A 72,089-nucleotide genomic window follows, 5' to 3' on the forward strand; every position below is an offset into this window, starting at 1 on the left:
AAAGTTTGGAGTCATTCTGAAATGTATAGTTATGGATCGGACGTGTTCGTCAAAGTTTGAAGATTTGAAAGTTAAAAGAAGGATTTTGATTATCGATTCGTAGTTTTGATGTTTTTTGGTATGATTTGAGGCCTCGATCAAGTTGATGTCTTAGGGCTGGTTGGTGTGATTGGATGGGTCCCGGGGACCTCGGGTGTATTTCGGGATGGTTTCAGACCAAGTTTGGATAATTTGTTAGTGCTGGTTTTGTACTTCGCGAACCCGGAGGGAAAGTCGCATTCGCGAAGAAGGATTAAAGTTGGAGGCCTTTTTTTTCAATGCATTCGTGATAAGGCAATCGCATTCGCAAAGGTTTGGGCAGTGGTGCTCCGCGTACGCGGTGGCCTGGTCGCGTTCGTGTAAGAGAAGCTGGGCCTGGGAGTCTTGGCCTACGCATTAGCGAAAATGGGGTCGCGTTCACGATGGTCTGTCCTGGTAAGGCATCGCATTCGCGAGCCTATCATCTTTATCACAAAGAAGGATTTGGGAGAAGAAGTGGTTGTGCTTATAAGCTTGCAAGGTCGGGATTTTCTCATTTCCAACTCATTTCCCTCTTGCTTGGGCGACTTTTGGGCGGTTTGGAGGAGCCATTTTCATTATCATTATTGAGGCAAGTAATTTCTACATATTTTGAGTTAAATACATGGATTATGTGTGGATTTAAACATGAAAAGTTATGGAAATTGTGGGATTTTGCGAGAATACTTAGAATTTGGTTTTTTCGGATTTTGACCACGAAATTGGACATGCAATTGGGAATAAATTATATATTTGAGTTCGTGGTGTTATGGGTAATACTTATCTTCGAACATTTTTGGAATTCGGGCACGTGGACTTTTCGAACGGAGTTGGGAATATTTATAAATTGTTAAATTAAGAGCAATGGAGTATATTTTAATTGGTTTGCATGTTGTTTGACTAGTTTCGGATCAAAGGGCAGCGGTTTGAGGTGTTAGAGAGGCGTTGGAGCCGGTCATGGAACTTTGGGGCAAGGTAAGTCTCATGTCTAACCTTGTGAGGGAGAAACTATCCCATAGGTATTAAATTGTTATGTGCTACTAGTTGTGGGTGCTACGTATGCATGAGGTGATGAGAGTCCATACGTAGCTAAAAACACGTTTATGTCCGGGTAGACTTAGGACTTTATCATGTAATATTTTACTTAGTTGAACTCAATTTGCTAGCATAATTACTTGAACATATAATTGAAATTAATTGGGAATATGTTAGGCCGAGCTTTATCACCTTGAGTTGTTTGACGAGATATTTGATAGATGGAAAAAATCATGTTTACTGTATGCTAGTCATGTTTATTTTATGCTCCTGTACTTGTGTTGCAAACACATGGGCCGTAATTTGATACGTTTCTTCCTTTCCTGTGGATCGGGCTGAACACCTCGGCAGTATATTGAGATGCATCTCCGGTTCGTGCCGGTCGACCCTCGGCAGTGTACACAGCACTATGGATCGGGTCGTACGACCTCAGCCTAATCATGCAAGATACCGCTAGGAGACCGAATATTCGTGAGATTTCCCTTTGATTGAGACCCGGCATTTTATTTGGTATACCTTATCCATTAGAGATTGCACTTGATATTTCTGATTTGTGGAGATAGCATATGAGATTTGAGAGATTTATATCATTAATAAAAATGATGGAGAATGATGTGAGATACAATTTTTACCTCATGGTTGTTGTTGTGTTTCATATATGTTTATAATTTATTATATTATTTTATTGGACGACTAGTAAGTGTCGATGTCGACCCATCATCACTACTTCTCCAGGGTTAGGCTAGATACTTACTGGGTATGCGTTGATTTACGTACTCATGCTACACTTCTGCACTAAATGTGCAGGATCTGACAGGTTCATTTGGTGGTCATCTTAGCGCGTAGATGCAGCTGCCGAGGGGACTTTATGGTGAGATTTATTCCATGCTACGTGTCACAGCCCACATAGTATTAATCATATTTATTTGCTATGTCCTATCAAATTTATATTCCAGACAGATGTTATATTATTATTGTACTCCTTAGTAAATGCCTATGCACTTATGACACCAGATTTTGGGTTACTTTGGTGGTTGTTTATGGTTCGCCTTGATATTGTCATCTTTTATTTTATATCCTACAAATATTGTATATATTTATGATTTTTAAATGCATCAAATTCTTTATTTAATGAAAACATATGGTTTCAAAGTAATAAAATGAATAGTTATTTAGATGGTTCACCGTTCACTTGCCTAACAGCGACAGTGGGCGCCATCACAGCCTATAGTGGGTTTTGGGTCATGACAGCTTGGTATTAGAGATCTAGGTTCACTTGGATCTCACGAGTCATGAGCAAGTCTAGTAGAGTCTTGCAGATCCATAAGTAGACGTCTATACTTATCTTCAAGAGGCTACAGGGTTGTTAAGAGCACTTCCCTTCTTGATTCCTAGTCGTGCGATTTGATTCCATTGAAGTTTATGCCTTCATTTCCTTCCTACTCATTCTTATACGATGTTGAGCGCTTGCTATCAATTAGACATAGAGGAGTTGTAGTGGTACTGCAAATGTGGTGCAGGATGTTTCTCTTTGCGTGTTGGGAAAGCTATTATCGTCGCCTTGTGGAAGGGTGTTCAGTCGTTTCAGCCCTGTGTTAGTTTTGCCTACAGTTTTGAGGCCATGCACACTTTATTATGTTGTTCATGTGTTATTATCGCGCAGTGTTGGTGTAAATAGTAGAGTGCTTATTTATCTGTCGCTTTATTGAATTACTCGAAAGGAGGATTACTCGGTTCATGGTTTAGAGGTTCGGCGTTTAATTCTAGCGGAGGAAAGGAAATCAAACTATGGATGTTCAGGTCTTGGTTCACGAAGTAGCGAGACTTGATGTTTTTGGACGTGGTGGTATTCTCATTTGTGATGTGGTGTCATCTTCCTTGTTGGAACACATTAAGGCTCATCGGTGTTATAGTCTCCTTTGAACTGCCTTCGGGGCAGGGTGTGGAATGGTGCCTGAGCAGTGGTTATAAGAGATGGCGGTGCAAGGCGGCTTCAGAGTCGAATCAGTGTTTCTAATATTGATGTGACTTACATGGTGGGTGAGAAGGTTCTTCTCTGAGTGTCATCTATGAAGGGCATGATGTGGTTTGGGAAGAAGGACAAGTTGAGCTCGAGGTTTATTGTCCCGTTCGAGATATTGGAGAGAGTTGGGGAGGTTGCTTACAGGCTTGCATTGCCTCCTAGCCTAGCAGGGGTACATCCAGTATTTCATAATTCCATTCTTCGGAAGTACCATGAGGACAGGTCACGTGTTTTAGACTTCAGCACGGTACAGCTTGATGAGGACTTAACCTATGAGGAGGAGCAGGTGGCTATTCTAGATTGCCAGATTCGTAAGTTGAGATCCAAGAGTTTTCCTTTTGTGAAAGTACAATGGAGAGGTCAGCCGATTAAGGAGGCTACATGGGAGTCTGAGTCTTATATGCGGAGTAGATACACCAACCTTTTTGCCAGTTGTGGTACTTTTCTATGTCCGTCCGAGAACGAAGGTTTCTTTTAGAGTTGGAGAATGTGACAACCCGATAGGTTATTTTGATTTCTAGACATTATTTCCGTGTTCCAAGACCTCTCATTGCTTCATTTGATCTTATATGACTTTTTGCGTGGTCAGTGTCATTTTACGGAAAGCTTTTACGTAAAAGTTTGAAGAAAATATGATTTTTGACTTAAAATGAGACTAGAGTTGACGTGGTAAACATTGTTGGTAAACGATCTGGAATCGGTATTTTGATGATTCTGGTAGGTTTGTATTATGTTTTTGTACTTGTATGCATATTTGATTGGGGTCCGGGTAACCCGAGAGCGTATCGGGCCATTATGTGAAAGATTGTGAAAAATGAGTTTTTAAGTTGAAAACTTGAGTTTTGGTGATTGATTCTTTTTGTTTGATGTTATTTTGAAGATTTGAGGTAGAGATCGAGTTTATATGATGTTATTACACTTGTGTTCATGTTCAGATTGGAGCATGCGGGCCTCGGGTAGGTTTCGGATTGATTTCAGACCATATTAGGACTTGTTGAATTGCTGGTTTTTCTGATGGTGTAGCAGTGCTTTGCGATCGCGAAGACACTATCACGAAGGGGAATTTTGGGGCATGGGCTGGATACACTACGCGAATGCGAGAGGTAGGATGCGAACGTGTAGCTTTGGGATGGATGGGGAAGGCAGGTGGAGTTCTTCATCGCGAACGCGAATGACAACTGGCCATGTGCTTCGCGAACACGATAGGTGCTCCACGAATGCAAAGAGCACCTGACGCCCAGTTATATAAAAGATGAAAAATGGCATTTCATTATCTTTCACCATTTTGGAAACCTAGAGCTCGGAATAGAGAGATATTTGAAGAGATTGTCATCCCAATTTCATTAGTTTGTACTTTTCAACTAGTTTTGATGTATTTCCATAATCACTCATTGATTTTTAACCTTATATTTAGTGATTTCTAAGTAGAAATTGGGGGTTTTGGAGAATTTAGGAAATTGGTAAAATTGAGTTCGAATTTCGAAATAAATTATATAACTGGGCTCGAGGGTGAATCGGAATTTAGCTTGAATCTTGGATTTTGACCAAGCGGGCCCGGGGTTGACTTTTGTTGAATTTTTTAATTTAGTTAACGATTGCACCTTTTACACTTGTGGGTAGTTTCTAAAGCTTGTTTTGAATTGTTTGAACTCTATTTGGTTAGATTAGATTGGTTTGGAGGCTTATCCTAAAGGGAAAGTCGTGGTTGATTACTGACTTGATTTTGGAATGAGGTAAGTGTAGTGGTTAATCTTGGCTTGAGAGAATTAGGACTTGATTTGTTTATTTGGAATTATTATATCTATTTTAAAGTTCTAAAGCTTTGTTTCTTATTAAACTGCTTTTAAAATTATTAAAAATTAATAATGTAGCTAATATTGGCTTGCCTAACAAGTGAACGTTAGGCGCCATCACGGCCAAGCGTTTGGGATTCAGGTCTTGACACTAGTACTCAATTTAAAATGGGTTGTGAAGGCTCTCAACCACATAGATAGTTCAATGTGCTCATCGGCGCCTGACCCTGAGATGTGGATCATCCAAGGAACATTATCATGTCGTACTCCTCCTATACTAACCGGGTTTGAAACCAAACTGCGGTAACTTTATAGTTTGGTATTATCGCCACAAAGAAGATCTTCCGAATTTTCCAGAGAAGATGGGATCAGAACTTAATAAATTTAAAACTTTCTATTACATATCTGTTGCAACTAGTATTTGGGTGTTTTTCCTTGAGTTGTACGAGATGAAAGAAACTCCCATCGAAGTTCACTATGAATCCTTAGGTACTTTTCTTTAACAAGTGGAGTACTGACCACTTTCGCATATGTCATGTTGAACCACTTGAGTACCTTCTCAATATACTACTTTTGGGATAAAAATAACTCCTTTATATCTATGTGTTGGTGGATTTGAATGTCCAAGATTTCCTTTGATGGCCCTAAGTCCTTCGTCGCAAACGATTTGCTCAACTGCTTCTTAAGGACTATAATTCTGGGTTTATTCTTTCCAACAATAAGCATATCATCCATATAAAAAAAAGATAATAAATAATCATTAGAACTTCTTGAAGAATACATAATGATCTAAAGAAGTTTTCTTGTGCCCTTATTTTTCTATGACAGATTCAAATTTCAAATACGATTGCCTTGGAGCTTGCTTCAAGCCATACAAGCTCCTTTTTAATTTGCACACATTATTTTCTTTTTGTAACGATCCCAATTTCCCTCCGTAGGATGTCGTGACAGCACCTAGTTTCTAAGACTAGGTAAGCCTAACAATTATGCGAAATAACTGAATATAAAGCTAAAACTTAAACCTCATCATCTGAAATAAATAAAAAAATGTGATTCAAAATAGTTACAACTCCCAAAACCCGGTAGAAATAAGTCACAAGCTCTAAAGAGAAATGCTAAATATATCTATACATCAAATTCTAAAGAGAATAAAGAAGACAACATAATAAGGATAGAGGGGGACTCCGAGGTCTGTGGACGCTGGCAGATATACCTTAAAGTTGCCACACACGGGTTAGCTCACTGATATCTGGTCAGGTAGGAAGAACCTAGATCTGCACAAAAAGATATGTAGAAGAGTAGTATGAGTACACCACAACGATACCCAGTAAGTGCCAAGCCCATTGTGGTGTACTCATACTACTCTTCTGCACATCTTTTTATGCAGATCTAGGTTCTTCCTACCTGACCAGATATCAGCGAGCTAGCCCGTGTGTGGAGACTTCAATGTATATCTGCCCGCGTCCACAGACCTTGGAGTCCCCATCTATATTTTTTATGATGTCTTTCTTATTCTCTTTAGATTCTGATGTATAGAGATATTTAGCATTTCTCTTTAGAGCTTGTGACTTATTTTTACCGGATTTTGGGAGTTGTAACTATTTTGAATCGCAATTTTTATTTATTTCAGATGATGAGGTTTGAGTTTCAGCTTTATATTCAATTATTCTACATAATTGTTAGGTTTACCTAGTCTTAGAGACTGGGTGCCGTCACGACATCCTACGGAGGAAAATTGGGGTCGTGACACTTTTTCCCTTAATTACAAAATCCTCGGGATGATCCATATAAATTTCCTCATCTAAATCACCATAAAGAAAAGCAATCTTGACATCTATCTGCTCAACCTCTAAATTTAGACTCGTGGCTAAGCCTAGAACTACATGAATAGAAGACATCTTCGCAACCGGGGAGAAAATTTCATCAAAGTCAACTCCTCCTTCTAGCCTAAACCTTTAACAACTAACCTCACCTTGTACCTAGGAGTAGAGGTATGTTGAGCTTGCTTTACTCAGAAAATCCATTTGTTTGATAAATCTCTATTACCTTTCGGATATTTCACTCACTCATGTGTCTGTAACAACCCGACCAGCAATTTTTAGCTCTAGCGTGTCGTTCGGCAGTTTAAGACCATGAGTAGCTCCACTTTATGCATTATGACTTGCGCATGTTGTCGGTTTTGATTTTCGAGAAGTTCAGAGTAGAGTTGGAAAATAATTCCTAATACGAAAATATTAAGTTGGAAGAGTTTAGCAAGGTTTGAATTTTGAGTAAACGACCTCGAAATCGAGATTTGAAGGTTCTTATACGTTCGTAAGGTGATTTCAGACTTGGGCATATGTTCGGTAGAGTATCAGAGGGTCCGGAAGCGATTTGGTGCTTATTGTCGGAAATTTGCACTTTGAAAGTTTTGAATTAGCTAAGTTTGACTTGGAGTGCACTTTGGTGTTATCGGACTTCGAGTGGTGTTCTAGGACCTTAGATATGTTCATTTTATTGATTGAAACTTGTATGTGAATTTCACGACCCAAATTCCCACCGGAGCCGTGACGACGCCTAACACTTCTCGCTAGGCAAGCCAAAATTTACAATAATAATAAAACTCAAATAACAAAACATGATAATCTCAGCAACAGTAATATCATAAAATATCTTAAGATAACAACAATATCGCAACTACAACCAACCCAAAGATCTTGTGTCAACGAGTACATAAGAACTAGAAAATCTCTACACACAGAGTCAGTCCTCAATACTATCTTAATGATAGAACAGTGATAACAAAATAAGCAAAAGAGAACTTCAAGGTCTGCAAACGACCTAGCAGCTACCTCGTAGTCTCCACCAACTGGTACCAGTGCAACTCTAGCAATCACTGCGCCCGGAAGTATCTGGAGCTGCACAAAAAATGCATAGTATAGTATGAGTACAACTAACCCCATGTACTCAATAATTAACAAAACTAACCTGGGGCTAAAAGTCATGATGAGCTTAGAAGAAGGTCAGTGTCCAATACCAACAAACAATAGCAACTTATAATATAATGAAGACAGTAAAAGTAAATAACTCAAAGCTATCATGTTCAGCTTGTTCACAATTATGGGAGATTAGACATGTTTTTCAAGTATAATACCAAAACATGAGTTAACAAGGAAACTGTGGTTTTCTAAACTTTCAACAACAGATAAGTTATTTTGTTTACCAGCTAGCAAGAGGAAAATGCATCTCTATGCCTACATGTCACATGTCGAATCAATAACATCATAGTGAAATCACCAAGTACACTCACCCTCAGCACACTCAAGGCGCCTGGCACAAATACCCCCACCATCACTCACCCAACCACTCATCATTGTACGGGTGCCTGGCATAAATGCCCCTCACCAAAGCACATATATATCAATGTGCCTGCGCTCACTGTAATATCAGATTCTGGAGGGGCGGATCGATGCCCAAGCACTAATAAATAATCAATATAACCGTTGCAGTGTGCAACCCGATCTAAATATCAATCTGTTGCGGCGTGCAACCCGATCCAACATAACTCACAGCATGACTCTAAGGCCCACAACCGCTCAAGTCTCAATAGCTCATATAACATAGAATTCAGCCCAACGATATCACATATAGAAGGCAACACACCATGTGATATGACAAATAAATAATGTATAGATATTGAGATATAACAAGCGGATGAAAAATTATGACTGAGAATATGACTACAATCAAGGCAAATAGCTCAAAACAGCAAGAAAAGCCCTATCATGTCTCAAACAATAAGTACATATAGACATGATTTCCAACGTAAGTCATAGTTCAAATAATCACACAAGTAGGTAAAACATGGATATAACGAGGCATGAATACAAACAAGCCCTTTTTGTAGCCAAAAGTTTATCCAGGTCATGAATATCCCAATGTGCGCAAACACGGTCGTCACCTTGCGCGTGCGTCACTCCCAATGCATCTCAAGTATCATAGTCCACAAAGATAATTATCCTCAAACTAAGTTTAGATATGTTACTTACCTCAAAATGCATGAATCAATACTCCAAAAAGCCCTCCCCCCCCCTAAATCGACCTCCGAACGGCTCGAATGTAGTCACAAACAACTTAATATCATCAAATAATGTCGTAGGAAGAAACCCAAACAATAAAGCTTCGATCTTGAACAAAATCAAAAGGTCAACCTAAAACTACAACCCAAGCCCGCACCCCGGAACCCGACAAAACTCACAAATTCCGAACACACATTTGAATATGAGTCACACCATACAAATTTCATCCAATTTTGACTCCGAATCGGGGTTCAAATTCTCAAATTACATTTAGAAACATTTTTTTACTAAAATCCCTAATGTTTTCACTTAGATTTATCAATGAAATTCTAAAAACAAGGATGGAATCATGGATAATAAACAAATCCGAGTCAAAAACACTCCCAATCCAAATCGTGAAAATTCCCTCCAAAATCTCCCAAATCCGAGCTCTCAATACCGAAATGTGATAAAATAACTCAAGTCCTAAAATAGAACTTTATATGCACTTCCCAGTAGTACCCTACGCAATTGCAGTTGTACCCTTATGATCATGAAGGAAAAACTGCCTCCAACCCCAACAAAGCATCGTGAACGCAGCTACATACTCGCGAACGCGGAGGTCCACACTGCCCAGGCAGTTGCGAACGCGACCAAACCCACGCGAACGCATTAGCCAACACCCCGTCTGACCACAAAGCTTACCGAACGCAATGAATAAACACAGGGGACCCAAAACTTCTTCGCGAATGCGAAGAACAACAGTACACCAGAACATCAGCTAGCTCAAAGTCAACAAAATGATCAAAAGCCATACTGAAACTCACATGAGCCCCTCGGGATACCGTCTGAACATACCAACAAGTCCCAAAATATAAGACGGACCTACTCGAGGCCCCAAGTCAAGAAATATAACATCAAAACCATGAATCGCACTTCGATTCAAGCCTAAGGTGCTATTCAACTTTCAACTTCCAAAACTCATGCCGAACCATATCAAATCAACTCGGAATGACCTCAAATTTTGCATACAAGTCCCATATGACACAAAAGACCAATTACCACTCCCAGAACTATAATTCAAACCCTATATCATCAAAGTCAACTACGGGTCAAACCTATGAACCTTCTAAACCTTCAATTTTCCAACTTTCGCCAAAAACCAAAAATTCAACCTAAGTACCTCCAAATCCGAACATATGGGTAAGTCTAGAATCACCATACAAACCCATTAGAAACATCAAAACACCATTCCGGAGTCGTCTACACAAATGTCAAACTCCGGTCAACTCTTACAACTCAAGCTTCCAACCTTGGGACTAAGTGTCCCAATTCAATCCAAAACTTCCCCGAAGCTAAACCAAACAACTCGGCATGTCACATAATCACAAATAGCACATGTTTAAAGCATCAAATAGTGAATTTGGGGGCTCAAATACACAAAATGATTGGTCGGGTTGTTACATTGTCCCTCTCTAAAACAAGCGTTCGTCCTCGAACGAGTCTAGAATCATACTTGGGGTCTCAAAAAGGAAAGGATATTTTCTCTACATCTCCTACTCGGTCTCCCATGTAGCGTCCTTGACCCGATGACCTCTCCAATGAACCTTCATCGAAGCTATATTCTTCAATCTCAACTTTTGAACATGCCGATGTAAAATGGCCACCGGCTCCACATCATAAGTCAAATCCTCATTCAACTACACTATGCGAAAGTCCAAAACATGTGATAGATCCCCATAATATTTCCGGAACATAGAAACATAAAATACTAGGTGAACTCCCGATAACCTAGGTGGCGAGGCAAGTTTGTAGGCCTCAAAAGGATCGATATACTGAGGGTTCAACTTACCCTTCTTTCCGAATCTCATCACACCTTTCATGGGAGAAACTCAAAGTAGAACCTTCTCACCCACCATATATGCCACATCACGAGCCTTCCTATCTGCATAACTCTTCTGCCTGGACTGCGCTGTATGAAGCCACTCCGAAATCAACTTCACCTGCTCAGCATCACGGACCAAATCAGTCCCAAGAACGTAGCCTCCCCAGGCTCAAACCAGCCAACCAACCGGAGAAGGATATCGCCTCCCATATAAGGCCTTATATGGAGCTATCTGGATACTTTATTGATAGCTGTTGTTGTAGCCGAACTCTGCTAAAGGTAGAAGCTGATCCCATGATCTCCCGAAATTAATGACACAAGCTCGTAACATGTCCTCCAATATCTGGATAGTACTCTCGGACTGTCCGTCCATTTGGGGATGAAATGCTATACTCAGCTCGACCCGCGTGCCTAACTATTACTGCACTACCCTCCAAAAATGGAATGTGAACTGAGTGCCTCGATCCGAGATAAAAGACACGGGTACACCATGAAGGCGAAGAATCTGACGAAGATAAATCTATGCCAAATGCTCTGAAGTGTAGCTAGTCATGACTGGAATAAAGTGTGCGGACTTGGTCAGTCTGTCCACAATAACCCAGACTGCATCAAATCTCCTCAAGGTCCGTGAAAGCCCAACTACAAAATCCATAGTGATACGCTCCCACTTCCACTCCAAAATATCTAGCCTTTGAAACAAACCAACCGATCTTTGATGCTCGTACTTCACCTGCTGGCAGTTCAAACACCGAGAAACATACTCAACAATATCCTTCTTCATCTTCCGCCACCATTAGTGCTGCCTCTAATCCTAGTACATCTTCACGGCACCTGGATGAATGGAATACCGCAAACTATAGGCCTTTTCTAAAATTAGCTCATGCAACCTATCCACATTCGGAACACAGATCCAAGCAGGTAGCCTCAACACCCCATCATCCCCAATAGTAACCTCCTTAGCATCGTCGTACAGCACTGTGTCCTTCAGGACAAGCAAGTTGGGATTATCATACTGACACGGCTTGATGCGCTCAAACAAAGACGGTTGTGATATAACACACGCAAGAACCCTGCTAGGCTCCGAATATCTATCCTTACGAACATGTTAGCCAAGGCTTGAACATCCAAAGCTAACGGCCTCTCTCCAACATGAATAAAAGCAAGACTCTCCATGCTCTCAGCCTTTATACTCAGTGCATTGGCCACCATATTGGCCTTTCCCAGATGATAAAGAATGGTAATATATAGTCTTTTAGTAGCTCTAACTATATTTGTTGCCTCAAGTTCAGATTATTTTTCTTGAATAACCATTAGAAACTCATATGATCCGTGAAAAGCACACAAGACACGCCATAAAAATATTGCCGCCAAATTGTAAGCGCGTAGACAATGGCTGCCAACTCCAAATCGTGCACAGGGTAGTTTTTCTCATGAGATTCAACTAATGTGAAGCATAATCAATCACTTTGCCATCCTACATCAACATACACCCAATGCCAATCCGCGAAGCATCACAATAGACTATATAAGAACCCGATGCTGAAGACAAAACCAGAACTATAATTGTAGTCAAGGCAGTCTTGATCTTTTGAAATCTCTCATCACACTCATCATACAACCTGAATGGGTCATCTTTTGCGTCAATTTAGTCAATGGGGCTACTATAGATGAAAACCCCTCCACAAAATGGTGATAATACCCAGCCAACCCAAGGAAACTCCATATCTCAGTAGCAGTAGATGGTCTGGGCCAACTCTAAACTGCCTCAATCGTTTTTGGATCCACCTTAATCCACTCACTAGATACCACATGACCCAATAATGACAAAGAGTCTGGCCAAAACTCGCACTTGGAGAATTTAACATATAGCATTTTCTCCCTCAAAGTCTGCAGTACAATCCTCAAGTGCGGCTGATCCTCCCGGCTGTGACAATACACCAATATATCATCAATGAAAACTATGATGATAGAATCAGGATAGGGCTAAAATATGTTGTTCATCAAGTTCATAAAAGTTTCTAGAGCATTGGGCAACCCAAACGACATCAACAAAAACTCATAATGGCCATAGAAGGTCCGGAAGGCAGTCTTTGGAATATCTGAAGCCCTGATCTTCAACTGATGATACCCCGATCTCAAATCAATCTTCGAGAACACCCTAGCACCCTGAAGCTGATTAAATAAGTCATCAATAACCGGTAATGGGTAATATTTCTATATAGTAACCTTGTTCAACTACCTGTACTCAATGCACATCCTCGTAAAAACATCTTTCTTCTTCACAAATAGTACTGGTGCACCCCAAGGTGACACACTAGGCCTGATGAAACCCCTATTAAGCAATTCTTGTAACTGCTCCTTCAATTCATTTAACTCAACTGGTGCCATGTTATATGGTGGAATAGAGATGGGCTAAGTGCCTGGAACCAAATCAATACCAAAATCAATATCCTTGTCGGTTGGCATGCCCCGCAGGTCTATAGGAAACACATCTGGGAACTCTCTCACTACTGGAACTGATGCAATAGTAGGAGTATCAGTACCAACATCTCTCACGAAGGACAAATGCGCAAAATACCCTTCTCAACTATCCGTTGAGCCTTTAGAAAAGACACCACTCTACTAGGAACATGATCCAGGGAGCCTCTCGACTCCAACCTCGATAATCCCGGCATAGCCAGTGTCACGGTCTTAGCGTGACAATCAAGAATAGCGTGATATGGTGACAACCAATCCATGCCCAAAATCACATCAAAATTTTTTATACTAAGCATTAAAAGATCAACTCTGGTTTCATAACCCCCAATGACTACCACACAATATCGATATACATGGTCCACCATAATAGAATCACCCACCGGTGTAGATACATGAACATGCATAGCTAAAGAGTCACGAGGCATATCCAAATAACGAGAAAAGTATGATGACACATATGAATAAGTGGAACTAGGGTTAATTAACACTGAAGCATCTCTGTGGCACACGGAAACAATACTTGTGATCACGGTATCGGAAGCAACTGCCTCTGTCCTGGAGGGAAATGTATAACAACAGACATGTCCAACACCTGACTGACCTCCCCCTCTAGGTCGACCTCGACCCGTACGAACTCCACCCCGAGCTGGCTGAGCGGGTGATGTAGCAATTGGTGCGAGAGTCCTAGCATGGCCTCCCTGTTGCACGGGACCTCCGAGATAATGGGGGCAATACCTTCTCATATGCCCCAACTCCCCACACTCGTAGCACCTCGAACTAGGAATGACTTCGGGGCTTGAATCGGACCCCATGAACTAGAATAACTACTGGAAAAGCCTGGTACTGACAAACCCTAGACTGATAGAGTGCGGTAAGAGCTCTGGGCTAGGAGTGCACTGAACAAAGGTTGTACTGAAGCTCCTTGGCTGGGAGGTGTCAAATGATAAATTGGTCTACTAGACTGGACGGTCACAACCCGAGACCGGCCTCCAGACGAGGCATTACTAGATCCCCCAAAATGACAAGGCCTCTTGTCAGAGGCCGTCTCCCTACTCTGAACTCTGATGCGCTTGATCTTCCTGGCGATCTCTAGAACCCGAGTAAAAGAAATATCATCCTTGGTCTCTCTAGCCATCTGTAGCTTGATACCATATGTAAGGCCATCAATAAACCATCGCACCCTCTCCCTCTCTGTAGGGATCGGGATAGCATCATGGCATGATAAATCCACAAATTTGGTCTCATATTGAGTAACGGTCATGCTACCCTGCTGGAGGCGCTCAAATTGACTGCGTAAGTCATCTCTCAATGAAGTAAATGAACTTCTCCAAGAATAGCTGTGAGAATTGAGTCCAGGTGCAGATGTCATATGTGCGTATATCCGAGCGCATGTGCGCCCCTGCCTATCCGCATGTGTGACACTGATTGGTTGCAAATGTCACAGATGCAACTAATAGCTCGCAGGTGCAAACCTCACATATGTGCCTTGAGCACCGCTGGTGCGACACCTGCTAATATCAGCCCCCTTCAGAGGCTCGCACCACTTACTGTAGGTGCGGTCATCGCACCTGTGCACCATACATCAAGGTGCGGCCAAATAACCAGGACCAGCCCCTCACAGATGTGAGCTAATCCATCGCAAGGGAACCCTTCACACCTGCAAAACCTCCTTCGCATGTGCGATTCATGAGACACCAGAAATTTCTAGAAAACTCAAAAATTGTCCAAAATCATCCGAAAACACATCAGAGCCCCCGAGCCTTGTACAATCATACCAATAAGTTCATGTTCAAACTTATCTAAAGACTCAAAACACCACAAACAACGTCAAAACCAAGATTCGAAGGCCAAATACATTCCTCAACTTTCAAACTTCATCAAAACACATAGTGATCTTACTTAGGCATTCTGGATCACAACCAAACTTGGCACAAAAGTTCATTTCAACCATTAGGACTTATCCAAGGTCTCAAAACCACAATCAAAGCTCACTAACCTAAAAGTTAACTATCGGTCAAACTTATAAACTCTCCAAATCATAAAATTGCCAACTTTTGACAAATAGGGTTAAAATCTTCTAGGAACATCCAAAACCAAATTCGAGCATACGCCCGAGTCCAGAATTGCCATATAAAACTTTAGGAACTCCCAAATTCTGATTCCGAGATTGTTTACTCAAAATGCAAACACTGGTCAACTCTTATAACTTAAGGCTTCTAAAATAGAACTAATTGTTCCAACCCTTTCTCAGCGCTTCCCGGAACCAAATCAACCATCCCCGTAAGTCATAAAATATAAAAATAAAGCTATGGAAAGCATCAAATAAGTGAACGGGGTTCTAGTACGCCAAACGACCGGTCGGATTATTATATTCTCTCCCCTTAAACAAATGTTCGTCCTCGAACGGGTTCAGAATCATTCCTAATATGCCAAAACGATGAGGATATCTGCTCCGCATTTCATGCTCGGTCTCCCAACGCTTCCTCAAATGGTTGACCTCTCTACTAAACCTTCACCGATGCAATCTCTTTTAACCTTAACTTCTAAACATGTCTATCTATAATAGATATTGGCTCCTCCTCATTAGCTAGATTCTCATCCAACTACACTGAACTGAAATTCAAGCATGTGACTTGTCTTCATGATACTTCCGGAGAATAGAAACATGGAATACCGACTGAACTCACAAAAGACTAGTAAGCAAACCAAGCCTATAAGCAACCTCACAAACTCTCTCCAACACCTAAAACTGTCCAATGAACCTCAGACTCAACTTGCCTTTCTTCCCAAACCTTGGGTGAAACCTTCAAAAGTACCTTCTCACCCTTCATATATGCCATATTACGGACCTTTTTATCTATATAATTCTTCTACTTGGACTGAGTTGTATGAATTCACTCCTAACTCAACTTCACCTTATCCAAAGCATCATGAACCAAATCTGCACCCAACAACCAAGCCTCACCAGGCTCAAACCAACCAATAGGAGATCGACAAGGCCTGCCACACAAAGCCTATTACATAGCCATCTGAATGTTGGACTGATAACTTTTGTTGTAAGAAACCTCTGCCAAACCGGGAACTAATCCCAATGACCTCCAAAATCAGTAACACAAGCCCTCAACATATCCTCAAGAATCTGGATAGTCTACTCGGACAATCCATTCGTTTGTGGGTGAAATGTCATGTTAAGCTCCACCAGTGTGCCCAACTCACGTCGAACAACTCTTCAAAAGTGAGATGTGAACTGAGTACCACAGCCTGAAATGATAGGAATAGGCCCTTTATGCAAACGAACAATCTCTTTAATGTAGATCTGTGCCAACATCTTTGAAGTGAGAAGTCATCACCGGAATAAAATGCGCAGACTTGGTCAATCTATCCACAATGACCCAAATTGCATCAAACTTCTTCCTAGTGCGTGGTAAGCCAACCACAAAGTCTATCTCCGGTATAACCAACCTCTGAGTCAAACCACCTAGTTTCTGATGCTCCTACTTCACTTGGTTGAAATTTAAACACTGAGAAACATGCCCAACAATGTCCTTCATCATCCTTCGCCACCAATAATGCTGCTTCAAGTCATAATACATCTTCATGGCACCCAGATGAATAGAGTAACCCAAACTATGAGCCTCCTCAAGAATCAACTCCCTCAAAAATATCCAACCTCACAAATATATTGGCCAATGCCTAAATATCCATAGCCAAAGGCCTCTCCTCAGCTGCAATGAATGCCATACAACCCATGCTCTCCACCTTTCTACTCAAGGCATTTGCTACCATATTCGCTTTACTAGGATGATATAAGATAGTGATGTTATAATCCTTAAGCAACTCAAACCACCTTTGCTTCCTCAAATTCAAATCATTTTGCTTGAAAAAGTGTTGAAGACTCCGATGATCAATGTAAATATCACATGACACACCATACAAGTAATGCCTCAAATCTTACGTGCATGCACAATAGTTACTAATTCCAAATCATGCACCGGGTAATTCTTCTCATAGGGTTTCAACTGGCGTGACGCATAAGTATCACCCTACCATCCTGTATCAACATCTCACCAAGACCAACACGTGAAGCATCGCAATTTTCATGACCCAAAATCCCAATCAAGAGGTCGTGATGGCGCCTAACACTGCTTGCTAGGCAAAAAAACACATAACGGAAATAAAGGAACAATATAGGGCATAAAACAACATGAAATCATAAATAAAGAAGTAAAGCTCAATAATTTATAACACAACTAAACCAACAACCTTCTAATACATCCAAAAATCGGAGTGACTGAGTACATGAGCTTCTACAGACTTACTAAATACAATGTTCTGGAATAATAAATACACTGTTTGATATGGATAAACAATAGACAGTCTAAAAGATGGGTGACATCAAGTCATGCGGACGACAGTGAGGCACTACCTCGAGTATCCACAACCAAGCGAGCTAGTATGTCCGGTGTGTGCCACTAGGTCCGATGCCAATATCTGCATAAGAAGTACAGAAGTGTAGTATGAGTACAACTGACCCAGTATATTCCGTAATTGTCAAGCCTAACCACCACGAGTAGTTATGCAGTTAAGTACGAGAAAATAATGAAAGATATAACAACTAAGAGAATAAGAAAAAGTAGAAATTATGACAGCAAAATAGATAACAAGTGAGATAACAAACGTAGTAGCAAGAAGAAATAACACGCGGAATAATGAAAGGGTAACTAAGGAATATAATGATGATAATCTCAAAATAACACCAAACAAGGCTTTCACAACAATTCAAATCCAATTAATCTAGCAAAGCAACTATGAGATATCATAGCCAAGCTCTCAATCTACATAGTAAGAATAAGGAACAAGAGATATCAATCAAATAGCACGACATCACCCTTTGTACTTTTACTCTCATCCTCACAAGCACGGAAACACCCTTCGTGCATATTCACTCATCCTCACAATTAAGGGAAACACCCGTCGTGCAATAGTAAAAATGTAAAGAAGCATGGAAATACCCTTTGTGCATAATCACTCTTCCTCACAAGCACGAAAACACCCTTCGTGCAATTCACTTTTCCTTACCAAGAATAAATATGTAAAGTAGTACCAAGCAATGTGAGAAGCACAAACAATATCTCGATGAGTGATTTATCATAACTCGCCATATAGAAAATAGTCATCACTTTACACCAATAGCCAAACAACATTCTGATAGTCTTACTACCCAACATCACACCAAGCTCAACACAACTACTAACATGAATAGGAATAGTCAAAGCGCCTCACAATCTATTTAAAGCATAAAAGACATAATACATGAAGCAATAAGATATAAATAAACTAGTTCTACCAACATGCTTAACTAATAGCAAACATATATACCCTCTTCACCTTACATATATGCCACTCCCAACACATATAACACATAGCAATTAGACATAATTACATCCTAATTTTCTCAAATCAAGGTTAACCAATATACTTACCTCTTTTCAGCACAAATCAACCCTCCAATACCGCCTTTCCTCTAGGAATCTAGCCAATTAATACTCAAATAAGTCAAAATAAGCTTTAGAAAATACCCTAATATAAAAGAGGTTTGATCTTTGACATATTTGGAAAAGTCAACAAAAAGTCAACCCGAACCACATAGTCGAAATCCAAAGTTAAGACCAAATTCCGATTACTCATTAGCCCCTGATCCATATATGTAATTTGTTTCAAGATCCGACCTCATATCGAGCTCTAAATCTCAAAAATACAAAATCCTAAACTTCTACCTAAAAGCCCTATTTCTACTCTATAAAATCTTAGATTTAGAGATGAAAATCTATGAAAAGTGATGAAAATTTATCAAAAACAAGTTAAAGTTACTAACCCTTGAGGTTGAGAAGAAACTTCTCTTCAAAAATCACCTCCCACAAAGTATAGGTCACAAAAAAAAAGGAACAAAATAAGCAAACCCTGAAATCCCCTATTTATATCCAGTTGCAGATATCGCTAGATCGAAATCGCACAACTCGCGAATGCGAACATGAGCTTGCAAATGTGAATTGCCCTTTGAGGCTCAGATATCGCAAATACAACCAAATCCTTGCAATTGCGAGATCCTCAAATGTGACCCTAGCTTCGCAATTGCACAACTAGCCCTTCCTCTTCCCACTTTGCAAATGCGAGGTTTACTTTGCAAATGCGAGCTCTGCATTTGCGAGTAGTTCATTGCAATTGCGATGACTGCAGCACCAACAATGCCAAGTCTTGCAAAATTAGTCTGAAACCAATTCGAAACTCACCTGAACCCCTCGGGCCCCACTCCAAACATTAACACAAGAATATACACCTCATACAAACTCGCTAGTAAGATCAAAACATCAAATTAACATCAAGACCAAAGAATCACACATCAAAAGTCAAAGATTTCATAGTTCTTAAGTTAAACTTTTCAGTGCTTTCACAATAAGCGCCAAAACGGCTTCGATCACCCAGGAACCCCAACCAAACATGCGTACAAGTCAAAAATTATCATACAAACTTACTAGAATCGTCAAAACACCGACCCAAAGCCGTTTACAAACATTATTGGACGTGGTCAACTCTAAGAACTTTTAAGTTCAAAAATCAAGCTTTCTTTGAAAATCACACATAAAAATTCTGGAATTCAAAATGGACAATGCACATGAGTCATAAATCATAAAATTAGGCTATTCAAAGTCTAAAAGCATGAAACGGCAAGCTAGAACTTAGAACAATATATCGGGTCGTTATATTTTCCACCTCTAAAAGAAACGTTTGTCCTCGAATGGACATAGAAATTTACCTGAATTCTCAAAAAGATGCTGATATCTACTCCTCATATTGGACTCTGACTCCCATGTAGCCTCCTTAGTCGGCTGACCTTTCCAAAACACTTTCACGAAAGAAACATCCTTTGATCTCAACTTTTGAACCTGTCGATCTACAATAGCTACCAGCTCTTCTTCTTAAGTCAGATTCTCATCAAACTACACTGTGCTAAATTTCAATACTTGCGACTTATCTTTATGATACTTTCGAAATATAGAAACATGGAATAAGGGATGTACCCTTGCTAGGTTGGGAGGCAATGCAAGCCTATAAGCAACCTCTCCATGTCTCTCTACAATCTCAAATGGGCCAATAAACCTCGGGTTCAACTTTCCCTTTTTCCCAAATCCCATCACACCCTTCATAGGCTAAACTTTCAAAAGTACCTCCTCGCCCTCCATATAAGTCACTTCACTAACCTTCATATCCGTATAATTCTTTTGCCTACTCTGTGCCGTCCTATCCGTATAATTCTTTTGCCTACTCTGCACCAATCAATGGGAGAATGGAACCGCTTACTGTATAACGCCTTATACGGCACCATCTGAATACTGGACTAGTAGTTGTTGCTGTAGGAAAACTCTGGCAATGGTAGAAAATGGTCCCACTGGTCTCCGAAATCCCAACTCGCGGGCCATCAACATATCCTCAAGGATATAAATAGTCTGCTCAGACTGGCTATCCTTCTGCGAGTGAAATGTAGTGCTGAGCTCCACCTATGTACCCAACTCTCGTTGAACAGCTCTCCAAAAGTACAAAGTAAGCTGAGTGCCACGACCCAAAATGATAGAAATGGGCATACCATGCAACCGAACAATCTCTTTAATGTAGATCTGAGCCAACCTCTATGATGTATAAGAAGTCATCATAGGAATGAAATGTGCAAATTTGATCAATTTGTCCACAATGACCCAAAAAAGCATCAAATGTCTTCAAAGTCCGTGGTGAATACCACCACAAAGTCAATAGTAACGCTCTCCCACTTCCACTCTAGTATCACCAACCTCTGAGTCAACCCACCTAATTTCTAATGTTTATACTTCACCTGCTGGCAATTCAAGTACCATGATACATGCCTAACAATTTCCTTTTCATCTTCTGCCACTAGTAATGTTGCTTCAAGTCATGGTACATCTTCGTGACACCTGGATGAATAAACTACCGCGAGCTATGAGCCTCCTAAAGAATTAACTCTCTCAAACCATCAACATTCGGAACACAAATTCGACCATGAGGCTACATAACACTATCATCTCCAATCATAACCTTCTTAGCAACATCTCGGTGCACCGTGTCTTTCAATAGCAACAAGTGAGATCATCAAACTAGCAAGCCTTAAGGAGCTCCAACAAAGACGACCGCATAACAACATAAGCAAGAACCCTACTAGACTCCAAAATATCCAACCTGACAAATCTGTTAGCCACGGCCTAAACATCCATAGTCAATGGCCTCTTTACAGCTAGTATAATGCCAGCCTACCCATACTCTCCACCTTCCTACTCAAGGCATCAGCCACCATATTAGCATTCCCCGAGTGATACACTATAGTGATATCATAGTATTTCAACAACTCCAACTATCTCGGCTGTTTCAAATTCAAATCCTTCTGCTTGAATAAATATTGGAGACTCCAATGATCAATGTAAACCTCACATGACATACTATATAAGTAGTGCCTCCAAAGCTTGAGCGCGTGCAAAATAGCTACCAAATCCAAGTCATGTGCATGATAATTCTTCTCATGGATCTTTAACTAGAAAGACGTGTAGGCAATCAACCTACCACCCTGCATCAAAACTGCACCGTGCCCGATGCACAAAGCATCACTATACACAGTATCAGGCTCTAAACATGTGGGAAACACCAATACTGGAGCCGTAGTCAAAGCAACCTTAAGCTTCCTATATCTCTCCTCATACTCATTGGACCATCTGAAAAGAGAATCCTTCAAAGTCAATTTGGTCAATGGGGTTGCAATAAATGAAAATCCCTCCACAAAGTGACGACAATAGCATTCCAAACCCAAGAAACTTTGAATCTTTGTAGCTAAATTAGGTCTAGGTCAATTGTGAACTGCTTCAATCTTCATAGGATCAACCTTGATACCATCATAAGACACAACATGACCCAAGAAAATAACTGAGTCCAACTAGAACTCATACTTCTAAAACTTGGAATAAAGTTTATGATCCTTCAAAGTCTGAATTACAACCCGTAGGTGCTGCTCATACTCCTCTCTGCTATGAGAGTAAACCAGAATATCGTCAATGAATACAATCACAAAGAAATCCAAATAAGGCTTGAACACTCGGTTCATTAAGTCCATGAAAGCCGCTGAAGCGTTGGTCAAACCAAATAACATCACCAAGAACTCATAATGACCATAACGAGTCCTAAAAAATTTCTTAGGGATATATGAAGCCCTAATTCACCTGATGATAGCCAGATCTCAAATCAATCTTGAAAAACACCTTGTCAATAGTTGATCTAAAAAATCACCAATCCGAGGCAAAGGATACCTATTCTTGATAATAACCTTGTTCAACTACTGATAGTCAATGCACATCCTCATATAATCCTCCTTCTTCTTCACAAACAACACTGGTGCACCCCAAGGAGAAATACTCAGTCTAATGAATTCTTTATCAAGAAAATCTTACAGTTGCTCCTTCAATTCTTTAAACTCAGCTAGAGCTATACAGTATGGTGAAATGGAAATGGGCTGAGTGTCCGTGGCCAAATTAATGCAAAAGTCTATATCCCTATCGGGTGGCATGCCTGGTAAATCGGTAGCAAAATATCCCTTCTCAACCATACGACAAGCCTTCAAAACTGAAACCACCCTACTTGTGGAATGGACAAGGGTCCCTCTCCACTCTAAACTAGGCAACCCTGGCATAGCTAAGGCCATAATCTTGGCGTGACATTCCAAGTTCGCATGGAGACAACCAATTCATACCAAGAATAACCTCAAATTCCACCATAAACCAACAATAAAATATCAACTATAGTATCAAAACCATTAATAGTAACAACATAGGACCGGTACAACATAGGACTGATACACCGGTTCTACTACTATCAAATTCCCAATCAGTGTGACACAGAAATAGAAATATCAAGAGAATTACGAGGCATACTCAAATGCGATGCCAAATATGAAGACACGTAAGAATATGTCGAACCCGAATCAAACAACACTGAAGCATCGATATGACAGACTGAGATAATACATGTAATAAATGTATCAGACGACTATGCCTCAGGCCTACCCGGGAATGCATAACAATGGGGCTAAACCCCACCAGTCTATCCTCTACCTCTAGGACGACCTCTACATGAATGACCTCTACCTATAGCTGGCTGGCCTCCACCCCTGGCTAGCTGATCTTCACCTTTAGCTGGTTGAGTAGTTGGTATAGCAACCGGTGCCTGAATTATTGCACGAGTACCTGATATGGCATACTACTCTGCGACCTAAGACAAAACCTCGCGACGTGCCTCACATCCCCACACACATAGCAACCCTTCTGCTAACATGGCTACTGAACCCAAAGTTGTCCCTAACAACCCAAATAACTACCATGGTAACTCTATAGTGGAGGTGCACTAATGGGGGCTGGAGGTGCACTGAATGCTAACTGCTCAGAACAAGGTCCATAGGCACCATGGCTACCTAATGTACAATGTGAAACCTAGAGTGCTGAATATACTGCGAATAACATGGCCTCTACTGAAATGACCCTTGCCTCCAGATGAGGCACCGTTTAATTCTCCAAAATAATGACGCTGCTTATCAGAAGTCGTCTCTCTCACCTAGACTCGAATGCGCTCAATCCTGCTAGCAATCTCCACAAACTAAGTGAAAGAAGTATCAATCTTGGCCTCTCTAGCCATCTGAAGTCTGATATCATAGGTGAGAACCTCCATGAACCTCTGCACATTCTCCCTTTAAGTAAGGATCAGGATAGTTGCATGGCGAGACAAATTAAAAATCGCATCTCATACTAGGTGACTATCATCCCCATACTAAATACGCTCAAACTGGTTGCGTAACTCATCTCTCCGAGTAAAGGATATAAACTTCTCTAAGAACAAATAGTGAAAACTGAGCCCATGTAAGAGTGGGTGATCGTGTTGGTCTGCTGAGCTCATAAACCGTCCACCACCTCTTGGTTGAACCATGCATCTGAAGGACAGTGAACTCAACTCCATTTGACTTAACTAGTCCCAAATTCTACAAAATCTCATGGCAACGATCCAAGAACTCTTAGGCATCCTCTGAAAGTGTACCGCTAAAGTAAGGAAGATACAATTTCGTGCTCCTATCTAGCCTCTTTAGCTCATTACTGACATCGCGGGCTTAACCTCAGGCTGCACGGCAACAATAGGTTGAACCACCCTAACTTGTAGCACCACTGGGGTCTGATAACCATGGGATATCTTCTTTAGGGTGCGAGTAGAGGGAGTTTGAGCTCCCACTCCGGCTTGAGAAGTGGTTGATTCCATAGGAAGCACAACATCCTGAAACATACTCTTTATAAGGACAACCATGTGGACTAAGGCATCTTGAAGCACTATGGTAGCAATAAACCCCTCGGGGACCTGAGCTGGTCATACCGGCTTGACCTGAGCTGGAATCTCACTATCCAAAGCTAATTGAGGTTTGACTGTAGGTACATGTGCATGTGCCCTAGGCTGAGCTCTACCTTTGCCTCTGCCTCTGCCCCGACCTCTACCCCTAGTAGTGGCAACATCTTGGGACTCCGGCTAGCTCCTGCTCGGCTGCTGCTGAAGTACGTGTCCTCACCATCTGTGAGAGAATAAAAGAAGAAAGATACAAATTTTAGGATAGAACAAAACTGCACGATAGAGAAAGAAACAAAGTGAAGTTTCCTAAAGCCTTATATCCACTCAAAGATAAGTACAGATGTCTCTGTATTGATCATCAAGACTCTACCAAGCTTGCTTATAACTTGTGATACATATGCAGCCTAGTGCTCTGATACCAACTTGTCACAATCAAAAATCCCAACCAAAGGATCATAATGGCGCCTAACACCGCTTGCTATGCAAGCCAACACATAACAGAAATAAAGGAACAATATTGGGCATAAAACATCATGAAATCATAAACAAAGGAGTAAATCTCAATAATGTATAACATAACCAAACTAACAACCGTCTAATAGCTCCCAGAACCGAAGTCACTGAGTATATGAGCTTCTATAAAGTTATTAAATGCAATGTTCTAAAATAATAAATACATTGTTTGATACGAATAAACAATAGGAAGTCTAAAAGATGGGTGACATCAAGGTCTGGGGATGAGAGTGCAGCACTACCTCGAGTCTCCACAGCCAAGCGAGCTAATTTATCCACTGTGTGCCACTAGGTCCGATGCCAAAATCTGCACAAGAAATGCAGAAGTGTACTATGAGTACTACCTACCCAATATACTCTGTAAGTGTCAAGCCTAACACTGACGAGGTAGTGATGCGGTTAAGTAACGAGAAAGTAACAAGAGATATAACAATTAAGAGAACAAGAAAAAGTAGCAGGTAAGACAGCAAAATAGGTAACATGTGAGATAACAAATGTAGTATCAAGAATAAATAATACACGGAATAATGAAAAGAGACATTAACCTCAAAATAACACCAAATAGGCCTTTCACAACAATTCAAGTCCTAGTAATCTGGAAAAGCAACCATGTGACAACATAGCCAAGCTCTCAATCTATATAGTAAGAATAAGGAACAATAAATGTTAATCAAATGGCATGGCATCAACCTTCGTACTTTTACTCTCATCCTCACAAGCACGGAATCACCCTTTGTGCATATTCACTCTTCCTCGCAAGCATGGAAACTCCCTTCATGCAACAGTAAATATGTAAAGAAGCACGAAAATACCTTTCGTGTATAATCACTCTTCCTCACAAGTACAGAAATTCCCTTTGTGCAATTCACTCTTCCTCACCAAGCATAAACATTTAAAGTAGTACAAAGCAAGGCGGGAAGCACAAAAAATATCAAGAGTGATTTAGCATAACTCGCCATATAAAAAATAGTCATCACATTGCACCTATAGAAAAATAATATTCTGATAGTCTTACTACCCAACATCACAAAAAGCTCAACACGGCTACTAACATGAAGAGGAATAGTCAAAGAGTTTCACAATCTATTGGAAGCATAAAAGTCATAATACATGAAGAAACAATATGTAAATAAACTATTTTTAGCTACATGTTTAACCCATAGCAAACGCATATATACTCATCACCTTGCATATACGCCGCTCCCAACACATATAACATATAGCAATTAGATACAATTACATCCTAATTCCCTCAAATCAAGGTTAACTAAGGTACTAACTATTTTTCGACGCAAATCAATACTCCAATACTGTCTTTCCTTTAGCACAAGCCTCAAAATCACTTGAATCTAGCCAATTAATACTCAAATAAGTCAAAACGACCTCTAGAAACTACCCTAGTATAAAATAAGTTTGATGTTTGGCAGATTTGGAAAATCCAACAAAACGTCAACCCGGACACATATGGTCGAAATCCAAAATTAATACCAAATCCCGATTACCCATTCACCCTCAAGTCCAAATATGTAATTTATTTTGAGATCCGACCTCAAATCGAGGACTAAATCTCAAAAATACAAAATTCTAATTTTTTTTTCCCCCAAAAGCCCCATTTATATCCTTGAAATCTTAGATTTAGGGATGAAAATCTATAAAAAGCAATGAAAATTGATCAAAAACAATTTAAAGTTACTAATTCTTGAAGTTGGGAAGAATATTCTCTTCAAAAATTGCCTCCCACAAAGTCTAGGTCCAAAACAATTGAATAAAATGAGCAAATCCAGAAATTCCCTATTTTTACAAATGGAACAGGAGCTCGGAGGCTTAGATGTCGCAATTGCACATCTCACAAATGGAACAGGAGCTCGCAGATAATAATTTCCCTCAGAGGCTTAGATGTCGCAAATATGACCAAATCCCCACAATTGCGCGGTCTGGAAATGCGACAGCAGCTTTGCAATTACGAAGCTAGCCCTTTCCCTTCCCATTTATCAAATGCGAGGCTTACTTTGCAAATGCGAATTTGCAAACCTTGCATTTGCGGCAGTTTCTCAGAATTGCAATGACCGCAACACCAACAATGCCAAGTCGTGCAAAAATAGACTAAACCCAATCTAAAACATATCCGAGCACCTCAAGTCCCAATTCAAATATCCACACAAGTATATAAACCTCATACGAACTCGCTCGTAATCTCAAAACATCAAATTAACATCAAGAACCAAGAATCACTCATCAAAACTCAAAGATTTTTAAAGCTCTTAAGTTCAAAGTTTCAACTTTTGACAATAAGCACTGAACCGGCCTTGGGTAACCCGGGACCCCAAGCGAATATGCGTACAAGTTCAAAATTATCATACGAACCTACAATAATTGTCAAAAAACCGATCCGAGGTCGTTTACCAAGATTGTTGACCATGGTCAACTCTAACAACTTTTAAGTTAAAAAATCAATCTTTCTTTGAAACAATCACACTTAAACTTTCCGAAATTCAAAACGGATAATGCACGCAAGTTATAAATCATCAAATTAGACTATTCAAAGTCAAACGCCAAGCTAGAACTCAAAACAACATATCAGGTTGTTACATTCTCCACCTCTAAAAGAAACATTCGTCCTCGAACAGACATAGAAATGTACCTAGACTGGAAAACAGATACGGATCTCTACTCCTTATATCAGACTTGGATTCCCATGTAGCCTCCTTAGCGGGTGACCGTTCCAAAGAACTTTCACAGAAGAAATATACTTAGATCTCAATTTTCAAACTTGTCGATCTACAATAGCTACCGGTTGTTCATCAAGTTGTACTGTGCTAAAGTCCAAAATATGCGTCTTATCTTTATCATACTTCTGAAGCATAGAGATCTCATAAACATACTCATGACCCATAAAACCCATGAACCTAGAGCTATGATACCAACTTTATCATGACCCAAAATCCCACCAACGATCGTGATGGCACCTGAACCCCAATGCTAGATAAGCTAATATCCAGCATAGATCAAACTAAGCATAAAAAGATCATAATATAACTATCATAGCATAAACATGCGGAATGAATCCTTCAAACACCATACATACAGAATACTACGAGAATACTTTTCCCAAATCTGGTAGTACGGAGTCATGAGCTCTAAAATAAGATACAACAAAATCTCTCAATCAATACAAATATTGTCTCAAACATAAATAATAGTATGTTAGAAAAAGAAGGGGACTCCAAGGGTCTACGGATGATCATGCAGCACTACCTCAAGTCTTCAAAATTAGCCACTGACACCCTCATGAGGTCCACTCAATCAAATGTCAGATTCTACACAAAATATTACGGAAGTGTAGTATGAGTAGACAATATGTGCTCAGTAAGTATTAAGAATAACCTTGATGAAGTAGTAATGAGGGTCCAAGTAATGAGATACCTACAAACAAACAGACATTTATAATTCATATCTATGCACAACAAGTATATAAATAAAAGATGCGACATTGTAGAAGTATAAATCATGAGATACCAAATAAACAAGGACAATTCTATCTTATTTGTCAAGTCCAATGCATATAAAAGAGACATCAAGTTGCATGTTTGAAGATAAACATAGAAAGTATATAGTATGCATAATATGACATAAAAAAATCACTTGTATGGTCAAGCTTCCAACTTTATACTCAAAACTCACCTCATCAGATTCCATATCAGAATCAACCAATTATCTATCAATATCTTACAGCATGCGTGTACGCCATCAAGAGATTAACATGAGAAGGCGACCCTAAGCGGATGGATCCATATCCACACGTTGCACGATAAAGATCGCGTGCATAACAATATCAATAACACCAAATTTACATAGCAGAAATTTCATGTCATATCCAAATCAATCTACTCAACATGTCCAAATGTGCCATAATCAAAGCAATCCAAAATAATATTTCACCTCCTAGGATGCATATGCTCACATATAATGCACAAGGACATAATAAGCGGATGTGTGCTCGAGATATAAAGCATGACTACGACTAAATAAAATATATCAATAACTTACACGAATAACTCATCATTCCCAATTAAGATGTAGTAATCCTAAACATGGTTACTAACGTAAAAGAATAAGCTCACTTAGTCATATAATATAAATCACAGAAATCACACAACCAAACAAGGCAGAATAAAAGCCTAAAGTCTAACCTATATATGAATATCCCCAAGCACCCCCATATACGCTCGTCACCTTGCATAACGTTGCTCCCCACATATTTTAATTAAACAAAAAAGGACATATCCTAAGGGTTATTCCCTCAAATCAAGATTAAATAAGATACTTACCTTAACAAGCCAAATTAACCCTCTAAAACTGCCTTTCCTTTAGAAACCACCTCCAACCGGCTCAAATCTAACTAAATAATACTCAATAGGATCAAATACAATCATAGGAATTAATTCTGAATAATAAAGCTTTAATCTTTAATCAATTCCTATAAAGTCAATAAAAGTTAATTCAAGCTGACATAGTAAAAACCCGAGCCTAGGGATAGATCTCGTTAACCCATAACCCCACGACTCTAAATATGTGTTTAATTATCAAATCCAAGTCCAAATTGATGCTAAAAACCTCAATTTACACTCTCTTAAAATGTAGACAGATATCCTAAATTTCACTTAAAAGTTCCATATTTTAGGTGGAGAAATACATGAGAAATTAAGCTATATGATCAAAATCAAGTAGAAATTACTTACCCACAAGATTGTAGTGAAAATATCTTTCAAAATAGCCTCTTTCTGATCTTCAAATTTTAAAAATGGTGAAAAACAAGCTAAAACTCGAAACCCTTATGTCTAACCCAGCTACAGATGTCACAAATGCGGACAGCAGAGCATAGGTACGGATAGCAAAGCCTGTCTATAATTGTCGCAGATGTTGACCAACAAATCACAGGTACTCCTTAAGCACCGCAGATGCGACACCCTCTGATCCCAGCCTCCTCTGCAGGTGTGCACCACTCTCCACAGGTGCGGCTATCACACCTACGCACCATTCATCGCAGATGCAGCCAAATCACCAGGACCAACCCCTCGCATATACGAGCCAATCCATCAGAAGTGTGCCCTTCGCACATGCGCACCCTCCTTTCCAGGTGCGATACATCAAACACCGAAAAATTTTAAACAACTCCAAAAGGGTTCAAAACCATTCCGAAACTCACCCGAACCGCCCGAGCCCCCTTTTAGTCATACCCATAAGTTCATATACCTTATTCAAACTTATCTAAAGACTCAAAATACCATAAATCACATCAAAATCAAGAATTAAATGCCAAGTATATTCCTTAACTTTCAAACTTCCAACTTTGCCCAAATGCATCTGAATCATACTTAGGCATTCCAGATCATAACCAAACTTTGCACATAAGTTCATTTCAACTATTAGGACCTATCTAAGATTGCAAAACCACAATCAACACTCACTAACCCAAAAGTCAACTATCAGTCAAATTTTTTAGCTCTCCAGCTCTTCAAATTGTCAACTCTAGATAAAAAGAGTAAATATCTTCTAGAAATATCCAAAACCAAATCTGAGCATACGCCAAGTCCAAAATCGCCATACCAACCTATAGCAACTCCTAAATCTCGATTTTGAGGTCGTTTACTCAAAAGTCAAATCTTGGTTAACTCTTATAACTTAAGGCTTCCAAAATAGAACCAAGTGTTCCAATTCACTTTCAACCCTTCTTGGAATCAAATCAACTATTCCCGCAAGTTATAAAATATCAAAATAAATTACGGAAAGCGTCAAAAGGAGAACGGGATTTTAGTATTCAAAACGATCAATCGGATCGTTACATATGCGTTCAACTCTTATGTTGCTTTCTTCTATTATTACTCATTCATCGTGCTATTTCATTATTTGCAAGAAGTACGAGGGAAGTTAAGGCACTGTTGCTTTTTCATCTTGCTTAAGCCTTATACATAGCGTTATCCGGTATGTGTGCTGATGATGGGAGGTAACAGAAACGCACAAGATAATCGAGTTAATTGCAAACTGACCCGAATACCTTTGTAATTAAATATTCATAGTTAGTTGAATATTTGATACGGCAATAATTTCATTCAGTGGCATCCATTAAAAAGGGGAAAAGAAAAGGAACAGTCAATCTTTGTTCCGTAATATAGAATACATGATTTAGTAAAATGCCGATTAATCATAAGATTTAAGGGTCTCTATATAATATCTTTATGCTAGATTTACCATATCGAATTAGAGAGATAACTAAATTTTCTAATAGCTACTATAATTTCATTAGTTACAAGGACAAAGAAATACAATATATGGCATTACCATTTATCCATGACTTGTATTACAAAACAATCAGCCTACAAGGATCGACTCATCAAGTTTCCATTGAAATAGGATCCACACAAGGAAAAGCACTTGTCATTCGTTGGTTATTAGCGGCATCCCGAAAATGTCGGGGTCGAAATATGGCTTTCAAATTAAGTTCCGAATTAGTGGATGCTGCCAAATGGAGTGGCGATGCCATACGCAAAAAGGAAGAGATTCATAGAATGGCAGAGGCAAATAGAGCTTTTGCACATTTTCGTTAATCCATGAACATGATCTATACATCTCGATCGGAAAAGAATTAAGAGAAAAAGAAAGAATCGGAATTGATCGATAAATTTCTCAAAACAAACGAAAAGGAAACGAAAGATGAAACATAAATCATGGATCAACTAAGCCCTCTTGGAAACTTTCTTAAAGAGGAACCTGATGTAAATATCATAGAATAAGGTTTGATCCTATTCATGGAGATTCCGTAACTATTTCAAAAATGGAAAGTTCGACACAATTGGGATTTATTTTTGAAAATTGGAAGTAGTTACTAATTCATGATCAGGCATGTACAGAATAAAAATTTCATTCTCGATTCTACAAGAATTTTTATAAAAGCCTTTCATTTGCTTCGCTTCGATGGAAGTTTGATTTTCCCAGAATGTATCCTAATTTTTGGACTAATTCTTCTTCTAGTAATTATTACCCAAACCTTTATATATATATATATATATATATATATATATATATATATATATATATATATATATAAATTTTATATATTTCTATACATATTTGACTGTGAACCCAGTTACTACTGTCTATTAACTTGAAGATAAACATAGAAAGTATATAGTATGCATAATATGACATAAAAAAATCACTTGTATGGTCAAGCTTTCACCTTTATACTCAAAACTCACCTCATCAGATTCTATATCAGAATCAACCAATTATCTATCAATATCTTACAGCATGCGTGTACGCCATCAAGAGATTAACATGAGAAGGCGACCCTAAGCGGATGGATCCATATCCACACGTTGCACGATAAAGATCGCGTGCATAACAATATCAATAACACCAAATCTGCATAGCAGAAACTTCATGTCATATCCAAATCAATCTACTCAACATGTTCAAATGTGCCATAATCAAAGCAATCCAAACTAATATTTCACCTCCTAGGATGCAAATGCTCACATATAATGCATAAGGACATAATAAGCGGATGTGTGCTCGAGATATAAAGCATGACTACGACTAAATAAAATATATCAATAACTTACACGAATAACTCATCATTCCCAATTAAGATGTAGTAATCCTAAACATGGTTACTAACGTAAAAGAATAAGCTCACTTAGTCATATAATATAAATCACAGAAATCACACAACCAAACAAGGCAGAATAAAAGCCTAAAGTCTAACCTATATATGAATATCCCAAGCACCCCCATATACGCTCGTCACCTTGCATAACGTTGCTCCCCACACATTTTAATTAAACAAAAAAGGACATATCCTAAGGGTTATTCCCTCAAATCAAGATTAAACAAGATACTTACTTTAACAAGCCAAATTAACCCTCTAAAACTGCCTTTCCTTTAGAAACCACCTCTAACCGGCTCAAATCTAACTAAATAATACTCAATAGGATCAAATACAATCATAGGAATTAATTCTGAATAATAAAGCTTTAATCTTTAATCAATTCCTATAAAGTCAATAAAAGTTAATTCAAGCTGACATAGTAAAAACCCGAGCCTAGGGATAGATCTCGTTAACCCATAACCCCACGACTCTAAATATGTGTTTAATTATCAAATCCAAGTCCAAATTGATGCTCAAAACCTCAATTTACACTCTCTTAAAATGTAGACAGATATCCTAAATTTCACTTAAAAGTTCCATATTTTAGGTGGAGAAATACATGAGAAATTAAGCAATATGATCAAAATTAAGTAGAAATTACTTACCCTCGAGATTGTAGTGAAAATATCTTTCAAAATAGCCTCTTTCTGATCTTCAAATTTTAAAAATGGTGAAAAACAAGCTAAAACTCGAAACCCTTATGTCTAACCCAGCTACAGATGTCACAGGTGCGGACAGCAGAGCATAGGTACGGATAGCAAAGCCTATCTATAATTATTGCAGATGTGACCAACAAATCACAGGTACTCCTTAAGCACCGCAGATGCGACACCCTCTGATCCCAGCCTCCTCTGCAGGTGTGCACCACTCTCCACAGGTGCGGCTATCACACCTACGCACCATTCATCGCAGGTGCAGCCAAATCGCCAGGACCAACCCCTCGCATATACGAGCCAATCCATCAGAAGGGTGCCCTTCGCGCATGCGCACCCTCCTTTCCCGGTGCGATACATCAAACACCGAAAAATTTTAAACAACTCCAAAAGGGTTCAAAACCATCCCGAAACTCACCCGAACCGTCCGAGCCCCCTTTTAGTCATACCCATAAGTTCATATACCTTATTCAAACTTATCTAAAGACTCAAAATACCATAAATCACATCAAAATCAAGAATTAAATGCCAAGTATATTCCTTAACTTTCAAACTTCCAACTTTGCCCAAATGCATCTGAATCATACTTAGGCATTCCAGATCATAACCAAACTTTGCACATAAGTTCATTTCAACTATTAGGACCTATCTAAGGTTGCAAAACCACAATCAACACTCACTAACCCAAAAGTCAACTATCAGTCAAACTTATTAACTCTCCAGCTCTTCAAATTGTCAACTCTAGATAAAAAGAGTAAATATCTTCTAGAAATATCCAAAACCAAATCTGAGCATACACCAAGTCCAAAATCGCCATACCAACCTATAGCAACTCCCAAATCTCGATTTTGAGATCGTTTACTCAAAAGTCAAATCTTGGTTAACTCTTATAACTTAAGGCTTCCAAAATAGAACCAAGTGTTCCAATTCACTTTCAACCCTTCTTGGAATCAAATCAACTATTCCCGCAAGTTATAAAATATCAAAATAAATTACGGGAAGCGTCAAAAGGAGAACGGGATTTTAGTATTCAAAACGATCAATCGGATCGTTATATATGCATTCAACTCTTATGTTGCTTTCTTCTATTATTACTCATTCATCGTGCTACTTCATTATTTGCAAGAAGTACGAGGGAAGTTAAGGCACTGTTGCTTTTTCATCTTGCTTAAGCCTTATACATAGCGTTATCCGGTATTTGTGCTGATGATGGGAGGTAACAGAAACGCACAAGATAATCGAGTTGATTGCAAACTGACCCGAATATCATTATAATTAAATATTCATAGTTAGTTGAATATTTGATACGGCAATAATTTCATTCAGTGGCATCCATTAAAAAGGGGAAAAGAAAAGGAATAGTCAATCTTTTTTCCGTAATATAGAATACATGATTTAGTAAAATACCGATTAATCATAAGATTTAAGGGTCTCTATATAATATCTTTATGCTAGATTTACCACATCGAATTAGAGAGATAACTAAATTTTCTAATAGCTACTATAATTTCATTAGTTACAAGGACAAAGAAATACAATATATGGCATTACCATTTATCCATGACTTGTATTACAAAACAATCAGCCTACAAGGATCGACTCATCAAGTTTCCATTGAAATAGGATCCACACAAGGAAAAGCACTTGTCATTCGTTGGTTATTAGCGGCATCCCGAAAATGTCGGGGTCGAAATATGGCTTTCAAATTAAGTTCCGAATTAGTGGATGCTGCCAAATGGAGTGGCGATGCCATACGCAAAAAGGAAGAGATTCATAGAATGGCAGAGGCAAATAGAGCTTTTGCACATTTTCGTTAATCCATGAACATGATCTATACATCTCGATCGGAAAAGAATCAAGAGAAAAAGAAAGAAACGGAATTGATCGATAAATTTCTCAAAACAAACGAAAAGGAAACGAAAGATGAAACATAAATCATGGATCAACTAAGCCCTCTTGAAAACTTTCTTAAAGAGGAACCTGATGTAAATACCATGGAATAAGGTTTGATCCTATTCATGGAGATTCCGTAACTATTTCAAAAATGGAAAGTTCGACACAATTGGGATTTGTTTTTGAAAATTGAAAGCAGTTACTAATTCATGATCAGGCATGTACAGAATGAAAATTTCATTCTCGATTCTACAAGAATTTTTATGAAAGCCTTTCATTTGCTTCGCTTCGATGGAAGTTTGATTTTCCCAGAATGTATCCTAATTTTTGGCCTAATTCTTCTTCTAGTAATTATTACCCAAACCTTTATATATATATATATATATATATATTCTACTAAATATCTATACATATTTGACTGTGAACCCAGTTACTACTGTCTATTAACTTGAGGTCGCACTAGAAATTCACAACATCAAATATTGGATCCGCCTCTGCCAACCTCTACCCACAGTATTTATCTTTGTTTTCCCTTTTCTCCATAGACTCTAGCAAGTGGTGCAACTGGAAATATTTTGGTGTTATCATTGGAATCGATCACTATAAGTTTTTAGGTGAAATGTCAATTCTTTTGAAAGCAAAAGGAAGAACAGAAGGATCCCGAAGTGGGCTCTGCTGTAAGATTGTTTTCGGCAACCAAGTATCATCTATTTTGTTTAAATTAATTGTGACATTTTAAATTGTGACAACTCTGTTCTCCCTCTACAGGCACAAGTCAATTTTGTTTTGAAATCATAGGACAGATGCATTCAACTTAACTTTCTTTTCTTTTTCTTTTTTTTTTTTGGGTGGGGGCGTCAACAGTCTAATAGACTTATAGAACATGGTTCTATGGTTGGTCCGTGAACCCTATATGGCCGAGGGTATGAAATAAGTTCTTTTGTAATCAAACTGGACCATATGCTAGATGTTACAATTTAATGGATTAGGACTCTTCAACGTTGCACAAAACACGTTCTTTCAGTTAGCACCTTCCAATTTTGGTAGGGTCTTCTTTGAATTCCAAGCTCCAGTCATAACTAGGCTCCATCAAATTTGCCAATTTTGAATGGGGAAAACTAGCTGATAATGTCCCTGTTTCTTCTTTGCCAGCAAGATTGGTTTCTAGTAGAGAATGCTAAAATTGCTAGTTAAATAGATTAGTCCACCACAAATTTTGACATGTTACACACTGAGAAATTCAAGGTCAATTCCAATCAATGACAAATAAGAACATGCAGCTAGTGAAAGCTGCAGACATACATGTGTATGACTAATTGTAATTTAATGATTCATCTTCTTGGCTAAATGAATTTATAAGTGATTGGAAAGGCCGAGACAAAAACATAGGTGTGAAAAAATGATATGGTTCCTGTGAAGTTAAAGGTGTAACTGGATAAGAAGAAATTAACGTGGTAGCAATCAACAACCAATCTTTTCAATCAGAAATGACTGTGTTTCACTGTTTATAGGTTTTACCTATTCAAAATGGGCTATTTAGTCCTTTTGTTGAAGTATCCAAAGAATCACAATGTGCCTTTTTTTTTATTGATTAGACAGGATTACATTCTGTTTATCCTAATTACAGATTAGCAGATTCAGTTAATCTTTAATATAGTGCTTTTATTCACGAAACTTACTACTAGTTGACAAGTTAGTAAAAGAGAAGCAGTAGATTTCATGACTAAAACATTGCGACACCGTGACGATATGGCAATAATGTACTTAATGGAACAAAACAAGAAAGGTGTCTTCCACTATGCTTCATATTTTATTTGTTTGTACAATGAGAATACCCATAAAGACTAATCTAAAAGGCTATATTATTATATTCCATGACGGATTAATCTAGTTAGCAAGATTTCTACCTGTCTAGAATGCCGCCTTCATATTCAAAACAGAAACGTAAGTAGCTCACATTTTCAATTTGAGTCTTCATTCTCTTAGTCGTCTTCTATAAACAGTATCTCTATCCCGGATAAGGGTAAAGTCTGCGTACACTCTACCCTCCTCAGACCCCACTAGTGGATTACTACTGGATTGATGTTGTTTGTTGTTTGTTGTTTGTTATTTGTTATTCTTACAGTATTTAGCCATTAGCTAGTATATCTTTCTCCCCATGGCACTGGTATTAAGTACGTCATCGTTCGTGGCTTTAGCCCGAAGGGATTGGCGTTCTCATTTTTTTTCATTCTCAGAATAATAATAATAATAATAAGATAAAAATGTCGAAATATTTTTAAAAAAATTATTGAATTCAATATCCGCTAGCATGTCAATTTTGTTCATACCATATAATTGAATCAATTCAAATTGTTTAATTATTCACCTCTTCAGCTTTAAAGATATCTCTGTTCCTCTAGAGTTCATTGAACTGGGACAAACAGATTTAGACTCGAGTCTCAATCAACAAATCTTTGCACTTTCTATGTTGATACTGTGGCTGATTACCGTGGCATTAGGTTTAAGTCAATAAACGAAGGATTTATTTTTTAAAATAGCCAGTAATCGAGAAATTTTGGAGTCTCACTGTCTCAGGTCCCATAATGTAGTTACATCCCATCAAGTAAACAAGATTCCACTATGATTTGCTTCCATTAGCTGGCGTGGAGATAAACTTTTGGATATGAATTCCATTAAATAACTTTTGCTCAAATAATATAAAGTTCAAATAATAATTCATATTAAAAATTATTAAATATATAACATACTAAATTTATAACTCAATTAAAAGCACTTAACTTCGACGTTATAAACTTTAGAACCAATAAAGTTAAAATCTTGGGCACACCCATGCCAATGCCACTATAGCTAGAGTCATTGTTCATGATGATTAATAATTGATTATAAGTGATACGTCCATTATACTAAGATTGTCCAATGGCCTTTAATTACTATATTCCCTGTCTCCTCCTTTTTCCTTAATCCGTGGTGGCACCTCATTAACCACTAACTCTAACTTGTCTTCTCTAATGACAATCATTTCTTTAATTTAGATTTTCACTGATGTCAAGTATAGTTTAGAAGTTGACAGCTCTGAAATTCTTTTATTAGATTATATTTTTGTGTCAATGCATTCTGCAATATATTATCTTGTAGCTTTTTGCTTGTCACTTATGATTATTGTATCATTGTTAACAACATGGTAATCCTACTTATATCTCTATCAGTGGAAAGCCAGGTCAATGAAACGCGCATCTTGTTTCTTTTTTACTTGTACTTGTATAAAAGAAAAAAAACATATTCATGTTACAATCACCTCTTAGCAAAATCAATATTTTAGGTGATAATTATAAGGATAGCCCACTACACCAAACTCTTATTATTTACCAGTTTCAAGTAAGGTTCGAGGACCATATTGTGTTATTGGTCATATCTCACTTTGCATTTATCAAGAGACTATTTTCACTCTATGAAATCTTGATTTTTTGATGACACGGGAATAACTGTTACCGTTGTGTTGTACCCTCCTGCTTGATAATCATAAAGTACTTAAATTTCTATACATTATATTTCAACACTATCTACTTTGCTTTTGATAGATTCAAAAGGGTGTGAAGATAGTAGAGGAATGGTCTTTACAAATTTAAGCATGGAAATTAATTAGGATTTGGCTCTCAGAAAAAGTATTTCACCATGGTAGCACTGAGAAAAGTGAAAGAGGTGCATTAGGACAAATGTTAAGAGGGCCCAGTGAGCACAAAAAAGGTGTTTTCAGTCACATCCACCATCCAACTTTTGGCCTCAAGTTTTGTCTCATCCTTGAACCAGATATATTGGTATAAGTTGGATGTTAGTTCTAGTCTTTTCCTCATAGGCTGCTCAAGATTTTCAAAATCCTTTTCTGCACCATGTGGAATGTCTACTCACAAAGACATACGTGTGCAGAAGTATACAAGCTACCGGCAGCGGCAAATACAAAATGTAGAGTCAATTGATTCCAAATGAATGAGATCTTAATATATTTACATTTTAATTTTTTGGAGATTACATCGTTCGAGTCGAAAGTAAGGAATTCAATTGAACTCACGTAACCTGCGAGGCTGTCCTAGATCCTCCTCTAACTACAGGTACTTTCAAGCCCAAATTGTTGTGGATCTGCCTCTGGCCACTTATACTTTCAAGCCGAAATTCATATTACAAAAATGGTTGGTGCAATTACCTATCTTTTCTGCGATAAGGGGCTCTGTTTGTGTTTCGGATAATTTGGACAAAAAATTCTCTTCACAAGTCCTTTGCTTATGCTTCTGATGAGGAGGATTTGTTCATAGAAACCAACCCTTCTTACACTTTATGAAACAACCCTTGTCCTCTGTCAATGCTTACATGTTTGTAAAAGATGCGAGTCTTTAGTTCCTAGTTTAATTTAATCAAATATATCTGAGTTACAATTTTATGTATGCAAGAGGACTAAGCATATTATAAAGTAATATTTTTATAGAGTATATTATTTAAGTTAATTAGTTCATTTTGATGCACGAGGCCTGCTCCTACTCTTTTCTTTGTCAGGTTACAATGAATTTGTGACTTTTTCATGATTAACAAAAGGGATAATGGAATCTGGAAAAGAATGGAAAAGAGATCCAAAAGAGAAGGAACAAAAGCAGCTAAAATGAGTTTCAAAAGCTAATGCCCCAATGGCTCAATCCTCCCATTATTGTTTGTACTTTTAGAGAAAAATTAAATTTGAGACATTCAACCATTATATCATCTTGAATAGTAGTTTCTTAATTGTTTATGTGGGCTTGACATGATTAATCACTGGTGCTTTCCAAAGAAGATGCCCTTCTGGCTTAAAGAAACATACTTTTATATTTCTTAGGCCTCCACACTAAGGCAGTACACATGCACTTCTAAAAGATTGCAAGGGAATGTCAAAGTGTTGGATGCCAGCCTTTTGTCTAATAAAGTAACAAAGAATTTGAAGCTATAGCTATTACATTTTTCTTGTTACCACATCAGACTTCCATTTAAAAGTTACCAGTTGTTTTAGCAGTGCACACAGTATTTAAACGCAATTGTTTTTAAAAAAAGAGTGGCTCTAGCATTTGACTTTCTAGAAAAATGCAATGTACTTCTTACCCATCTTTACTGAAACCTGAAAGAAGATGAGACATAAATTTGTCCAGCATTTGATTTGCCAGGAAAATTGATCAACCCAGTTAGGCAAGAGATTATCATTGATCACTTGATTGCAGCCTAAAATAGAACTTACTGCAGAAGTGATTTTCACTATCTACGAGGTCCATTATGTTTGGTGGTACCAATATTTTTTTTCAGATACTGTATATCTCTAAAGAAAACGATGTCTCTTATTCACACGAGATATTGATGAATATTGATTCTAAACTGTGCAGTTTTTCCTTAATGTTGTGCTGTTTCAATCTCTTTCCTGCTTCCCTTAGATAAATCACATGAGAGTTGGGGGTCAACATCTTAGAATGTGACAATTTTTAGGTGATACATCTTCTGCAAAGCAAAAAGTCTTAAATGGCCTACTCGATGTAGATCAAAATTAGTCGAGCAACCGAATTTTAGAATATGGAACGTATTTTTTTAAAGAAAAAGCCGGATGTTATCAAATGAAGAGAGCCTGTGGACCTGACCTGAAGGATACCCTTTTTTTTTCAATCAACAGTTCAACACACGAGAAGATCTCCTCCCTCCTTCACATACCAACCCCAAAACTAGATTAGAACATTGAAAAACAAAAAACAGAGAAATCCAAGATTGAGAAGAAGTATTCATATTTTGCTATCTTGGAAATGGTACAAGAATCGATTTCCTGCCTAAGTTTTGATTGACAGAACTACAGTGCGTACAAAATTTGATCTTCATCAAACTCTTCCTTGTGAAGGGGAAGAAGGGGAAAATGCCTGTTATTTTGTGTTGATTGAGCTTTTATTTCAGCCCAGTTTTATCTAGTCAATTAATTTTACTGCTTATTGCAGAGATAGTACTCTATCTCAAATGTAATGTGTAGGTAGAACTAGGCAAAATTTACTTGTAGCTAATTAATCGCTGCATCTTTCAGGTGCTAAAAACATAGAATACCTGCTACAGTATATATCATAGTGGAAGAGTGAAATGTTATTGTTGTACAACATGTGCCATAATGACTGATGAATGTGGTCCTATGTTTAGACAGACAACTTTCTTGCATTCCAATTATCTTAACAGGTCCCACTTTCAACTAATCTTCTTGGTTGCTCTTTTACACCTACACCAAACAAAACCTTCAGTCCACAGTTTTCTTTTCTTTGGTTATAAATGTGAGCTTAGCTAAAGCAAAACCTGCATCTCAGTTTCAAAACAAACTACCTCTTTAAATTTTTTCTCTCTCAAATATCTCGTCTTTCAGAATTCTCCCTATATGTGAACTGCTAAAAATATGCAGCTATGAAAAAGGTGAGTGGTGATCAAGATGGAGAAGCAGGGCACGTGCATTACTAACTCATGCACAGGAATTGTCAGTGAAAATTTTTATGGCATTCATCTGACATCATAATTCATAGTACCATTACTGTACTTCCTAGCGTAGTGGAAAATAATGGTTTGGTACTTCACATGTATGTGTTTCCGTTTCCGTTGAGTTAGTTCTTCATGTGCCTGTCTTCCCCATCATGATCACTCAACCTTATTATCAGTATACGTCCCTTTTTCAAGTTCTGATTTCGCCTCATCTAATAATAAAAGTGCTCCGTAAGAGAACTCTATTTCGAAATCAATTCGCATTTTATAGTTGTTTTACTTGAATATATTCGTTAATATGCCTTCTGCTTGTAGACGGATAGATTTGGGTTCATTTCTTGCCGCTCATCTTCCGCGCGCACCATGGCCCAAAAACCGCTTTCCATTGAAAGGTAAGTTAATTTATTGATAGACATTTCCGATTTGAACAAAAAGGTTATTATTAAAGTTATGTTGACATTTGTTATATATATTCTCTTATTGAAATCAAATTTCAATCTTTCAAGCTTATGTTGATACTTTTGTATTTTATATCATATAATAATGTTTGACTGAATATATAGTTTAAGAAACTAAAAAGATTTTCGCCACATATCAAAAATATTCTTAGAATTTGTGCTCTTACACATATCGGGACATTTATGAGTATAAGCGCATATTTTACAGAAGAAATAGAAGTGTAATTTTTGTTTTTTAATATAGAAATCTGTCACCCTTACAAAATAGAGAGTAATACTCGTGAAAAACACGAGTCGGTGGTGATTGAGGATGCAACATTAATGTCAAAGTTAAAGATAAACATTGGAGATATCGAGTGGCCTAAATTCTAATAATTTGTTGAAAAATCCATGGTTGAAAGATATATGATACACTAGAAAGCAGAATCATCATTTCCCCATGTGATAATTTAAGAAAGTAATGCTTTAGATTTTTCTTCCATTTGACTTATCGCTAATTCCGAATAATTTTCATGAGTAGTCATTCAATTTTGTGTTCATTACGCAAAAGTCATTTTTTTTTGTTACGTAAAAATCATTCAGCTTTTTGTTCATTACTCAAAAGTCATTTTTCTTTCTTTTGTTGCACAAAAATTATTTTACTTTTACTCTATTTATCACGAAAGTCACATTGGCTAGATATTATAATACTTTTACTTGAAAAGTCTATTATGCTCTTAACATTATAAATTCTCTCATTTATGTAATACCTTCCATATTATATACTACTCCCTCTGTTTCAATTTATCTGAACCTATTTTCTTTTTAGTCTGTGCCAAAAAGAATGACCTCTTTTCCTATTTGGAAAAAATTTACCTTTATGCAATGATTTATAACCACATAAAATATATATGCATCATTTTACACCATAAGTTTAAAAGTCTTCTCTCTTTTCTTAAACCTCGTGTCCAGTCAAATGGCTTCACATAAATTGAAACGGAGGGAATATATAATATAATTTTACCTAGGTATTTTACTTATAATTAAAATACTTTATATTATTTTATTTATTATTTTTATAATATATCCATACATTTAATTTTTTTTATGGCACTCAATTTGTTTAATCATACTCAAACATGAACATATTTTAAATATAAAAACAAAAAAAATATTTATTTTTTAATATTTATTTGAAATAATAAAAATAGATTTGTTTAACAAATGATAGTTTTTTTTATAGTTAATAAGAATTTTAGAAAAAGTTTTAAAGATATTTGTATTTAATATTAAGTTTTTTAAAACTTTATTTGTTAATATTATTTATTTGAAAGTATTAATCCTTGGCTAAATGTAAGCATTTTATTTATTGGATTAATGGGTATGACTTGGTTGATAAATGAATGAGCTTTGATTTTATAATTTTTATTAAAAATATTTTGCTAAGCATGGTTAAGAACGTGGGCTTGAAATTTGTTCATAATTATGTTACCGACAAATTTAATAATGCTACTTATATATCTTGAAAAGTAAAGTTAAGAAAAAATTAAATGTACGAATATATTATAAAAATAATAAATAAAATAATATAAAGTCATTTTAATCATAATTAAAATACTTGGGTAAAAGTATATTATAATATAGACGGTGTTGCATAAATGAGAGGATTTATAATGTCAACTGCATAATAGATTTTTTAGGTGAAAGGTTTGTAAAATTTGATCAAAATGACTATTGTGATAACTAGAACATAATAAAATTATTTTTGTTTAACAAAAGAAAGAAAAATGACTTTTGGGCAATAAACACAAAATTGAATGAATTTTACGTAATAAAAGAAAGAAAAATGACTTTTGGGTAATGAACACAAAGTTGAATAACTGCCCATGAAATTTACTTAGGTAATCCCTTCCTCTCCTTATTAGTATTACTTTAATTAAAATGCGGACTATGTGTCTGACACCAGTCTTTGTCTTCGTGCTTTCTTTGTCACTCTAGAAGAAAATGCAATCTATCCATTTTTGGGCTTCTAAATAATTAACACACGAAATGGGATCTACAGAATAAAATATAGGACCACCTAGTGATGCTAAACCGGAAATTGGGAGCTACACAAATCTGCACCAGCCAGATCGATGCAATGGACTAAATATAAATGTATACAACAACCAAACAATCATAATATCCAAATGGGTTGGTTAAAAAAATATATGTATAAATAACCAAAAAAAAGCATAAAAGAAAAGAAAATAAACACTAGGGACAGATAGTACCTCAGTATACAGTACAAGAATCAGCTTATTATTGGTGGAAGCCAAAGAGGCTAAGTGCTTGGTGGAATCAGTTCCCATTAAATAGGACCCAAAAATTAAAAAATAAAATGTTTGTATGGTAAAGGTTTTATACGGCTTAAATCTGGTTCCATATTCACATCAATCTGAGTTGCATGACCAAGATCGCAATTATGTTTCAAATGTATATTTCTCTATATTTAGTTGGAGCAAGTTGCATGGCGTGAAATTAATTTCCTTAAGTCAGCAGATATTGTATCGATTTTTACTGCTCCCACAAATGGTCATGTCCTATCTCCATATCTGCTATTATATTCAGAAGAAATCTTTGCCTAAGTAATCTGGAATCAAATTCCTAAGACTTACACAATTACTTGCTAACACAGATCAATAGTTGTTGCTAACTATTTGGCGTTGTTTCAGAGACCGGTCAACCGTAATCTAGAAATTGAAGTGTATGAGTTCCTACCGCAATTTTAAGTCAATATATTACAATAACCGAATTAAGGAACGAGTATCAATATCCAACATATATTTAGAAAATAACAAAACACTTAAAGACAACATATAAATATAAATATTATCATTACAATTGTACTCGACGACTTGTCATGTTTTAAAAACGATCAATGATCGCATCATTAGGTACACTTTCAAATACTTCATCCTCTATATAACAAACTAAACAATCATTAAAAAATTCATCACCAATTCTGCCTCGCAAGTCATTTTTAACGTGCTTCATCGAAGAAAAAGCTCTTTCTACCGTTGCAGTAGCGACATGTAATATCAGACTTAACTTCACAAGCAAATAAACAAGTCTCTAAGTATGTGCAAATTTATTTTAACCAATGTCTTTGAAAGATCTCCAAGTCTTTTCAAGTTAGAGAAATCATTGTCCGCCTCTCGCACATAGTCAATATAGATGTCAAGCTCAAAACTAAGATCCTCAAGCATAGAATCAGTGAACTCATTCGGGCAGTGTGTAGCAAGTTTTATAATCTTGTCTTTATCATAATTTGCAAAAGAATTATCTGGACTCAAACTAGCCATACCAAGAAGTAGATCAGTATTCACTTCATTGAAACGATTGTTAAGCTCCGAAAGTTGCAAATCAATAATAGCATAGAAAACCTCTACACGCAAATGATAAGAATATGTAACACTTGATTTCTTACGCTTTGACTTTCCACGAACATAATTCATATCCATTTCGGGGATCATAATACCATGCTTGACAAAAAATAAAAAGACGTCTCTTATCAAAGAATTCCATCTAGAATCTCTCATATCTTGCAATTGTCTCTTTGCGAAACCAACAAGCTTCATTGCACTTACAATATCTTGATCTTTTTTTTGCAAAGCCATATTTAAATCATATGTAAGTGCCAATACTTTCAACATTAAATGTAACATATACACAAAGTCATAGGATCTTATGTCATCTACTAGACTTTTTGCCATTGATCTCTCATGATAATTTGAACCATCAATTGCAAGAACTCCAAATACATGAACAATTGATGAGAATAAACTAATAAAATTACGCACTGTCTTAAAATGAGAACCCCGCCGAGTATCACCTGCCCTTTGAAATCCAAGTTCTTGATTTAAACCGCTTCCTGTATGAACTTCACCAAGCACTAGTAGTTCCTCTAATTTTTCTGCTTGATCATCTCGAAGCATCTCCCTACGTATAAAAGAACCCCCAACAATATTTAAAACATTTGCAAGAATATCTAAAAATTATTCGGTCTCATAATATTTTTTTGCAACAGCTGCAAGAGTCAATTGCAATTGATGAGCAAAACAATATATGCAATATGCTGAAGGAGTATCATTCATAATCAAAGTTTTAAGACCATTAATTTCTCCCTGCATGTTACTAGCTCCATCATAACCTTGTCCCCGTATTTGAGATTTACTCAATGAATGTTCCAAAAGCAAAGAATAAATTGTTTCTTTTAATGATTTTGCAGATGTATCTTTAACATGAACAATGCTAAGAAATCGCTCAATAACTTTACCCTCTTTGTTGACATAACGTAAAATAAGCGCCATTTGTTTCTTATGGAGACATCCTTAAGACTCATCAACCAATATCCCAAAGTAATCCCCGTTCAAGTCTTCAATAATTGTTTTCAATGTTTCTTTTGCACTAGAGCTCACAATGTCTTTTTATATATTTGGACAAATCATAATATCATTTTTTTGGAGCATTTTCTAACACAACTTTCTTTACATCATCCTTCTTATTTGCATACCACTTTAAGAGATCCAAGAAGTTGCCTCTTCTTGTAGAAGTTTCACGTTCATCGTAAACCCGAAAAGATATTCCTTCTTTCAAAAGATACCTTGCAACATCAATTGAGGTATTCAGGCGAACCCGATACTCACTTTTAATTTTCTCAGATTACTTATCAAAAGATGTTAAAATAGATTGTGCTTGATTCGATAAATCTAGCATCATCTTGAAACACCGATTATGAACACTATTTACTTCACCCACATGTGCGTTAAACCTCTCTATACCTTTATTCCAAGCCTTAAAATCAACTTTTGTAAAAGAATCACTTACTTTTTTCCCATATCCTCCTATCTCATTTTTAAACAAATAACAACATAAGCAAAATGCTGCATCTTCTTTAATACTGTATTCTAACCATCCAGAATATAAAGTATTAAACCATTCCGGATTAAAATGACGCAATTTTTCACCAAAATGTATTTAAAAAAAATAAAATTGCGAGGCCGACAAGGCTCTTTTTGAATGTAATGTCTTCTCACTCGGTCACGTAGATTAGGAAAAAATTCTGAAATTTGTTTTCTTTCACCAGGATCAGGTTTAAGAAGATTCTGATCCAATATAATATCTTTGTGTGATGGTTGAGAAGAATTTACATTATCATTAATCACTGGACATGAAGAAGAGCTTAGCGAAAGAGAACTAGAAGTAGAACCTGAAGAGGTTTGCGGCTTGAAAAATCTCTTGATCATATCGAGTCTCACTAAAATACCCTACAAATCATAAGACACAAATTAAATATTACAGATGAATATAAGAGAAAAATATTTAAGAAATATTATTTTATATAATATAATATAAGAGAAAAATAGTTATAAAAAAAAAGATGAAGGAAGGAGAGGACCTACAATGGATCACTGCTTGTCTTTGATATGCAACAGAAGAAAAGTCATGATTGAAGAAGAATGAAGGTCGAAGAACCAGTGGCTTGCAAGATTGAAGAAGAACGAAACCCTAACTCTTTTTTTGTTTTGGGGACTTTTTGATGTGGTTGTTTCTTTTTAGGTTCACTTTAGTCATCTATTATTATTAAAAAAAAATAGACTAAAGTGGAAGTTGTGCTAACTTGACAGAAAGGGAGCAATATTTATCTGTTTGATGTTTTCCCATAGTGGAAGTACTGCTAAAAAACTTTGGTTTTTGTCTGTTTAATAAAAAGGACTTATAGGGACTCGAACTTGCATTAGCAAGAAGGGAAGCGGGCCACATCTGGGTTCCAAGATTTACCATTGGACCAGAAATGTATTTTGGAACTGGGTTCCCATATAATTATTGTTATATATTCAATAGATTTCTTAATACAAATATAGGATCTACACAAAAGCTATTGGGTTCCCGGGAACCCAAACATAATATTGTATGTCCGCCCCTGATCTTATCTTCTCTCTTCTCTCGAATTCCTAGTCTTATCTTTGGAATAGCGCAAGCATTGAATACCTAAATTATTATCAAAAAAGCTGCAGAAGACACTTCCATTTGAAGGTTAACATATCATACTCCATTTATCCTTTTATTTCTCTTTTGCATTTCAAATCTTTATTGTGTGTGTGTGTGTTCCACTTATACACTAGCACAAAGAAAGTGAAATGAGACTAATAGGTTGTTGGAGAGTAGTAGAGATTTGGATGTATTATATCTATTATCTTATTCACCAAAAATATACGTATAATATCTTAAGCGTCAAGAATGGCAATTAAGTTTTCACCAAGAAGGAAAGCAATATCTTTTTGTCTTGATTTGATCTAAATATATAGTCCTCTCCGACTGGCCACTATCACAATTATATTGCTCATGCTTGAGTGTCAAGTAGGCCACCATCAGCTGCATGATTTTGTAATATTCCACTCTGTCATCTACTACGAGGGGTACTTTCTTCTTGTTCCATTTTAGCTCAAGAATATATATGAGATATCTGTCTACGTCACCATCCTTTATGAACTTTAATTTGGTTTTGGTAAACAAGTTTGTAAAACAGATGAACATTTGCTGCCTTGCTAAAGCTTGCGCTCGATCAGGGGTGAAGTACTTTCAAAAAAAAAAAAATTCTTTTATAATGATGTGTCGGAGCTAGCTTGTGGGGTCCTTGATTATTTAAGTGAGTTAGGTTTACTTCAAGAAAATTTTGCACTTGTAGGATCCCCATTTTCGTAAAGAATACCCGAACGGGGGATTCACTAAAAATGCTCTTCATTAATTTCTGATTTGACACGCCATACTAATAGTTTAGAATGCGAACAATGATTTACAATAAAAAATAGTTCTGATTATATGGAATATATACCAAAGCAGGAGAAATATTATGGTCTTAAATTACATCAAGGTTCTTTATAATGTGAGAGATTCAAACCTAATGGTAATGTTAGGGAGAAAAAAATGATTCGGTTGCAAATCATATAAAAACGTCGTGCCAAAGGCCATATATCCTCTAATAAGATTAAAAATAAAAAACGCACCAAACTATGTACAAATTTAAATGTACTTAATAATTTACAATAATGTTTACTTTATACCGAAGTATCGTCTCTCTTTATCTTTCCGATATACCAAGCAATCCTATCTATAATGTCAATTGTCGTGGTCAATTATATAAAATTATGTTTGAAACTTGTCTTTAGAAATAATTGTTTTTTACTTGATCATCTAGTCAATATGAGTAGAGTGGTTGACAAGATATGTCAGTTGACCCTAGAATGAGCTGTACAAAGTGTCTTTTGATTAGAAATCTGAGTTTAAGAAGATGGATAATAACATATTTTGCTATACTACAAGCGTAAGTTTTGGAAGCACGTTAGTGATTTGTATCCAAAAGATTCTTGATGTTTTGCAATTTCTAGAAACAATTGACTTGCCGTCGTTATTTTCCCTGCTCGATATGTATAGAATATGTTCAATGGCCTAGGCAAATATAGAAATATAGTCAAGAGAGCATTCAAGCGTGTCTATTTTATACTATGTTTTTTGCTCTAGTCTTTCCTTTGATAAGAAATCTATATATTACGCGTGCATTCTCACACGACACGTCTTGTTTAATTAAAATTTTAAAATCTTACAACTCAATCTTCATTCAATTTATTTGAGCATGAAGAGACATATTGATTTAATATCCATCACATCTTGTTTAGTCACAACTTTGACTGCATTTAAAGAGCAATCAATCAGTTTGGAGAAGTTAATAGGTAAGTTCATGGATAATTCTGATCATCCATGCAGAAAAACTAAAACGAAACTGGTTTTACCTGTTCCCTTCAAGGTTTTCTTGGTTGGGTTATGAAAATCGAGTTGATCAAGTAACCGTACCATATAAATACTTTCTTTGGTAACGTGATCAAAGCATTTTGTGATATTAGATAACCAACAAATATACATATGTGTAATGATTCGACTCATTTTGAAATCTAGCATTTCGATCTGTGATTTGAGATCTTGAGTAGTTTCATATGATGTATTATGACTTGCGAGCATAGTTGATTTTGATTTTCGAGAGGTTCGAGAGTGATTTGGAAGAATAATTCTTAATATGGAAGCTTAAAGTTGGAAGAATTGACTAAGGTTTGGCTTTTATGTAAACGACTCCATATTGGTGATTTGAAGATTCCAATAAGTTCGTATGATAACTTTTAACTTGTACATATATTTGGTTCGAGTCTCGGGTGTCGGGGATTGATTCAATGCTTCTAGTCGAAAGTTGGAATTTAGAATTTATAAAAGTTTGAAGATTTTTTATTGATGTTCAATTCTTGAATTTGACATTGTTATTCATGTTTTGAGACTTTGACAAGTTCGAATAAAATATATGGACTTGTTAGGATGATTGGACGGGAATCTGAAGGGCTTGGATAGGTTTCGGGGTGATTTCGGATCATTTTGATCTAAGTTCAAATGGCTGGTTCTTTTGGTGTCTGGTGTTCATTGCGTTCGCGGGAGGAGGCTCGCGTTCGCAATGAAGAGGAATGTTCTAGAGATTTGGCCATCGCGTTCGCGTAGGGTGGACCACATTCGCGAATGAGGCTAGTTCTTTAGCCTTCGCGTTCACGATAAAGGCTGGTCGTTGCCTTTGTGTTCAAGAGGCCCCTGTCGTGTTCGCAAAGAAGGATTCGTCATATGGTGGAGGCTTGTACTTCGTGAACACGAGATGGTGACCGCGTTCGCAAAGAGTAATTATTGGTAGGAGGTATATTTTGTCTTGAATTTCTGTCAAGATCCAAAATCACGTAACCGACATCCGGCACACTACCCAATTCGAGCGAACCAAACCATATGATGTACCCAAACTATTTATATGAAAACAAATTTAACTGCAGAATCTCTTTGAAAATTTTATATATTTTCCAATTCAAAATTATATATAAAGCCTTTCATCATAATCATGAGACCAAACACAATAAATGTCTTTTCATATATGTCATATACCATCCCGCTATTACAACTCGTCATAACTATCTATGGAGTCTCTATACCAAAGAATAGAATTAAACACTTAGGCTAATGCATGACTAACATAAATTAAGAAAATAACATGATAGCTATCAGAAAATAGGAGTGGTGCCTCACCATATATTTTGGAAAGAGAGTCATCCTAGACCTATTAGCATGCCACGATTATACCTCATCCTGAAACATGTAAAGTAAGTGGGGCCTTGAAGGGACCCCCCTAAGGGCTGAGTACACCACTGCGGTACTCAATAAGTATCATAGACTCTCACTAACTCAAGTTCATGGGACAAGATTTTACAAAAAACCATGCAACCAATATTTGACATAAAGTGATAAACAGTTATATGAATCATGCTCTTTATCATTTTGAATAAAAGACAAGTGAATTGTAAGACGTGCAATTAAGTTTTACAATGTCTCTATCAAACCAAGATTTTTATAGAATCATATAAAACCATTTCAATCTCATTAAGTCACTGAAATCAGTTTTGGCTCCTTAGGCCTAAACATAAGAAAGTTCTCTTTTACCTTTCACAAGGAGTACAATACCCACACTAACATAATGAACAATACCTCGGCCGATCGTTTTACTTTTTAGAACTCTGTCCCCCTAAATAAGACTTTCCGTACGTGCTTTTACTGTTTTATGACTTGCGAAGATGGTCGGTTCGGGATTTGAAAGGGTTCGGGTTGAAATCGGAACACTTGGTTCCTTAAGGTTAGCTTAAAAGGCCAAGTTTGACTTCGGTCAATATTTTGAGTAAACGACCTCGGAATCAGAATTTAATAGTTCCAATAGGTTCGTATGATGATTTCGGACTTGAGCGTATATTCGGATAGGGTTTTGGGTGACCCGGGAGAGTTTCAGCGCCTAATAGTGAAAGTTAGTTTTTGAAGGTTTTAAAAGTTCTTTAAATTTGGTTTGGAGAGGTTTTTGGAGTTATCGAGGTCCAAACAAAATTCCGAGATCGGAAATAGCTCCGTAATGTCATTTAAGACTTGCACGCAAAATTTGGTGTCAAACTGAGTAGTCTAAGTACGTTTTGGCGCATTTTGAGTGAATAGAAGAACTTGAAGTTCATAAGTTTCATTCAATTGCCTTTGGGATGTGATTCTTAGTTTTAATATTGTTTCGGGCATTCCGAGAGTTCGAGAGAGTCCGTTTTATAATTCTAAACTTATTGGTATGTTCGGACGAGGCCCCGGGGATCCCGAGTGTCGCTCGGATGAGGTTCGGACCAAGTTGGGAGCATGGAGCCACAACTGAAGCTCCTAGATCTGTCATAATTGCACCTGCGCTTGTCCAACCGCAGGTGCAAGCCACGAGCCGTAGAAGCAAGAGATCAAGGGCAGCCCACGGACTGTAGATGTAGAAGATTGGGCGCACCTGCGCGACCGCAGGTGCGAGAGCCTTGGTCGCAGGTGCGACTAGGCCCGCGCAAGCGGCCCCTTCTGTCCGCAGATGCGGAGACTGGCTAGGTGGGGGAAAAGCGCACCTGCGAGGCATTTGCCGCAGGTGTGAGACCGTAGATGCGTCCAAGGCACCACATGTGTGAAAGTCGCTGGGCAGTGAGGGTTCATTTAATACGGACTTAGGCCATTTTTATCACATTTTCTCTCACTCTTGGGCGATTTGAGAGCCTTGAAAGATGGGATTTCGACCTAACTTTGTGAGGTAAGTAATTTCTACTTATTGTGAGTTTAATAAATATGTTATGGGTAGATCTTAACATAAAAATTTGTAGAAATTATGGGTTTAGATGAAAAACCTAGGTTTTGATTAAAATGGAATTTTACCACGAAAATGATTATGGAACTTAGTGAAAATCATATATTTATGTTCCTAAGGTTATGGGTAACAACTTTGTTCGAAAATTACCGGAATTTGGACACGTGGGCCCGGGGGTAAATTTTAGGAATCTTGCATTTAGGGTTAGGTAAAAGCTTTAATAATAGGGGTATGAATTTTTGAGTGTAAATTGATTAATTTATACAATGTTCGAATAGTTTTGAGTCGTTTGACACCAATTTTTGAGGATTGAGCATGTTCTTGAATCGGTGAGTGGGCTTTGAGACGAGATAAGTCTACTTTCTAACCTTGTAGGAGGAAAATTTTTCCATAGGTGAATTAACTTATATATGTGACTATTTGTGGGGGGCTACGTACGTACGAAGTGACGAGAGTCCGTGCGTAGCTACTGCTTATGCTAAAGTCCGGGTAGTCTAGGACCCCCATCATGTCATACTTGAAATAATTGCGCCTTTACTTCTCAATTGAACTGCTTAAATCGAAATTTCCATAATTGAAAGAGGATCCCAAAGGGATAAGTTTCACTTAATTAAGGGTATGGATAAAATACTTGACTGCTATTGAAAAACTTGTGTTTCTTTAAGTGTTTTCTATTAGTGGAGCAGGCCGAGCGCCTCGGCAGATCAAATAGATGCATCTATAGTTTGCGTCGTTCGACCCTCGGCAGTGCACAATTTAAATATCGTTATGTTGGTTCGGGCCATACGTCCTCGGCATTATTTGTGCATGAATATTTTGGGATTTTATACTCACAACTGATATTGCTCCAATGTTTAAATAGAAGATAAATTTAGGATTTACAATTGTGAAAAAGGGTATTTGCCATCACTTATTGTTGATTTTTAGTATATTTATTGTAATCTATGCTCAGTTATAATTTTAAATTCATTATCATTAGCCTTAGTAAGTGTCAAGTCGACCCCTCGTCACTACTTCTTCGAGGTTAGGTGGGATACTTACTGGGTATATGTTGTTCTATGTACTCACGCTACACTTCTGCACTTAACTGTGCAGGATATGAGGCAGGTGCATCTGGATATCCATCCGACGCGCATTCTTGATCTGGGTTCGAGATTCCACGATGAGCTGCCATTCCGAGCCGTTCAGCAGCATGCCAGAGTCCCCCCTGTTATTTTGTTTCTGTCTATTCCTTTTCAGGCAGTAGGATAAATATCTTTTGTATATTATACTAAGTTGCCTATATACTTGTGACACTAGATCTTGCCACATAATAGTAGACTTGTGATTTTGGGTTCTGTTCTTACGGTTATTAATGTTTCTCGTTGTTTTCATTTAATCATTTAAATTGATTTTCATTAAATCTTTTAAGTAAAAGAAAAGATCACTACGTGGGAAAAATTGTTAAAATGGAAAATCATTAGGTTATTCATTGTTGGCTTGTCTAGCAATGGCGCTGGATGATATCACGGCCTGATATGGAATTGGATCGTGACACTAGCAACAAGTATTTGACCGTACTTATCTGGGTGGCTTCCCGTAGTTCCGTACGAGTCTACATAACCTCATTACTTTAAGTAATGATCATTTTCCTCTAAATAGGGAACTTAATCCCACAAATTCCGGCTTAGCCTTGGAAGTGTCCCTACACCGGCATGTGTAGTTCCATGATAACGAACTCAACATTCGAGCCAATCTCGGTGATCTTCACTAGTAACTCCAAAATATTTGACATATCAAAAATAGATTGATAGTATATTAGCCTCAAAGGATCTATTTTTATCTAATCATGATTTTCATAGCCAATCCAAATCATTTGAACAAAATTAAATGAGTAACGTTTTTCATGTTAAAGCCTTTAGCAATTTAACATCAATCCAAAGATACAAGAAGTGCTTCCTTTTTTGAAATTTCAAAAGACAAACTTTTTCATGAAAATATATCTTTAGCACTCAAGTATTTTATACTTTGATCAACGTATAAGTTTTTAGAAAATTTATAATATTTTCTTTAAGTGTCATTTTGCCAACAAGTTTTGAAAATAAATTTTTTATAAATTTACATGACACTTCATAAGCAACAAAATTAGAAATACTTGGTAACATCTCTCCCGCTTGTCCTCACAAGTACGGATTAAAATTTACAAATAAATCAATGTATCAACTCAAGAAATGCTTTTAAAGAGAATCACTCAAGACGAGTAAGTCTTAATCAACTTACCTCAAACTTCAAGCTACAAGAATGCCACCACTCCGGGAATCAATAAGAAAATAAGTGCTAAGTTACTACAATGCTCCAATTGATTAAAATGCTCAAATGTCTCCAACAATTTAATATCTATCATTAAATATGCTAACTACATCAAAATAAACCTGAAAATATTCATAAATATCCATTTAGGCTTCACAAGTCGGCAATAAGCCTTCAACCATCCTAAATTATCAAATAGGTTCACCCATTAGCCTATGCAACTTTATTCCTTTCATTTAATACCCATTTGGAGTCATAAATAATACTACGTTAATTACCCAACATCATCAAGTCACTATTCATTGTCTTCTTCAATAAAACCCTAGGTTCAAGAATATCCAATTCAAGAACTAGTGTTGTTTCTTAGCAAAAATGTGATTCCCACTTCAATTCGTTCATAAATTAAGTTAACAAGTCTATTGGAATTATTAGAAACTCAAAGCAATTCCATTTATATCAATTCATTATTATTCATCTTCTTCTTTGTCCAAAATATCACTTTCAATACCCACTCTTAGGGTTTCTATAATACTTCATTATAACTTCATAAATATGCTACCCATACTTCAATATATCGCATATATGAGGCTCAAGTGATGGGATTACCTCTTGGTAGAAGAATCTCAATTTTTTTCTTTTTGGTCTTCTTGAAGATTCAACCTATTTTCTATGAATTTGATCCATAATAATGTTAGTGTTATCCCTAAATGATGTTATATAGTCATCCTCGTACTAAAATAACTTACCTTGAAGTGTATCCATGGTGGAAGAGCTCCTCCTTCTCTCTATAAATCAATTTCAAGTTGAAGAACTAACTTATTCTCTCTAAGCCTATGTTTCAGCCCTTTTAAAATGATCCCTAAAGCTGTGTAGCCTACGCATAAAACCTACGCAAGAGGCCTTCTCTTGGCCATAATCTGGTATTGGCTATGCCAAGTTCCGTAGCCTGCTGTGTAGCCTAAGCAGATTGCGTAGTATGCTGCATAGATGCACTGCCATCTTCTTTTAAAAAGTTCATAACTCATTGTAAAAATATCCAAATGACGAACGGTTCAAAGTAGTAAAAGCTAGACTTGTAAACCTTTAACTTGATGGTCATACACCATATAACTCTTCATACTTGCGAGTTATGCTAGTTTGAAGTTAAGTCTTGTGCGAACTCATTTGAAACTTTAGCCCATCATATAATTTCCAACTTGACTTAGCCTTAGAGATCTTCTTAGACCATAAGCCATTATTAATACACCTCATACATATATTATTACGATTAATTGCTATCTTTGATATCATTAGTCATGTTCATACCCGAATTAATTTAATTAGCACACACCAATCTTCTTAATAGTCTTAAAATACTTTAAAAATTTTCGGGATGTTACATTCTCCCCAACTTAAGAACATTCATCCTCGAATGTTTTATAAATAATTATTAGGCATAGGGCTATCGTTATTTCACCTTAACCATCATCCTTAATCATTTAGGACTTCAGATGGATCTTAGAAATTCTTTCAAAATTTTAACTTCCTTAATGCACCAAAATTTAGCTAACTCTCAAAATTCTTACAATATTTGACAGAGTATCCCCTGCAATGGGACTATCCAAAATTCCAATATGTCCAAACCAAGCTCCTACACAGGAACCAAACTTAATATAGTTCAACAATCAAAGATCTGTAATACAATATATCATCTAGGCCCCAGAAGGCTGCACATACATCCTCAATGCATCATATAAACTATCTATGCCCCGTACATACATCTTCAATGCATAATAACAAAATATCTAGGCCCACACGGCCTCACATATGCCAAAATTTCATTAATATAAATCTTACAAGTTTAAACAATTACATACATGTACCTCACTAATTTCCAAAACTGGTTACTCTATAATGTAACACATATTACTACTATGCATACCTATATTCTCTTTTCATTATGTATTTACTAAATCACATGTGAAAGAGCAATTCTTGCATACATCAAAATCCTTTTTCTTTCGTTCAAGAACTTTCACATTTACATAAAATTAACTTTTAAGCATAGTTTGTCCTCATATGACTCTTGATTCTTTAGTTGCCAACTCCTTCTATAATGTTATTTTATTCCATATGAAGACTAACACAATATTTATCTTACTTAGATCCATCCATCACGTGGGTGATTTATACCTCCACTTACACTTGTAACTTTTGAGTTTCCTTTAGATCCCAAATTAATTGATATTATTGCTAACAAATTTGCTCTATAAGAAATGTTCAATCCATTTCCTTCCCTTTCATAGTACAAATTTTCATTCATTATCGAACATCATTGTACCTATTTCTATTTTATTAACCTTAACCAACTAATTGATATTACCAAGTTCTTTATAATATTTCCTTACCAGAAATTAAATTTGTATTTGCCTTTGTGCCTTCCATAGAAATGTTACCATGGATTCTGTCACGACCCAAATCTCAATATGTCGTGATGGCGCCTATCACAGTAGTAGGCAAGCCGATAATCACCAAATAAATATGCATTTTAAATTTAAAAGCTTGATGTAATAAGTTAAACAGTGAAAAATCTCATAAATAACCGATAAGTACAGCTGTGACTCAACTACAAAACCTCCAAAAATTCGGGTGTCACCGAGTATATGAGCTACTAAGTGTCAGCACAATCTAAACCTCTAATACAACTGTCTGAAAGGTAGAACAATACAAAATAAACTGAAAGGAAGGAGAGTCGAGGTCTGGGGATGTCATAGCAGCTACCTTAATAATCTCCAAGCCGATATAGCACCAAGTCTAGCAACCGTCGTGCCCAAAAGTACCTGGATCTACACACGAAGTGCAGAGTGTAGTATGAGTACAACCGACCTAATGTACTCAATAAGTAATAAGACTAACCGCGGGCTAAAAGTAGTGACGAGCTCAGAAAGGTACAGTCCAAATCCAGATAATAACAATACAAATATAATAGGGAAATGATAGTAATAACTCAAAGAAATCCCATAATCAATTTGTACACTGTACAGAAATGTAGACGTGCTTTTAAGTTTAACAGTTTAAGTTCAACACTGATAAAATATGCCAAGTATAACTTAGATGAGGAATGTTACATCTCTATGTCTAGATGTCAAATATGTGTGTCACATGTAATGCATTACAATGATAAACTCATGTACTCACACTCTCAGAGTACTCAATCTCACCGTCTCACACTCCCACTCATCACTCTCAATCACTCAGCACGCATAATCATTCAGCAATGTACGGTACCTGTGCTCGATCTTGCCCAAGGGCTAATATAAAGCCAATATGGACTGCTGTGGCATGTCCGATCCCATAATAATAGATAAAACCTATAAGGTCTGCTGCGATGTGCAGCCATATCCATAATAATAATGTATATATATCCAAGAAGTCCTGCTATGACGTGCAGCCCGATCCACAACCTCATTCACAATACGACTCTCAGGCCCCAACTCAGTCAATAATATCTCCAGTCTCTCGGCTCACAAATCTCATGCCATGCAGCCTAAACAATGATAACATGATGTAATAATAAATGACAACAAAGACTGAGATATGATATACAAATTATGAATATGACTGAGTACGTATTTACAATTTAAGCAAATAATTCAACAGTAGAAATGACCTCAGTGGGTCCCAACAGTTAAGCATATAGCCTAAACATGATTTTAAACATGGATCATAGCTCAATTACTCTAACACATAGGGATTGCATGAATAGCAACAAGGTTTGATGACTACACGGTACCACGAAATCAACCAAGTCACAATTACCACGGTGCACACCCACACGCCAGTCACCTAACATGTGCATCACCTCAACACCAACCAGATAACACGTACTTCAGGGATTCATACCCTCAGTACCAAATTTAGAAAAATTACTTACCTCAACCCGCGCAGATCACTACTCCAACAAGCCCTTGCCTCGCGAATCGGCCTCCAAACGACTCGAATCTAGTCACAAATAACTTAATACAATCAATACAAGCAATAGGAATTGATTCCATACGATAAAGTTAAGTTCTATAACCAAAGTAAAAAAGTCAACCCAAAAGGTCAACCATGGGCTCACGTCTCAGAACCTGACAAAATTTATAAAATCTGTATACCCATTCAATAACGAGCCCAACCATACCAAAACCATCCAATTCCGACCTCAAATCGCCTTTTAAATCCTCAAAATATAGCTTATAAAGTTTTCCCAAATTTTTCCAATTTTTCCAACCCAAAACACTAATTAAATGGTAACAATAATGATAGATTCATCTATATTAATCAAATCCGAGTTAGAATCACTTACCCCAATCAACTCCTTGAAAATCCATTCAAGAATCGCCCAAAAACGAGGTCTCTATCTCAAAATATAAAAAATGAGACAAAACCCTCGATTTTGAAATAATATACCCCTGCCCAGATGTTTCCCCTTCACGATTGCGGAAATACCCTCGCGATCGCGGAGATCAAAGCTTACTGCCCTCAGAAATGGCCTACGTGAACGCGGACCCCCAGCTGCGAACGCGATGCTCAGCTACTCAGACCTACGCGATCGCAGACTCTCACACGCGATTGCGAAGAACAAATGCGTGGTCTTCCAGACCACCCATTCCTTCTTCGCGGACGTGCCCCAACAACCGTGTTCGCGATGCCCAACTGACCAAAGCTCTGTGATCACAGACAAATTCTTGTGAATGCGTAGAACAATTTCACCCGTCACCCAAACAACCCTTCGCGATTGCGGACTTTCACTCGTGATCGCGTATAAGGAAACCAGTAACAGACATAACAACTGTCTAACAAGTCCAAAAATGAGGCGAACATGATCCGAATCACACCCGAGGCCCCCGAGATCCCATCCAACATTCCAACACATCCTAAAACATCATACGAACTTAGTTGAAGCTTCATATCGCACCCCAATTCAAGCTTAATGAACAATTGAACTTCAAACTTCTAAACCAATGCCGAAACTACCAAATCAACTCCGATCGACCTCAAATTTTCCACACAAGTCATAAATGACACAACGAACCTATTCCAACTTCTGGAACCAAAATCCGAGTCCGATAACACCAAAGTCAAATCTCGGTCAAACTTCTCAACTTTCCAAACCTTCAACTTTCCAACTTTCGCCAATTCAAGCCTAAACGACCTACGGACCTCCAAATTAAAATCCATACATACTCGTAGGTCCAAAATCACCATATGAAGCTATAGGAACCATGAAAACTCCATTTCGGAGTCATTTACATATAAGTTAACATTCGGTTAACTCTTTCAACTCAGGCTTCCAACCTTGGGACTAAGTGTCCCAATTAATTTCGAAACATCTCCGGAACCAAACCAACCACCCCGGCAAGTCATATAAAAACAAACAAATATAGAATAAGCAATAAATGGGGGAACGAGGCTACAATACTCAAAACGACCGGCCGAGTTGTTACATTCTCCCCCTCTTAAACAAACGTTCGTCCTCGAACGTGTCTAGAATCATACCTAGAGTCTCAAATAACCGTGGATAGATGCTCTGTATCTCCCGTTTGGTCTCCCAAGTAGCCTCCTCGACTGGCTGACATCTCCACTGTATTTTCACTTAAGCTATATTCTTTGATCTCAACTTTCGAGTCTGCCGATCTAAAATGGCCACCGGCTCCACATCATAAGCTAAATCCCCATCTAACTGAACTATGCTGAAGTCCAAAACATGAGACGGATGACCAAAATACTTCCGGAGCATGGAAACATGAAACAATAGGTGAACACTTGATAGACTAGGTGGCAATGCAAGCTTGTAAGCCACCTCTCCAATCCTCAAGCACCTTAAAAGGGTCAATATACCATGGTCACAACTTATCCTTCTTCCTGAACCTCATAACACCCTTCATGGGCGAAACTCTGAGAAATACCTTCTCCCCCACCATGTAGGCAACATCACGAACCTTCCGATCGGCGTAACTCTTCTGTCTAGACTGTGCCGTGCGATGCCAATCCTGGATCAACTTAACCTTTTCCAAAGCATCCTGAACCAAGTCAATACCCAATAGCCTAGCCTCCCCGGCTTAAATAACCCAACCGGAGATCGACACCGCCTCCCATATAAGGCCTCATATGGAACCATCGGAATACTCGATTGGTAGCTGTTGTTGTAGGCAAACTTTGCAAGCGGTAGAAACTGATCCCAAAAACCCCAAAAATCCATGACACAAGCATGTAGCATATCCTCCAATATCTGAATGGTGCGCTCGGACTGTCTGTCCGTCTAAGGGTGGAATTCCTTACTCAACTCAACCTGTGTGCCTAACTCTCGCTGCACTACTCTCCAAAACTGTGATGTGAACTGCGTTCCCCGATCTGAAATAATGGACCCCGGCACACCGTGAAGGTGAACAATCTAGCGGATATAGATCTCAGCCAATCGCTCCGAAGAATAGGTAGTCCCAACTAGAATGAAGCGTGCAGACTTAGTCAAGCGGTCCACAATCACCCAAATAACATCCAATTTCTTCAAATTCCGTGGGAGCCTAACTACGAATTTCATGGTGATACTCTCCCATTTCCACTCAGGAATCTCAAGCCTCAGAAGCAAACCACCCGGACTCTAATGCTCTTACTTCTCCTGCTGACATTTAAAGCACCAAGCTACAAACTCCACTATATCTTTCTCCATTCTCCTCCACCAATAGTGCTGCCTCAAGTCCTGTTGCATTTTTGCGACACCCGTATAAATGGAATACCGCAAACTGTGGGCCTCCTCAAGAGTCAACTCACGTAACCCATTCAGGGCTCTCACATGCGATCGCGAAGAACAAATGCGTGGGCTTCCAGACCTCCCCTTCCTTCTTCGCGGACACGCCCCAACAACTGCGTTCGCGATGCAAAACTGACCAAAGCTCCACGATCGCAGACAAATTCTCGCGAACGTGTTGAACAATATCACCAGTCACCCAAACAACCCTTCGTGATCACGAATCTTCACTCGCAATCACGTATAAGGAAACCAGCAACAGACATAACAACAATCCAATAAGTACAAAAATTAGCTGAACATGATCCGAATCACACCCGAGGCCCCTGGGACCCCGTCCAAACATAGCAACACATCCTAAAAAATCATACGAACTTAGTCGATGCCTCAAATAACACCAAACAATATTGTAAGCACGAAGTCGCTCCCCAATTCAAGCCTAATTAACTATTGAACTTCAAACATCTAAAACCAATGCCGAAACCTACCAAATCAACTCCGATTGACCTCAAAATTTGCACACAAGTCATAAATGACACAACGGACCTATTCCAACATCCCCAAAAAAGATATCCGAGCCTGGTAACAACAAAGTCAACTCTTGGTTAAATTTTTCAACTTTCCAAACCTTCAACTTTCCAACTTTCGCCAATTCAAGCCAAAACGACCTACAGCCTTCCAAATTAAAATCCGGACACACTCCTAAGTCCAAACACCCCATACGAAGCTATCGGAACCATCAAAACTCCATTCCGGAGTCATTTACACATAAGTCAACATCCGACCCAATTAATTCCAAAATATCCCTGGAACCAAATCAACCACCCCAAAAAGTCACATAACAACAAACGAACATAGAGTAAGCAATAAGTGGGGGAACGAGGCTACAATACTCAAGACATGCGTCTGGGTCTTTACACTTTCAACTCCCAAGTGACAATTGTATTAGGATAATACTTTTACCATTTAGTTTCTTTTTCTTCTTTGACCTCATGCTTCTTACTGGAGCACATTGTTTTGGTTTGCAAGTATTTCATATTTAAGAATATGCATAATATAACCTTTTGCTATCTCATTTCATACTAAGTGTGCACATACTTTATCCTCATTTATAACCCTCATTTGTCCTACTAAGTCCAACGTATGACCGAAGTACTTCCTTATTTTCCTCCATTTCTTGAATTTAATTCAAGTGATACATGCTCCAAAGTTATTAGAATCTACTCAAGTATCCCATTAAATATTTGTCTATTAGACAGTACCTTTTGATCCCCTCGATGTTGAATGCCGTAACTATTGCTCGTGATAAACATGTGATCCCTATACCAACACTGTATGAAAATTTTACTCATTTCATCATGAATCTTACCAAAGATATTTCCATCATCTTTCTTTTGTGAATAAAATGTCTCCCTCCTTTTTTTTTTCAACCATGCCCTTTAAGATGTCTTCTACTTGCTTTGAAGCTCTGCCATTCAGGTGTAAAACCCAAATCTAAAACTTGAACCTGATACTCGAATATTTTATTAAATTCTTACTACATTCCATCCGATTATACACACGCCCATATGCTACCACAAGTCATTTATTACCCAACTCGAAATCTTATTTCACCATTTCAAATTTTCATGAAGCCTTGACTTCTATTTTTGCAAACACTTGTAGTACCTACTATTCTGATAATAGAAAGAAAATGGTTATGCTCATCAAGGGTTTCTTTGTCCCTTATCGTACCCAAGTATCAAGGCACTTCTAGTCGCAACTCATGTTGCCAAGTATCATCTCTTCCTGCCCTTACAACAACAATAAAGTTAGAATATCACTTTTCGTGTTTGTTTTACCTTCAAAAATAAATTCTAACATTTTGCCCTTTAGTCCATATTCAAATGTATTTCTAGCAACTACAACCACCTCAGGCTAAACCAGCATAATATTTATGTAACTTTTCATAACATACACTATTTTGATAATGCTAAAGGTAAGAAATTGTCACGACCTGGAATCCTACCTTCGGGATCGTGATGGCGCCTAACATTTCACTTACTAGGCAAGCCAACGTTAGCTAAGTCACTTAACCAATTCTTAACCATCCCAAGCAAATGTTAACAATAATAAGTGTAATAGTTTGAAATAGAGTAATATAATGCTAAATAACATAATCTAAACATATCCCAAAATCTAGAGTCACGAATACATGAGCATCCAGAGTGCTAAAGATAAAGTCTGAACAAATACAACTGTTTGATTCTAAATAAACAACAATGATGGAAAGGGAGGGGACTTCACGGCTGTAGACGTCGTGCAACTATACCTCAAGTCTCTACAAGTAACTGAATCCGAGCAATCACGCTATGCGCCACTGGGATCAACTCCTGTATCTACACAAGAAATGCAGAGTGTAGTATGAGTACAACTGACCCCATGTACTCTATAAGTGCTGAGCCTAACCTCACTGAAGTAGTGACGAGGCTATGGCAAGTAACTTACAAATGACCTGTACGAAAGAATAATAATAACAGGAAAACATAGATAGAAATAAAGCAATTAACTCAGGATAACAGATATGAAATTTTAACTACCAGAGAGCCCGGAATAACAAAAAAAACTCAAGTCTCCTATCACAATACCGAGAATAACTCAACAATCACAAACAATTACGACATTCCAATTTGTTGCGATGCACAACCTGATTCCACCATATCATCATCTATTCATATCATAATCTGTCCTTATTCTTTAATTTCATTTCATTACCTTCCAATTTCTATTGCGGCGTGCAACCCGATCACCAAACACTTTCAATCATGAGAGATGCTGAGGACACATGTTACCGGACCGGGCGGACGGCCAGTAGTACAACCAGCTAGGGCCGTGAGAGGCCGAGGTCGCAACAGAGGCCGAGATGCAACTCATAGTGTAGCTAGAGCTGCACCTCTAGACCCATCAGTTGCTCCAGCTCAGGAGCAGATTCTAGATATGGTTGAGCCGGTAGGACCAGCTCAGGCACCAAGTGTGCTCATGATAATTCCAGGCCTTTAGGAGGATTTGGCCCAGATATTGACTGTATGCACTAGTCTTACCCAGGCAGTTTCATTTCCGGCCGCACCATCCACTTTTCAGGCCGGGGGAGGTGCTCAGACTCCCGCCGCCCGTACTTCGGAGTGGGTAGTTTAGGGACTTCAAACACCGGGGTTACTAGAAGCCCAGCCGGTTGCAGCAGCTCAGGCCCCGGTGGGTTCCCCTATGAGTGACGAGGAGTAGAAGAGAGTAGAGAGGTTTGCGAGGCTCAAGCCTCCATCATTCAGTAGGGCTGAGTCAGAGGATGCTCAGGACTTGTTGGATAGGTGCCAACGATTTTTTGCATAGCGGGTATTCTCGAGACTAGTGTGGTCTTATTTACTACTTTCCAGCTGTCAGGGGGAGCCTTCGGATTGTGGGAGGCCTATGAGTGGAGTAGGCCAGTCGGCGCTGCATGACTTACATGACACGAGTTCTCCGTTCTCTTCTTGGAGAAGTTATTATTTCATCGACCCGCAGGGAAGAGCTGCGTAGGCAGTTTGAGCAGCTACGCCAGGAGGGTATGTCCGTGATCCAGTATGTGATGAGATTTTCAGAGTTGGCTTATCACGAGATTTGGTTTGTTCCTACAGAGAGAGAGAGAGAGAGGATTAGGAGGTTCATTGATGGCCTCAACTATGAACTGCGCTTTGTTATGACTCAGGAGATTACATCAGGTGCTAAGTTCGATGACGTAGTTGATATTGCTAGGTGGCTTGAGCAGGTTCTTAGTTAGAGAGGGAGGCCAAGAGGCCTCGTGGTTCGAGTGGTTTCAGCGGTTTGTTAGGGGTCAGTCCTACCATAGCAAGGGTCATCTTTATAGGCCCGCTCAGATGGCTCGTCCGGTTCATCATGGTGCATCAGCTAGCCATGGTTCATACAGTGCCCATCTGGTTCAATCATCTCTTAGTGCCCTCCCAGCTCAAAGTCTCGTGCTCCATCAGTTCAGGGTACATCTCGTCAGGAGGGGTTGCTACGAGTGCGGGGATTTGAGCCATCTCAAGAGGGATTGCCCCATGTTATTGAGTAGGGCTCTAGAGCAGAGGTCCCAGGCTATGACTTCCGCACCAGTTACTTCATCACCCGCCCAGACAGCTCAAGGTGGGGCTCAGGCAGCTAGAGATCGCCCTAGAGGGGGAGGCCGATTATATGGCGGTCAGGCTTGATGCTATGTTTTCCCTGCTAGGCCAGAGTCCATTGCTTCAGATGTAGTGATTACTAGAATTGTCTCAGTATGCCACAGGGATGCTTCTATATTAGTTGACCCTGGTTCCACTTATTCGTATGTATCATGTTGATACCCAATTTTGCCCTCATATTTTTTCAAATAGTATATATATTTTCAAAATGTCAATTTTGCATCATTATTTGATTTACAATATTTATACAAGTAAATTCCATAATTTTCTGCAATTTTTAGAGTTTTAAAATTAGTTTTCTTACATTTAAATTACTTAAACAACTTATCCCTTAAAATTATTTATGATGACTTAATCATCCAAATTTGTTTTTTATACCCACATACATGTTTTAAATATTTTTTTACTTCAGTTTACATAATTGCATTTAAATTGCTGAGCTATTTACCTAATTTTACAGTAATAACCTATATTCTACACATAATTGTATTCATTACATTATTTGTGCTAAAATATCATTCCTTATATTTTTACAATACTAAGCTATTATGTTTAAGTATTTTGCTGCATAAATAAATTTTTTTATCATTTATTAATCATTTTCTATAATTTATTTTTGATACATTTCGTGTATTTAAATTATAGCCCAGGTTTTAAGTCAATTTCGGACCAAATTTGGCCCAAATCCTTTTCCCAACAACCCCCAGCCCAAGGAAAATGACCCTTTACTAAAACCCGGTCGCGACCCATTTCAAACGACCCGTCCATTCAATTTTTTAATCCTGACCGTTGATCTCTCAAGATCAACAACCCTCGTTCATTCCCCCCTTTTTTAATTAACCCAACCCAGAAACCCTAACCCCATTTCCCATCTCCGCTGCCCTCAAATCCTCTCTACACTCTCTTCTCTGAGAAACCCTAGTCGCCGCTGCTTGTTTCCTCTCTAATTCCAACTTGGAGATGGAATCCGTCAATGATACACTTACCTTATTAATCTTCTCTCATAATTGGTCGTCCGTTTATGGTGTTACATAGGTACTTGCCTATGTTTGAAAATTATCACTTCCGAGATGAGACTAGAATGACTCGAATCTTTGATTTTGGGTGTTATTCAGTCTATATAAACTCAACGAAAAGCGATTTGCACTCTTGGATTGATTTTCAGACGATTGAACCCTAATTAGGGTTTGAGACTCTCCATCTCCTTTACTGATTTTTATTTGCATGTGATATTTTCTTTCCATATTTGAACTTAATTGATTATTTTCCATGTTTGTTCTTTCAATTTTACTACTATATAAACTCCTCCCCTAATTCCCTTTGGACAGAACTGGAATCGCTTAACAACTACTACTATTCTCTCACTTTCACCTTATATATTATTTCTGCTCTCTTGATTGTAGTCGGCTGAAAGCCAAGGCCACCAGAATCTTCTCTATTGCCCTCTCAAATGCGAGCACTGCTCGGGGCTCACTGAAGCTCCTGTGAACTCTGACGCACTAGGAGCCGGGGTTCTCATTGTTGTCTATACTTTTCTGTCACTGCTGAGACTCTGAGTTACTCATCACTCTTTTGCTTGATTATCTTCGCAACTGATTAGCATTCTTGACCCTTTACAACCTTAATTATTATTCATCTACTTGTTCATGTATGTGTGTTATGTAAGCCAACACTATTTGAACTTTTAGAAAAGCATACTTTAAAGCTTCTTTGTTATTTGTGAACTCTCAGCATTGTATTGTTGTATGCTTTCTGTAATTCTATTGTCTCCATGATGTTCTGCAGTTTCATGTTCTCTAGTATCAAACTTGATAGGTTGGAACATGTGTAGTAGACCTTTACTCTACGTATTTGATTCAAGTAGTTTCTGTCCTTTTAAGTTTTCTTGAATGGTCATGCTCATGTTAGCTTTAACGTTATATCCTTTGCTTGTTATGAGTTCACATCCACACCTTGGATTTCTGGGATCCTTGTAGAAATTGTTTGCTAAAAATCTGCTTTAATGAATCTCCTTCTACTAATCTACTATTTCCAGCAAAGTAATTCTTGACTCTCCCATGTTATAGCATTGTCTTAATATATAGTCAAGCATGTTTGTCTACGATTTGTAACTCTGATGATTGTGTCCCTAGACCTGTCAATCATGCACTCTTAGCATTGCTTCTAAGATAGATACCAATGTGTAGTTTTCTCATGTGAGGTCGACTAGCATGAATTCCAATGTTTGTTTGTCCTGTTAACATGTTCTTTTACCTATTATGAGTTCTGTAGAATCTTTGTGCTATGGTTCATGTCCCTCTGATAAGTTAAGTGTTTGGTTTGTCGAATTGTGCCCACTAGCATGTTGTTATATTGTTTGCAACCACATTCTCATTAGGTTCTCATGTTAAAACTTTCATATAAGGATTGTACTCTGCATGCTGCTTGTTCATGATTCTGTTATACTATTAGCTAAGGGTCTTTAGGTTGTTTCTGGATCATGCTTTACTTTGAAACTTTTTGAAATGGTTTATTGTCCTATGATGCTCAACCTTGTTAATATCAAACTCTGTTTCTGGAATTACAAATATAGGTTTGCCTCATAGGTGTCTTATGTGCCTTTCTATTTAGTATGATCCTATTTATATGTCTTGGCTAGAACTGTTGATGGTTACAGCTATAAGAATTGAGTGTTTAAGTTGAGTATTGTGTTACTTGCATAGGTAAATTTGGAATCCGTTTGGGTGAGTAAGACATTCATTGGGCCTGGAGATGGGCCATGTGTGTTGTTGGACCTGGGGTAATAGATTCAGGTGCACTCTAAATGTCTTGTGAGCCTGTGGCTTGGGCCTGCTGTTTTTCCGGAGAGTAAGACTATTGAAGGCCTGGGATATCCATGGGTTACTTTTGTACTGGGCCTGTAACTGCTTTAGAGATCTTATATTCATTTCAGCCTATGTTTTTTGTTATTATCAAGACTTTATTCTTGGGCTTGTAATAATTTGTAAACAAACAATAGGGGTGCTAGTGAAAAGCGGTTGGGAAATTCTAATATTTGCATAAAGAGGTAGAAAGCATGCCTATAGGATCTATATGATCTATTCGCTCTTTGCTTTACATGTTTGTAACTTCATGAGTAGAAAGCCTGCCTATGGGAATCACACGCACACACACCACTTAACTTGCCAACGCATGCTATTTCAAGTGACTGCTGTACCAGTTTCCATTACTGTGTTTTCTTAAATAACATAACTATAGGGCGTAGCAATACAATATTCTACTTACCTAGGTGCCATGCCTGTAGGACTTCGAATGATTAATCTATCAGTTGCCTCAATTATCATGGTACTGCTCATAGGTTTAATAATCAATCAACTGCCCATATCATTTGTATTGCTCATCTAGATAGCATGCCTATAGGGATAAAACTATATAAAATCAATGTCAATCGCCAACTATTAGATATCATTCTTCCAGGACATTGTCACGTGCCTAAGAAATTTGTCTAAAATCAGCGTTGGCCGTTTCACTGCCTTTTGCGAACAATCTAGAAAACATGCCTATAGGCTTGCAATCTACAAATACGTTGCCTCTATATTGCTAAAATCAGAATCACTTAGAAACCATGTGTATAGGATTTATAACTATTTAATCTGTCCGTACTTTAGCCCAAAAATGCAGCATTACCTGTTTGATACTGGAATCATATAAAGATCATGCCTATAGGACCAAAGGACTCTAAGTCTTAAGTTTGAAATGTTCTACTGCTTGATCTAAAAATCAGTATGCGTGCTTCTTTGCTTATGTGTGGAGACTAACGTGAGCCACTCTTTGCTATTATGAGCAGTCCTATTTGTTTTGTATGCGCGATTAGCTTTATCATTTTTGAGCAGCCTAAGTAAGTCTAGAACCACCCAAATAGAGGTTCAAAGCCTCATGGACCATAGGAATGGGACGGGAAGTGCACGCATAGGGTACAACTTAGAATTGAATTAGAACACTTTAGGTAAATAACTTCAACATAGCAATCGGGTAGTGGGAGATGTTAGTCTGTATCCGCTGAATAATATAAATAACTCATATCTAAAAGGAGTTGCAAAGTAATATTTATGTTACACGGGGTTATCCTTTAGGCTAAAAACTTAGGACCCCCCTCCTTTATATACTTATTATTCTCACTTAGTCATTTAATGTAGACCATTGTAGTCGCATCCTTGTAATCATTAATCATTTGTACCAATTCTTACTGTGCTATAATGAGATTCTTCGACTTTTATATTTCTTTATTTATTTGATCACTTAGCCTAATTTACATAGTTTTAAGTTCGGCCCGGACCCACAGTTGTGGACCTCGAAGTGTGCCTAACACCTTCTCATTGAGGTAATTTGAGCCCTTACCCGATCTTTGGTGGCGTTGACTAGTCAAACAGAGTTATTTGCATAATAGGTGCCCTAATGCACCTTAAAACCTTTAGGTGGCGACTTTTCTCTCTTTTACCCATTTAAAAGAGTTGTCACATGTCGAAGCCCACTCTCGCGAGAAAGAAAAGGGGCGCGACAGCATGGTGACTCTGCTGGGGACTATACTTAGGCTCTTACCGTAATGAACTTGGCTTATGTGGATTACTTTCTTTGTTGCATGCACATCCCTTCCCTTCTTCACCTTTATTTGTTTAAATTTTCTATGACATGCACATCCCTTCCCCTATTCACCTTTATTTTAAATCTGCTATGACATGCACGTCCCTTCCCCTATTTACCTTTATTTACTATGACCGCCCTTCATCTCTTTTTATCTTGTCTAAGACTGCTATATCACGCCTTTACCATTCCTACTTCCTTACCTGCTTTATTACATTTCCGCATATATTTTTACGAACTAAACTAACTCCTTCCTTTTGTCTTTCTTCTATATTCTTTCCATGTTTACCTTTGCTATATTATTTACTGCTTTTACATATCTTGCGAATACTTGACAATGTGTTATTATTTCTGCATAAAGCATGCTCCACATCATACTCCACTTGCACTAACTATCAACATAGCGGCACTTGATGAGTGTCCGCGCTCTTTCGAAAATTACACTTTTAAATCAGAAAGGCTTATTTACGGTAGACTAGTCGATCGGTGGTGCAATCGACGGTTCATTGCCTTTCCTTCTCAAGTTGTCCACTTGGGAGTACCAGTCTAGATCATTCTAGAAACCCCACTCCAACTTGAAATGTACATGCATCATGCAAAACCTAGTACGGGTTGGAATGTTATTAACGTAACAACCCACTAAGATAAACCTTGTCCAAATTCCGACGGGATTTCCACAATCCCAATGGACACTATCATATTATGTGCATTACCTGGAGAAAATATGTGTTACACCCCATATTTGCGTACGTGAAAGTACGCCATATGTAAATTGATAAAAGCTCGAAAATGAGATGTTACATCCCGCATTTTCATATGTTAAAGTTTCATTGTAAGTTAATTGACGTAAGTTCGAGAATGAGATTATTTTAAGATTATAAGCATTATGCTATTTAAAACAAGTGATGAGTAAATTCGTGAAGGTGAGAGGGTAAGCAAATCGAGGAAAATGAATTTCCTTGAAGTTTGATATTTTGAGGTAAAATACGGTCCAAGCTATA

At 37.7% G+C, this 72,089-nt stretch overlaps 1 protein-coding gene across 1 annotated transcript; it reads right to left on the bottom strand.

Moving 5' to 3' along the window:
- Window positions 1-43,720: 43,720 nt before the first annotated feature.
- On the bottom strand, window positions 43,721-48,247 carry LOC107786711 (uncharacterized). The gene is made up of 3 exons (XM_075233208.1): window positions 47,900-48,247; window positions 47,707-47,764; window positions 43,721-46,436 (listed from the first exon to the last, which is right to left on the bottom strand). The coding sequence occupies exon 3, from the start codon at window positions 46,430-46,432 to the stop codon at window positions 45,548-45,550; it is 885 nt and encodes a 294-aa protein (XP_075089309.1). The 5' UTR covers window positions 46,433-46,436; window positions 47,707-47,764; window positions 47,900-48,247; the 3' UTR covers window positions 43,721-45,547.
- Window positions 48,248-72,089: the final 23,842 nt, after the last annotated feature.

The sequence above is a fragment of the Nicotiana tabacum genome, chromosome 2 (assembly GCF_000715075.1).
Source record: "Nicotiana tabacum cultivar K326 chromosome 2, ASM71507v2, whole genome shotgun sequence".
Lineage (NCBI taxonomy): Eukaryota > Viridiplantae > Streptophyta > Magnoliopsida > Solanales > Solanaceae > Nicotiana > Nicotiana tabacum.

Bases quoted from the DNA above. Each gene is read 5' to 3' on its own strand.
- LOC107786711 (XM_075233208.1), bottom strand. From the start codon at position 46,432: ATGCTTCGAGATGATCAAGCAGAAAAATTAGAGGAACTACTAGTGCTT.